Source organism: Blennius ocellaris (genome assembly GCF_963422515.1).
Source record: "Blennius ocellaris genome assembly, chromosome: 21".
Classification (NCBI taxonomy): domain Eukaryota; kingdom Metazoa; phylum Chordata; class Actinopteri; order Blenniiformes; family Blenniidae; genus Blennius; species Blennius ocellaris.
Genome location: NC_137670.1, coordinates 12,766,677 through 12,838,765, shown reverse-complemented (window position 1 = coordinate 12,838,765; position 72,089 = coordinate 12,766,677). Strand labels below are relative to the sequence as shown.

General features: G+C 43.0%; 2 protein-coding genes across 2 annotated transcripts; both read left to right on the top strand.

Annotated features, from left to right (window-relative positions):
• Nucleotides 1-13,383: 13,383 nt before the first annotated feature.
• capn15 (calpain 15) lies at nt 13,384-53,686 on the top strand (the record flags this gene model as incomplete). Its single annotated transcript, XM_080517234.1, has 12 exons — nt 13,384-13,562; nt 28,108-29,752; nt 36,392-36,600; nt 38,439-38,622; nt 41,040-41,263; nt 41,741-41,866; nt 42,689-42,841; nt 45,706-45,867; nt 45,962-46,197; nt 46,665-46,834; nt 48,484-48,662; nt 50,395-53,686. 12 exons carry the CDS (start codon nt 13,384-13,386, stop codon nt 50,570-50,572), a joined length of 3,645 nt encoding a protein of 1,214 aa, XP_080373360.1. The 3' UTR covers nt 50,573-53,686.
• A 1,613-nt stretch (nt 53,687-55,299) lies between these two features.
• Nucleotides 55,300-71,579, top strand: mss51 (MSS51 mitochondrial translational activator). The gene is made up of 14 exons (XM_080517461.1): nt 55,300-55,552; nt 58,255-58,432; nt 58,527-58,676; nt 61,009-61,133; nt 61,448-62,011; nt 65,073-65,166; nt 65,718-65,939; nt 68,126-68,184; nt 68,431-68,607; nt 69,595-69,742; nt 69,837-69,961; nt 70,048-70,611; nt 70,735-70,828; nt 71,202-71,579. Exons 2-14 carry the CDS (start codon nt 58,275-58,277, stop codon nt 71,404-71,406), a joined length of 2,685 nt encoding a protein of 894 aa, XP_080373587.1. The 5' UTR covers nt 55,300-55,552; nt 58,255-58,274; the 3' UTR covers nt 71,407-71,579.
• Nucleotides 71,580-72,089: the final 510 nt, after the last annotated feature.

The window sequence follows — 72,089 nt, the reverse complement described above, 5'->3', positions numbered from 1 at the left end:
CTCTGGTCAGACAGTTTTGACTTGCAGGCCTTACATTGAAAACAATGAATTATGAGGAGCTCAAGAAGCTATAACTGCAAATAAACATCTTTATCATTTTTTTACTGATGAGGAAATCGAGACTTGTCTGTTGACTGTTTGATTGGGCCATATATTATTCTGCCACTTATTACTTGGGATTTTGTCTGGAAAAAAACAACAACAAAAAAAACAACAAATGTCAATTGTGACATTTGTATCAAACTTTTTCTGTATAAAATGGCAGGAGGAATCAATTTGTCTCACTAGAGAATTTAAAACACCACTTTTAGCAACATTAAAATGCTGATTAATTCTATCCCAAACAACTTCGAAATAATTCAATATTAATTCCTGCAGAGATGTGACACATTATCTTCTACACACACACACACACACGTGCACACCCACGCACACACACACCATCAGCTTAATTCAAGCAACAAATCACACTGACCTATATTTCTCACTTGCAGAGACACATCTTCAATCTAATTAATGTTATTCATGTTAATGTGGGGTAATTATGCAGAGCGGTAGCACCTGGACAAAGTGTGTATTGGTGGTAACACTTCTATTGCCCCGAGCCTGCATGTTAATTAAGGAGAACATCTGGCGGGAAGGAAAACACAAGTGTTGAGCCGGAGCGGCAGGGAGATCTCCCCTGATCCGGAGTGCTGGATGCTTTGGAACAGGAGCTTGACTCAAATTTAGGATGTGTGTTTTCTCCCCCATGCCAAGGTCTGCTCCAGTCCTCACCTTCGCTGAGCAGATACAGAAATCCTGGCGAAGCGCAGACAGCAGATGTTGACAGCAAGTGCGGCATGGTGCTGTCACGAAATACCCACCTCATATGTTTCTATGTCTAGTGTGAAGCTCCCCCGGTTCAAAACTTCGGTTTGGAGCAATAATATGTAGAATTTGCATGTGAGGAGTGCCACTGTTTTCTCCAGGTATACTCTAGTTTCACTTCCACAGTTCACAAGATATAGATTCCAAGTTAATTTGTGATCCTGAAATTGGTCCAAGACGCAATTACAAGTGTGTATAAGCATTTGCGTCACTGTTTGCCCCAGGGTGTAGCTTTGTATACCTGTGTACATTTTCTTTGTTGTGTGTCTGATCATTTTGAGAGAAAATATATTTTTAGGATGATGAGGTTGCAACATTTGATTAATTTACAATACTGCGTTGATCTATTATTCTCAAAATAAACCCAGAAGATCTGCTTTGCCAAATATAAAATCTACCAAAACAAAACGAAATCATCCTGGAAAATACTTGTAAACCTACAATAGACACACAATGGAATGGAGACATCATGCAGCAATAAAAGACCTTGGACTCCTTGAACTCAACTCAATCTTTGTCCGATAAACCAAGAGATACAGTTTCTGTAACTTTGTCCCTGAATAGCATAGTTTGGATGTCAAGCTGTGAACAAGACAATACGAGTTGCTCGCAGCTACAAAAAAAGTCCAGCAGTGCAGCAAAGGCAGGTACAAGTAACAACTGCACACATGGGAAAAGTCTTATCACATCTCTAGTATGTAACAGTATGTTTGTTCAGTGCCTCTATCTCTGTTCTTTCAGTCTTCGCTGTCACTTCTTAGTGATCATATGATTGGTGGCGCAGAACAAATCACTTGTATTTGGAGTGCCTGTTTGTACTCCTCAGGAGCCAAAAGGTTATTAAACAGGTATTTAAGACAAAATGATCATTAAAAAAAAAGAAAAAAACAAGAAGCAGCAATTCAACACATTCCTTCTGAGTCACTTGTCTTTTCATATATCTGTGTTATATCGGCCTTCTTTTCCTTCACCAGTCATCCACCTAGTCATGCACACTGATCTGAACTGCAACTTGGAGCGGTGGCCAGCCGCTGACTGCCGGTACCATCAAACATGCATAAGAAACAGATGTATCTTTGATGTAGGCTTGTTCATGTTGCCCCGTGTGTGTGTGTGTGTGTGTGTGTGTGTGTGTGTGTGTGTGTGTGTGTGTGTGTGTGTGTGTGTGTGTGTGTGTGTGTGTGTGTGTGTGTGTGTGTGTGTGTGTGTGTGTGTGTGTGTGTGTGTGTGTGTGTTCTCTGCAGGGCCCTGCAGGTACAAGCCCAGCAGGAGATGCGTCTGCGTGCCTCGACACACAAGGGAGTGCTGCCATAGATACTCCAAATGACAAATAATCAATGAGGCAATATGTTGCTACACATTATCTTTTCCTGCACAATTCACACGTCTGGAAGCAAATTTGTATCTGTGATGTATCACTTCAGCTTTCAATCACACTGCACTGCGCAGTTTATTCTCAAGAGTAATTTATCACAGTTGACGTTTCCCAGTCGTCTAAATATGAAGACATGGGTCACTGTAAACGTTCCAGGGTTATAACACTTGATTTATGGGTGCAAACATACTATATGAAGTGACAATGTACCTGTTTTTCAAAAGAGCTGTGATTGAATGTGGTGTTTTTCAGTCGGTTTTCATAATTCCAATTCACAGTTACTGTCTAAAACAGAGGTATCAAAAATAAGGCCCGTGGGCCAAATATTTGAGGCTCCACGATGCGCAAATCTGGCCCGCCATACCACCAAGAATATTTCAAAAATTTCAAAGAAAACATTGATTTTTTTTTTTTTTGTTCTCAAGAGCAGCAAACAAACAGAGTAAAACTGAGAAATGAATCATGCTGCCAGGAAAGCTACAAACTAGCATTAGCCTCAAATCCATGCTGTCAGGATGAGTTTGTAAAAATATGCATAGTTCAACAGCTATCGGCAAGGTTTTTGGGACATTTCACTGCATTTTGTACCAGAGGGTATCAACAAAATTGTCTTTATGTTCAGATTTTTTTTTTAAATCATTTTTGGCATTAATAGTTTTGCGAATATATAAACATTTTCATAATCTTTAAATGTAAATTCAAAGGTTATTATGGCAGTATTTAACCGATTTGGTCCACCCAAGATGAAACTGGGCTGCATGTGACCCCTAAACTAAAATGGGTTTGACACCTGTGATCTAAAACAATCACTGCGCATTATTAAGCATTGCACGAAAAGACAAATTGTCTACCAACTACCTTGTCCTTTAGTCATTTATTTGTTTATTCTTGGAAGCACATAATTTTATGACGCATTTTTTGACGCATTTTTTGTCTCTTATATCAATTGACTTTTTTGTGTGCTGCTATTACTTCAGTGATGAATTTTGGTGAATGTAGTTTAATATGAAATACTATAAATATTTTTCATTTGATGTGAATTTTAAATATTAGAGGAGTTTTGACAGAAAATTAAGTGAAAATAGTTGATGATCAGATTTAAAATAAATACAAAGTACTGTATATGGACTGTCAACACCTTTGAATACTCTCATACAACTGAATATCAACAATAAGAAGGTATCAAGATGGAAATTTCTAGTAAAACTGAGCCCAGCCACTTGGGTAAATAGTGCTGATGCCTTAAAAGTAACTCAGTCCTCACACCTGCTCAACCGGTTTCAATTGTAGTTAAATTGTAACTCTCTTGCTGTAGCAGAGCTTGATCCCTTATCTTTTTCACCATCCCAGGTTTTTAAAGGTCTCGTCAAACTGTTATTGGACCGTTCAAAGCTTTTTGCTCTTCAGTCTGATTCAGCTTATACTGTCTGACATAAAACAACAGATCCCACAATAAAAGGTCTCAGTTCATCAATAATTCAGTAGCTTTTTTAAATAAATATTTAAAGAACCAGAGGTTTACAATACTATTTTGAGTATCAGCAGCAACAATAGGTCATTAAATATTTTGCCGACGTTGCATTTAATATGAAGTGTGGCACTGTTCCACAAGCCTGTCATCTTTTTTAGCACCTGGAGTTGTGAAAAATTCCCTTGCACAAGCCTGTAAACAAGTATAACCATGAGTCATCAGAGGGAAGAGCTTATCCTGCTCTTTGCGGGCTTCATTCATGCCAGCAGCTCCTGATTTGCTGTCTCCGTGTGTCTACGATATGAGCTTACAAACATCTACAGCATCGGCACAAATAGAGTGAGAAAGCGGCCTTGTCCTGTCCTCACATACGTCCTTGACCCTGTAATGTGACCCTGATCCCATTTTCCAACCAAGTCGACACACATGCACACAGACAGTGACACACTTTTTTGTCTGTGTACCTCATGGAACTGTCAACCCCCCACCCACACACACATTTTTTTCCTTTTCCCCTAAGACAATTGTGTGGCTCACTCTCTATTGTGGAAGTCGGTCATTTCCACATGTGCGTTTGGCCATAAAACAGCAAAGAGCCGACTAAAAGCATCCCTTTCCTGAGTAGCAGGGTCACAATTTATCTCACATAAACACAGGACACACCTTATGGTACATTCATCCAACTGAGAACTTTGAGTATTATTTGTTGGCAATGTCCCGTTTCCCAGTTGAGTGGGTTCACATGACAGCAACAAATAGCCAAGAAGTTTGCCGAGTGAAAATCCACACAGGAATGACCATGAGTGTTATCAACACATTATGACAACACATGGATGAAATAATGGTGTAAAATCAGCTAAATTAATTACCATTGCTTCTGCATATGCGAACACACTGCAGATTTTTAATTATTTCGTTCATTGAGTGACATATTAAAGTTTGCAAGCCCCCAAAAAACGTTTTCAAATCAATATTTGTTTACAGAGGGAAGTTGGAATTTTCTACTTTACAATTACCTGCAAACACAAACATTATTATCACCCATGTAGAATGACATGTGTGTAATTATGCATGCAAAGTCAGTATTATCAAGAAACTACTCAAAGAGATTGATTACTGTTTTTGTAGCTGATATGTCTTTCTAATGAAGTATTAATATTTTCACTTTATGCGTAGGAGGGATGCTTTTTTTATAGTTAAATTATGAGGAAAATGCACAATTTCCCAGTTAAATTAGGTTGGGGTATATTATGTCCCTTTTCCAGTTCTTCGTGAATTCCTCTTTAACCTCAACAGTTTCCTTGTCTAATAAAGTACGTATATCTACTTTCACTTGAATTGTAGTAAGGTCGGTAAATAATTAGGTGTATTGCTAAACTTCCGAGTTTAATGGGACATTGCACATTTCCCAGTTCCACGTGAACAGTTTGAGTGTCTTCACTCTTGAGTGTATAGTTATTTTAACATTACCTGTGATGAGATTGGTTTACCACCTGGTAAATAATTCAGGAATAAGGTCAAGTTGAGTTTGTCCACATTACATTTCTCGGAAAACATTTTCCCACATTGAAGAGGAACTAATCCCACTTCCCAGTTACTCCTGAACGCACCATTTCAGTGTTTTTGTCGCTCTTCTTTTACACTCACCACTGACTCAGTGCTGTAAAACCTCCAAGGGTTTCTCATACATGTAGGTAGGTAAAGGAGGGTTCCAGAAGCTGCACTTGTGGTTTGTTAGAGACTTTTGGGTGAACTTTGCGGTCTTTTGCGGGTTTTTTTGTTTTTTTCTTTCTCTTCTTCCTCTTGGAGCAAAGCTGAGGACTGACGCTAGTGTCTTTTGTGTCTCTCAGCGTGCCTCGCGCTGGGTTTCCCGAGTATTGTCATGACAACAGTGTGTACGCACCGACACTGGCCTTTGAAAACAATACACCCACCAAAAGTTAACTGGCGAGCAAGTTCCCGAAAAGGTCGAGATTGAAACACGCACACCGATACAATCACTGAAACTCAAATTACTCGCAAGGAACAAGTGCATAGATATATAGACATTTTCTTTTTAAATGGTGTACAGAAACAGAATGCATCCATACCTCATCCACGAGGAAAGTATTCCCGTCCTTCACGCGTATTCCGAGTTTGCGCTGTGACGCACGCTGCGGAAACTTTCGAAGCTGTGAGTATAAAGGGAAAAGTTTGAAAAGCGCGTGTATATATGTACATATCCTGTGCGGGAGCCCGATCGGCGCAGAGAAACAGCGTCCAGTGGGAGTTTTTTCTCCGCCCAGACTCTCTCGACCCACCACTGCTTCTATCAGAGGATGCTTTGCTCCGCCTCGCTCAGCCCAGAAGATAAATCACTGTAATCCAAAGAGGTTTCAAGTTCCTATCCGCTGACACCTTGTCTTTTCACCCTTCTCTGTGATTTTCAAGCACGTCACTTAAATTTACAATGCGTTTATTTTGTGGGGTGGCTTTATTATAAGCCTGCAGCTGTAATTCCCATGTCAACACCCACATACTGGATTGGAACCCTCTAATTGTAACCTTCCTTTAGTTTATTTTCCACGGCCTCGTTAAAGGCAATTGTGATGATTGATTTAGGACACGGCAATTATCTTAATGAGACTGTTATGAGTCTTATACTTGGACGTGCAATTTTCATTACAGAACTGAGCTGATATTGGACTAATCCTTTGAACTTCCCCAGTTCAAACAACTGGGTGACACCGGCATTAACAGGGGTAATCCAGACCCACTGGATGTTTCACATGCTTCCCTTTATTCTAAGGAAATTTAAATTTCACTGGAGCTAGAAAGAAGCAGCATACAACACAGCTTAATGGCCAAGGCAATTGTGGGTGGAATACAATAATCATTTGTACAAAAAGGTCAAATAAAAGAATTCTCAGTCACAAGGTTTGGGAATTAATCTTGCACTCTTTATGGCTTGAAAAATAAGATTTACAGTAAATTCCCTGGAAGCATGTTACACATGAAAGTAATCTGCACAGAGATATTTATTGAGTGAGGCTGCACAGTGTGATAGTTATTAGCCTCATATTGAGAATGCACCCAGTCAGAGGTGGCCTTGGGCTTCTATGTGAAGTTTGCATGTTTTCCCTTTGTTCCAGTTTCATGCCACAGTCCCCAAAGACACGAGTTGAGTATGAGAGTTTGTGTGATTATCTGTTTCTCTATGTTCCCCCTGTGCTGGACTGCGGCTGAATGGTGGTGTCGGGTTTATTCAGCATGTTCAGGAATCATTTGATAAGACTTGCAAATCAGTAATAGATAAGCAAGGTCTGACAAAGTTGAATCTAAGGAACAAAACCTCAGACATTTTGTCACTCTGACGACTGCAATGGAGACAAGATGTCTAATACCATCAAACCAACAGCAGATTACAGTAACAACTGAACAAATCAATGAACCCTGAAATGTAAGTGAGTGAAAGTAAATAGTGCACATTGGAAAAATCTAGTGGTAATAGTTAAGTGAATCCATCAACTCGGAGTTGAATAAAGCAGTATAAAAAAAATGGATGGTGGGACAGACAGATGGATGCAACTTGCATGGCAACCGTCAACCAACTTTAGTATTTGAATTTGTGTTTTGAGATTACTAAAACTAAAAAGTGGTAGAAAGATGCACTATATAAACTTATAAACAATTATATGATTCGTTTTGTAATGAGATTGTATTAAGGAAATTGAAAAACTAAATACATGAACATGCCTGTTAAAGTCAGAAACACCTACTTAAGCAATAACCTATTATTTTTTTTAAAGAAAGTCTACCTTGCAAGTTAAAATTTTTCTCCTGTTTATTTGATTTCCCCTGTTCATTTGATATTTGTGATCAAAATGTCAAGAAACGTGCCCTCTACTGCTAATACTAATGAACACTCTGTTTCCAGCTGCAGTCTTTAATGCCAGTGTGGCCGGCACAAGCTCATCAATATTGAATAAATAACATCTAGTCTTAAAATATTTATATAAAGCTCCAATATTTAATGACTCTGGCAGATGGTATGAGCGTTGACATGAACAATCTGTTTCATTAGATTCAGGCCACACGACTCTTTTACCACTAGATGGTGGTATAGTGTTATTTACTGGCCTATTGAGAAAAGAAAACCTTATCTAAGATTTTCTTTTGAATGTATGATTCGTGTATAATTATAAGAGGTGAATTGTTCGACGTAGACTCTGGAAATACAATAAATTGGAATAAGATAAAGGTGGAAATCACGTGTATGTATATCTATAGAGACAAACATGAACCAACATTTATATGATACGTGAATTATATGATAAGTGTAATATGAGACAGAGAATAATGTTCTCATAGTTTATAGACATTGGGTCATTCATAACAATGTTTCTCTTTATTTAAATATTAGTTGCTTTGTTATATGCTATGCTATGCAAAGGCAATAATGCAATTGATTCATTATTTCATGTTTTTTAGAAAGTGGGGAAGGATGGTTTATAGTTGAGATAATCAGTTTTTTAAACAAGCAATACAGCGTGGAGGAAAAACATGTTTCAAACAGGTCGATTGCTTAAATACGTTGTCATTAACGTTTGTAAGCTGTTTAGTCGAAATGTTTTGTTAATCTTTGTCAAATATTTTTGTTTGTTAAATGTTTTCTTTCAATATTTTGCTATTGCTTGATAAATGTTTACTTTGAAGATTTGACGGTTGATGTATGTTAAATGTGGTGACGTCAAACATACCCGGATATCCTTGTTGAAGGTTCCGCGCGGAACCTGGGAACTGTAGTCTTCTGTTCTTAGATTCTCCAATGCACTTTACGTAAGTGACGTGCGGTCACACGCTGCCGTGAGCCAGTCGCTACGCTTCCACCGTACGCTCGCTCTGTGTTTGCTCCTTGGAGATTCCCCTTCCTTCCTGGGCTTTTTGAGGTAAACCTCCGTGGACTCACCAGTACCGTTAATACCTGGTGGAGTGAGAACAAACGATTCATCACCGGCTTCGAAACAAGTGTCTGAAACATGCGACGGCCGCGGACAGCGCCGAGCTGAAGCCTTGGAGACATTAGGATAACCAAAAGTGAAACCCGGGGAGAACTTATCGTTTCCATGGCTGTGAAAAGTTAACCCGGAGCCGACCGAAAAACAAGAATACCTCCTCTCCCTCCGAATTGAGGTATGAATAACGAGTTCACGAGCGCACTTTCCGGAGTATCCGGCGGCCGGGCAGGCCGGTAATGTCGAGCGAATGACTGAATGAATGTCTTTGTTTACAAGGCTCCCGGTGTCTTCGTCTCAATGGGATTGTTCGGAGTACTCATCTGCCCACACTGTAGCTAATGTTCGTGTTAGTGACACGGCTCGCCGGCTTACCGATTGTCCACAAATAGATTGATTATGTGATCTGTGATTTTACATAAGATTCATTTTCACCCCGCTTCTTTAATGTCTAGATCAGGATAACACAGTTCCAGCAGGCTGGGGTTTCTCTATTCTTGTCTGTTTATATGGGAGCTTGTTGGGGTCAGAGGTCAGGTAGAGCAGTCGGACAATCAACACCAACATCAACTGGGTTAATGATAGGTAACCTCATTTAGTCTAGTTAATGTTTGATTACATGTCAAAATATATTTCATCCTATGTCTTTATTGGGCTTGTTTCATAGTGATGTTGTAGAAAGCTGTCTAGCGGGCATTGTTTTGCTTTGAGTGTGTCCACTGGGAGGGAAGAAATCAGAGAGCATGTGACAGTCAGGACATTTGGGGTGGTGTCGAGATGACAACTTACAATGTACCGTGAAATCAGCTCACATCCCCTCCGTTCCCCCCTCTTCCTCCCAGTTTGTCCCAGGAGAACAGAGATGAAATCCAATCTGTTCCTCTGCCACTGACTGTGTCAGCTGCTGTGTCTCTGGGTGCTGACTTGCAGAGGGACAGGTGGTTCCTGGACAGGTGCACCCTGAACAAAAGGGTGCAGTATCAGGAGAGTGTTATGTTTTAGCCCTTTTTCTTCGCTGTTAGCTGTACATTAGATGAGCTTTTTCTGTCCCCTGACTAGCTATTGCAAAACAATTACTTCTGCATTAATGTTAATAGTGGGCAATACTAAATGATTTACTTTGCCTACTCACTTACGCAACCTTTGTCACAGGGATTCAAGCGAAATCTGTACGTTTTTGCAACTGTTTGGGATTACATAAGGCTACAAGCATTAACAACTATGTTGTAGGCTTTTTTGTTCCTTGGAATTGTTTGTCAAAGATTACCGGAATTACTAGTTTCGATCTTAACCCTTTGTTGGTAACTTCCTCATTGCCATTCCTTCCAACCTAACAATAACAGATTCATAGCAATCCCGTCATGGAATCGTTGTGCTGTACTTTGGGACAGGATTCTTTTGGGTGGGGTTTTGGAAAACCATCAGAAGTAGGACAACTGATATTACTTCTGCTTCGAACTTCTCAAAATCACACAATCGCTGTTGCGTTTTGCCCCGGTGCTTTGGTTCAGTACACGTGGCTTGTTTTAAAAGCATGTAAAAATGCTAAATACTATCACACAACCATTTGAAAAGATGCACTGTAATACTAAAAGTAATTTTATGTCTTGGGTGTCATAATAGGGTTATGACATCCAGCAACCTTTTAATAATAATCCAGCCAGAAATGCATCACATGGCATTTGATTTCCCAGGTATAAATTATCATGTGTGCTTTGGTCAGAATTTTAGATTTGAAAACAGACCTTATGGTACAACAGTGGTATGAAATAACATTACTTTTTCCAAATGGCATTCCGTTTTATTGAAGTGCAAAACATATAAAGACACAACAGTAAATGCTATTTTTAATGACCTGACGGTTTGAGTTTACAGTAAGTGCTCTATGGGTTAACACATTCAAAGGAAGCACACATGAATCTGTGTGGGCAGGGCAGCATCTGGTTAAGTACAGGTTAAGGTAGATGACAGGACACTGCGGTTTTAAAGATGACTAATAATCAACCTGCAGCCGACAGTGCTTCAAAAGGATGTATACAAAAACCTGTGGTTTAAGGCTGTTCAAGGTCTGGTTTCATCTATGTATAATAGCCGTGTATATTGTTAGTGAGCACAGAATACAGAGCTGGAAGAGAAGATTGGGAATGAGGTCAGTAAAGTTACATGAAGTGGAAGAAAGGACAGGGAAAGTTTGAAGGCTTATCTCGGTAATGTGCAGAGACAGTTGAGCAATGATGAGTGTTGCAGTCAGTACTGTCTTCTACTTAACCCTTCACTTGCCTCCTCCTATTGTAATTACCAATGGAAACCGTGTTAAGATCCTATTTCTGAGGCGTGGAATAGAAAACACAAACAAATTCGGCTTTTAGATTTACAGTACGTGTGTTTTGTTTGCATATGATATAGTATTCTGGAATTAAAACAGGTGTCCGTACACGCAGAGTGTGTATGATTTCAATCGCAGGTTTATTTTTTCTTGTACTCTGTTGACATTAATGAGTGAGACCTCATCAAGCCGGGAACTCTATTGGGGTTTATTTAAATCTCCTGAACGCAGCCTTCCAGCTCTCCTCTGCTCGCCAGCCGAGTGCGCATGCGCCCCCCTGACACTCCAGTAATCCGCTGGAGGAGATTGCATCCTCGTCCGCCGCGCGCAGGCTATCAGTGTGGGAGAATTAAACGATGGGAAAGGGAAAAAAAACGTCTGCACCGGGAGAATCGCGCCAGATAACGAGGCTGTAATAGACCCGGACGCGCAGGCAGCGTGAGGTGGACGAGGTTTAAAGACATCCGGGACGACAGCGGGACCTGGGCGATGGTGTCTCCTCATGTGAAGACAACAAGGCTGCGCGTCTGCACGCCAAAACGCTGGGAGTAGGAGATGCAGGCAGGCACGACCGGAGCCGGCGGAAGATGGTGAAATGTGCGGCTGAGTGCTTCACCTCCTCGGCTATTTCCTGCACGGCTCTCCCCCTGGCCTCGGCGTGGACACGGATCAATATTCCTCAAACAAGTCCACGCTTTGCGGTGCTGCTAATTAAAATGATAGAAGAAGAAAAAAGAGAGAAGACGGCAAGCCCACTTGCTCGCTGTTGATCAGTGATTAATGATCATCTGACTCTGGATTAATGTGATCCAAGATCGGCTCAATACCGGAGAGATACCCGAGAAGAACCAGGAAACGTGGACTTTTTTTTTTCTTCCCATTATTTTTTTTTTTATTTGCCTCGAGGGTTTGCAAAGTATCGATACTCGTCGAGATGCATTGGAATGCAGCGTCCCCGTGTTGACAAGCGCCGCTGTAAGGAGACGCGTTTCCTTCAGCTGCTCCGCCTGTACAGACTCGCTCTGACAGGCTGGCAAGTCCGCAGAAATCCCAGCGCAAGTTGAGGAACTCGGCCGGCCTCGGCGCTGGGATCGACACCCAAATGAAGCTGTCCCTCCCAAACAAGCCTCTCGAAACGGAACATTCCTCTTGGATGTTTCTCACAAGCTGAAACCCCCCCCCCCACCACCACCACCACCACCCCCAAGTTTAAAGAAACGGCAAAACAAACACCTCCCTGTTCCCAGGTCTTTAAATCTTGAATTGCTCTTTTTCATGTGGGAGTCCGTATTTGGCTGAACAACAGAGATGACCTAATGTGTGAATTAGGCTCCAGGGCAAGAAGTTTCGCCCAGTGGGACCAATGCAGCTGGGCTGTTTTACTGGTGAACCTCAGCAGCAGCTGTTAAATCGCCTGGATGTCTGAAAGAGGAGACTTGGATATTAGCATAGTTGCAGTTTTGCCAACACCCCTCCCTTGAAATGCAATGCATTGAAATCCTCCTGCGTTCATGTTGTAAATAACTTAGTGGACATATTTTCTGTGACTTTTATTCTGGGAAAGAAACGAAACAAAACAAAACAGTGCCACTATTAATCCGTGTCTAAGAACCGTCCAGGATGGGTGTTTTTTGAACCCTATATTCTTCAGAGCTGGACTGTTCGGTGGCTGCAATGCTGAAAGACAGTGGATGGGTTTCCGCACTCGACGTTTGCGTTTTGCTGAGCGCGTGCGAAAGGGAGAGGAACCAGGCATGAGACTGCATAGGCTGGGGAGATGTGTCAGAGGGAAGTTGCACGGACTCACGAGTGACACTTCCGGAGACCTGGTGCAGAGTGTTACCAGCTTGAAATTGACAAGAGAGAGTATTACAGACGTTTGTTCTGGGGAAATTATATTTTCCCCATCTCGACGACCAACCGCTCCACTGGAATCGGCGCTCCATGCCTAAAATTACTGTTTGAATTGAGAACTTCCTGCACACACTATATATCCAACCCTCGTTGGCATATTTGGCCACATGCAAGTTCTACTCGTTTGAGCGCCATTATCTGTGATTTTCTGTTGGTCTGTGTTTTGTTTTGTTTTTTTCCTGTTCGCCTCCAGACAATTTCTACTTCAAAACGCAAGTTCTTTACTTGAAGGTTACAGTGAAGAAAAACTCATGATAAGGTTTGTTGCCGCAGTCCAAACAGCTTCGTTGCTCTGAAAACAGGATGTCTTATTGTGACTGACTGTGCAACAGTGGATTCCTTGTCAGCGTTTGTGCTCGAGGGAAACGCAAGAAAACAAACTGTTCTCCTCGTCGGAGAGAATTCGGAGACTGATTTTCCGACCGGCGTGGCGATGGGGAGCTCAGCCTCATCCCTCACTGCTGAGACCGAGTCGGACCATGGCTTTCGCAGCACCCCCTACCCATCGTCGCCCCCTGTGGGCTGGCTTAGGAACAGCCACAGCAGCCCGGTGTGGGGTACCACCTTTATCACCCGGCAGCAGCAGCACCCTCTGCCTCACCGAGAGCGCAGGTAAGAGCCAGCGCTGCCTGACCCGCTGGGTGCCAACACACGTTCACGGCTGAGTGAACTAACCCTGGCCTGGCCTGGCCCGGCCCGGCTCCGGAGTGTAGTGTTACGCACGAGTGCTGTCATTTAGTGGTGCGACCCGTAAGCACACAAGCAAGGCGTCGTTTTTGTCTCGTGCCGACGCCGTTTCTCGATATTGTTTTGTTGCAGAAATTCACTACCTCTCCTGCCACAATCCTTTTGAAATGCTGACCGGGGGGATTCAGTAACCTCGCAGCTACAGATCAACTCCACTGTTTCATCAAAGATTATCTAATCAAAGCCTGCATTTTTGGTGTTTTTCTATGATGCACCCAAAATCTGGCTAAGCCGGATTTGTAAATCAAAATCCCACCTCCTCATAGCTCGACTCTCCCGCGTGTGTGCTACAATTTAGACAGCGGTGAGTGGTTTGCCTGGACGGATAGATCGTTCTGACCTCTGTGAGCCCAATAAAAAGCAGCCCAAGGGTAATTAGAATATAGGTTTTTCTGTCTCCCTTGGTATTCGGCTTTTGTGAAATCTTAATAACACATCTGAGTTCTCCATAATGGTGGTTACATGTGCATACACTCATTAGCCAATTCAGTAGGTGCATTCGCACAATTAATTAAATTGCCAAGTACAAAGACGCATTTTAAATTCTTAATTATTCATTCGACGATATACTCATTTTGGAGGGTGTACTTTTTTAAGCGAGACTGACTTTTGGCCGCTCCTGTTGTGTATTGTCTACCAATAGATTTTACATGAGCACTGAATCAGAAGAAGCCTGGTTATTATGAGAATGACCATGTGTTCATGTTAAAGTCCCACTTATGATCACGACCAACGTTGACCTTTTCTTTCGCGTCGTCTACAATATTCATCGCATTTATTGTCGTCGATCAGATTCGATTGTTCGTGGTGTATTGAGTGAGGAGATCTGTAATCCAGTCAGCAGTGACCTCCTTTTTACCCCCAAAATATTTCTCACTGTGGTGAGAAGCTTGTCTGTGCCTTCATTATGTACACATCCAAATCTGTAACATTGTTTCGAGTTTTCTCAGCATAACATCTATTCTAACGGCTTTTCGAACCACAAACTTTAATATTGCACTGGTAGAAGCCACGCAATTGACGGCCGTTTATGTTCAGTAGCCCAAACTATTTATGGAGGAGCAGTGCTATCCACATTGACTGTGTTTCTCATTATTGACAGCGTGAAAAAAAGCACATATTCCCTTCTGCTGGAAAGACTGCGCCGCAATAATCTCGTGTTCCAATCGTTGCCGTCTGAATCGCTGTCGACATAGTGAAAGGCTGTAGTTTGTAAGAAGCTTTGAATGTGCAGCTCATCCAGCAGTTTTCACCGACTTTCTTTCAAAAGATGATCTTCTCAGCCACCCTCACTGAAACTTGCTTAGAAGCGTTTACAGTTTTCCGTCAGGTTTTTTTTTTTTTTTGCTTTTGTTTTTTTTTTTGAGGGGGGTCGTGTCTCCAGGAACGAAAACAGGCAGTTGATATCGACCGCCTGTAGTGTATTGAAGTTGTTGCTGAGTCACTCCGGGCATCATGGTCTGGTTGTTAGTTATTGATTTTCAGAGAGCCCGATCACATTTCCCCACAATGGATGTCATTATTTATTCAACATCAGTCTCCAGTTGGGCTTTCATCTTTTCTTGAATCCTGCCCGCCACTCTCAATGCCTTCCTCGCAGTTACTCCACATTTAACAGTCAAAGCTGTCATGGCTTCCACTGACTGCTTCTTCCTCTAAGACTTCTCTTGTAGACAGGATGGGTTTTTAGCTCATCTTTGAGCACAGTTCCATCAACCAGAGCTCTTAATTCATGAATGAGACTCAAGCATACTCACGTTTGATAATCAATGTCTCCCAGTGTGTTTCTTCATCTCTTTGCCTCTATATAATCAAGCTCCACCCTCAGTCAGCTGAGCACACAAATCCAGACATATGAGACTGTGTGTTTCTGTCGACTGCTGCAAAGTAAAGATGGACACACTTACATTTTGCAACAATAGATGTTTTAGAAAGGCTGCACAGCAGCACTTGGACTATGCCCTCTCATCTACCCCCACTGACCAACTCTTCCCCATTTACTTCACACTTCTAGCATCTCTCTCTCTCTCTCTCGCTCTCTCTCTCTCTCTCTCTCACACACACACTGTTGTATGATACAAACAATGTTAGGCGAGCTTTGCAGAGCATGAGATATATAAGCAACAGCATACGGTTCACTATCTTGTCGTCTTATGAAACATTATCTTTCTTTTGCTTTTTGTTTCTCTTACCTTTGTCTTTTTTTTTTTTTTTTTGGTTAAAGAGTGCATGAACAATCTTGTCCTTGGGTAATTTCAGTTTGTTTTCAGCTGGCAGCGACCCATTGACTTTGGGAACGGTTTGTGTTCACTGAATCTGTTCCTTGCCTATGAAGGTTCACTTGTCACAACAATCCTCTCCTTAGACCAAAACCTGCCATTGAAGAGCAGCTATTTGTATGGAAACACGTACTGGAGATAGGGGCACCTTTATTAAGCAAAATTAGCTGATAACGATAAGATCTTTTTTTTTTTTTTTTTAATTACCGGTAAAATGAAAAACCTTGAGAGACTGAAAGAAATAAGTAAGGTTGCTTGAATTAAGCAAATGCACATGCCATCATCTTGATGTATGTCTATATATCTTACAGCTATGTTTAAGTAGATTTTTCTTGCAACAATATTTGGATTTAATCCTTTTTTTTTCAACATGAAAAAAAATCCTTCCAATGACTGTTATGTTGTCATAACTACTTAGCAGACGTTTATCCTGGAATACCGAGATCACAACAGCCATACCCGCCTCCCTCGTAGCAAGGGTCCTGTCAATAATCAGCAGAATAATATTAACAGAAGAATTGAGTATTGAACCAGCAACCCTCCAAAAGAAAGACGAATTGCTCCAGTCGTAATGTTGCTGGGTTTGATGGGGACAATCTTCTTATTTTCTTGGAAAAACACTGAACCCCAAGTGGCACACAAAATACACAGAAGCTGTTGTGTGATGGTTTGCCTTACGGACGATTGTGACTCGTCATGTCAAGTGCATTGAGACTGTTGGAGGTGTAAAAATATACAATTTATTAAAAAAAGTCCATTCCCCAGTTCTCGTTCAATGAAAAACTTGAAGATTTTTCGTTACAACTTTGAAAAAACGGCTTTGTTCATGTCAGTCATGATCTAACGTGTAAATGATCCCAGTTCGTACTGATTTCATGCATTAACCCTTACAGAACCAGTAGTGAAATCTTGTTATAACACCTTATTAGGATAATTAGGCTGCAAAACCCTTGAAGCTTGAATCTGTCTTGTTTAAACAAAAGCAAGCATGATTTCAGATATCTCATGAGCTACAGTTTCAAACCTTTTCAATCTCAGTATTCTCTCAGTTTTTTATTCACGGCAGCGAACTGCAGTTTCATAACAATAATACTTAACTTTGTTTTTTTTCCTTTTCTTTTCACAAACAAAACGTGTTCTGCCGCACTTGGCCTTGGGCATCCTCCTGTGTCGGCTCTCTCAGGAGTCGATCCCAGTGTCTCCACTGGCCCAGCATGATGAATGATGGCGTTTATCACAGCTCCATTCCACTGGCTCTTCTCCCTTTAATTGGATTAAAACGGGTCCACTTGGGCTCAACAAGCATGGTCACTGGCTGCGTTTATGTCTGAATTACTCCCTCGCCGTTGCCTGTCTGATGAAGACAGGGCCGCGTCAGGACAGTCCACAAGCCTTCCGAATAGATTTGGCTTGCAGGCTTTGTCTCGCAGCGCAGCTTTTCTTTGGAGAACAGTGCAATGATGCAGCAAAAAAAAAAAAAAAAAAGGTCTGTTGGCACTGCAAACTGACATGATTCCAGAATTCCCCTCTCTTGTTGCTATGGAAATCTGTAGCATATGTTCAGTAACCTAATTCCATTGGGCCATAGATAAGACCCCACATGGCAACCTGGCAGTCTCATACACCGAAAGAAAGCCGTGTTGGCAGATTACACTACTGGAGAAAAACCATCTCAGCTTGTTAATGCTTAGCGATGTCAGATAGATGCCGAGAATAATGGCGGCGAGTGGTTTTTACTGGTCTGCCGTCAAGGGTTTATATTAAGCTGTGTCCCAATTCAGAGGCTGCATCCTGTGGAGGATGTACCCGACAATCGCATGGCCTTTGAAGGCTGTGAAAACCAGGAAAGATGTTCCAAAAAAAACGAGACACTTCAGTCTACAGAGGATTTTTGCCTTTTCTGTTTGATCATAAAGTCCAGGTTGTCAATTTGGTCTGACAGGTTGTAAGAAATATTGATTTGTTCAATTTAGGTTTTACATGATTATTATTAGCTGGTCGATTAAGAACTTCACTTATCATAAGAATGCACAATTATTTGCTCTTGATTCCAGCTGCTATTGGCACACAAGTATATTGTGAAGTCTTTGGGAAATAAAGCAAGAATAATTTATCTGTGTTTGAGGGTTGTTGTTTTTTTTTGTTTTTTTTTTACAAAGATCTGGCTCCTTTGTGATTAAAACAACCCTTCCACCAAATAGAATTTGTGTGGCGCTTGACATGTGACTTAAGACTAATACAGAATGTGAATATGACTGTAGGTTACTGCACAATATCACTCTCAACTGAAACATAAGCAACAACCGCCACACCGTACTTGTACTCCTGTAAAAAAGAATACCAAGGTTTTCCTGTTATGCAAGGCAAATGTATTTATGGAGCACCTTTCAGACACAAGGCAATTGACATCATCATTCCTCAAATACCTTTTAAAGTTTGATAATAATTATGTATTAACCTACTTTTCCTGTTGGTTGTCGGGAGCTGAACTCATGGCAACAGTAAAGAGTGAGCCAGTGCTTCTTGTGCCAGTGCTTGAGTATACTACAGTTTGAAAAAAAAGCATACTGGCAAATTGAAGGCTTGTCATCTTTCTAAACAAGCGTAGTTCGACAGAATGTTCTTATAGAGAATTAGAACAAGATGGCATGGAAACGGTGTCGGAAAATAAATCACATATGAATCACTATTGGAGCAATGCACAACCAGGTTCAAGGAGAGATGTTTGTATGTTCATTTCCACTAAACAAGTGTTGCTGATGGTTTGTCGCTCCGTTCAGGCCATGGCTCTGGAGCCACATGTGGCAGACCTCTGTGATAGGTACCCCTCCCCCCCAAAAAATAAAAGCACAACACGGCAGTATTCAAAGGATCTTTTGAAATGCGACAACCAAGTGGCACTGCTGCGACACCATTGGTGAGCCTTTTGAGGATGCAGCCGCTGAATTAGGACACACAGCAGCTTCGGCATCATGGCAACAACAAGGAAAACTCCACACTGTGCTGTCTGTCGGGAGACGTCCCTCTTTGGCTGAAAGCAGTGCTGCGTCAGCAGAGCTGCTGCCCTCGAGGTTCTGGTGCCCGCTCGAACTTCAGATTAGCACAGTGCTGTGCACCCGGCCATCTCTTCCCTTTCCTCCCCTCTGCTTCAGGAGCTTCCTGCCAGCTTCCCGCTTGCTCTGGCTTCGCTCTGCACTACTGATGTCGGCCGAAACCCGGTCAGACAGTTTCCTCTGTTTAAAGATTCAAATGTCTGAGGCTGTCTCCACCACTGACAGACTGTCCCGTCAAAAATGAGCAGAGGTTGTAAAATATTCACAGAGGGCACAAGCTCGAGGTCAGAAGCTGTTGACATTGTTTCTGTTCAGTATTTGCGTTTTCAGAAGATCCGGTCGTTTATCTAGTAGCAATGATTCATAGATCATAACTTTATAATGATAGCTATGGCTTATGAGGCCGTGCGCAAATGTCATCATGTAAAAACCACAGGATTGAATTTTATGTAAGCAGTTGATCTTATGCACAATATCACTCAGTGTAATTGTTGTGAACATTTACACAACATAATCCGTGTTTTTACGCAATCAAAATGTCCTGTTTTCTTAACAGCAAATTAAAAAAAAAATTTTTTTAAGCTGCTCAAAGTGTACAACCCCAGTAGTGCTTATTGGAGGAATCTCTCAGCCTAGGGGTGCACTTTCACGTTAACTATTGCATGAGAAGAGTTTTGCAACACCAGCAAGTCTATTAATTTACTGCTGTTTTATTACAAACTTCCCAATTATCTTCTCCCAAGGTTTCACTGTTGCAAACCCTTGTATCACGTCACCAAAGCTTTGGTTTGTAAGGAGAAGCACCTCGTCTCTCACTAAAGGCTGGACCCTTGATACTCAACGCAGATAAGAAGTAATCAGCCGCATGGCTCCACAGTGTTTGTAGTAACGAGCAAATTCTGAAACCCTTACATTTGAATAAGGCCGCGTTTACGCGACGAAGATTATGAGTGTATCCGCAAAACCTTTAATTTTGCGGATTTTTTAAGTTTTTAATCCGGCTCCCAAGTTGGAAAGTTTCTTTCACGGCCGCTAATCCCTCCTGCAGAGACTGCTGGATGCTACAGAGCCTGTTACTGCGCCTGCGCAACTCTCCCCCTCCCTTCTCCTTCCATCCCTTGTAAAAAAAAACATGGCCGCCCCGCAGTAGTATTATTCACGGTCAGTATTCTAGTTTTATCGTCCATATCAATAGTTTTATAGTTGAGACTCACCCCTGATAGCATCCGATGCATCATCACTCCATACGGATGTCGGGTGCTCTCAATTTTCTTTACGTTTATAGCGTATTCTTCTCTGCACACATGTCTGTGTGGTTTCATTACTCACTACATCGTTGCAAGCACAAAAAGAAAAAAAAAATTCATAATTGAAGTGAGAAACAAAGGCATTTTTTTCTGTAATACCGTCACAGACATAGCGTGCATCACTGAAGGGGTAAAATAAGTTCCCGGTTGGGCTTCTCAAGTGTGTAAAAGTGCTGATCTAATCCCCTTCACTGGAGATTTGTGCGTTCACATACAGAGCGCTTCAAAAATGATCATACTTTTTTACAGTTTCCAAGACCATATTAACTGCTGATAAGGCCACTTTATTAACGAAGAGCTCCGTGCTGTTAAACGCGTATTACTATTCGATTGGTATGACATTCCCGTCTGCAGTCGTAGTTGTAAGAAACAAAGGAGACTGGGTCAAAGCAGTGCATAGGAATGTACGAAATGCTGCAGGCCTTTTAAGTTCAGTGGTGAAACTGGTAACAGGACATGAAAGTGAATTAAGAAAGGAGGGTCTACTCTGCAAGAAGAGTTGAGTTATATTAATATGCAAATTAAGTATTTGTTTCTTTTTTGCAATTGAAAATACGTTCATAAAAAATATATACCTGATGTGGCGCTTCTGCGCGTTGGCTGCCGAACGCCCTGAGAATTGTGTCTTCTGGCTGTCCAGGTTTCGTTAGTGCTGTATCTCTGATTACAGTGGAGGAATTTCACCCTGTTGTGGAACACGCAGCCCCCTCCTACAGGTGAACAGGTTGGGTTGTAATATTCACAGATCAATGTTAGTGTGACCATGTTATTTTCTATCCATCCCTCTTCTATATTGCCTTATGCAACTCAGGGCCTTGAGGGGCTGCAACTGATCCAAGCTGGCTATGGGTGGAAGACGGGGTACATCCTGGAAAGGTTACCAGTCGAGAAAGAAACAGGCAGTCACACACACTCACATACTTTAGTCTCACCAGTTAACCTCAAATTAGCGCTGGACGATTTGGCCTAAAAGAAAATCTATGATTTTTTTTCTCAATGCACTTAAAAATTACTGTAGACATCAGATGTATTGTCAAACATGCAACTTTATTGCTGTGATTGTCCTCAGAGCTAAAGTGTATATAGACAACCCCAAAATAACAAGTAAACGATTCGCCATCATTCAACAAATTCAAGCTTTAACCCAGGTTTAAGCAAAAGTGCAGCAGCAACTACCCACAAGGAATGGTAGAACGCAATGTGAAAAAAATGCTGAAACTCGAATTTGCATTAAAAAAAAATTTCTTTAGCTATTAAATCGATTTTTTTGCCCAGCCCTACGTCAAATGCATGTTTTTGGGTTTGGGAGGAAACTGGAGTGCCCAAAGGAACCACCTTCACTCTCTCACTCTCTCTCTCTCTCTCACACACACACACACACACACACACACACACACACACACACACACACACACACACACACACACACACACACACAGACACACACACAGAGGGAGAACATGCTAACTCCACCCAGAAGGGTCATCAAGCCCAAACCCAGACTCAAACCGGCGACATTCTCACAATGAGGTGAGAGTGCGAGCAACTGCACCACTGTGCATGTCTTCAAGTATTCTCATTAAAACAAAATTCCTGGAATACCGTGAAGGAATCTCTTGAGAAGAACATACATATCTACTCTGACTCCGTAAGCTGCTCAGGTTTTGTCGATAGGACCTCACCTTTGTCCCATTTTTGTAAATATCTTCAAAGGGGTGACAGTTGCGTTACTTTATTGCATTATTTAAATTCAATTGAAGTTATTTCACTCAAGCGAACTCTAATCAACTCTGTTGACATTTCAATAAAGTACTAGATCTTGAATTTATACTCCATTGAAGCCATAACCTTCCACTATAACCTTTTACTATTGGGTTTCTTTCTATTCAGTCGACTGCGGAGAAGTCCATACGGTAGCTACAATTGCAATTCTCCCTGTCAGAGAGATGAGTAAGGCTTACTGACAGGCCTGACCCAGCATGGTATAGATTGATGCATTATTAACAAGGAACACACACGCAAACACACACCCTCAGCTGGAGCAAGTTCATGTGAGCACATCCAGAAAGTGAGCTGTTTAGGAAAGCTTAAAGAAGATGTTTTTACTTGTACAAATCTGCACCTTTTTGTTGTTGCTTAGCCTGCAGCTCTTTCATATGTGGCTTTCAGCGGTATGAGCCACACACTCCCAATCGTAATGAGTACAAGAGTTACCGATGGAGTTTCGGTTCACTCCCAGGTCTGTTTTCATACTTGAAAGATGATTCAGTGTGCCGCTGTCAGATATGCGTAACATGTTTGTGTACACTTGATTATTGTTACTAGTTGGTGGGCTCACGGGCGACAGAAATATTGAGTAAACACTTTGTTGAGATCAAGAGTCCGCGGGTAGTTACTCGTGTTTATCCTGCAGACTTTGAGGGACCTTGTGTTTTGCAACTTTTCTAAAGCACAGCTAGTCGCAAGATAAACTGTCAGGGAGATTGTGTGTGACACTCGCTGTACACTGACAGGCCATCTGTCATATAAAATCTCTGAAGAGCTGACGAACCCCTTTTCATATTTTCACTCCTTTGAATGTCACAATTCATTCATTAGACAGCGAGATGGATGTTTGAATTGCTAATGGAAAAATGTAAAGTTTGACATTTTGTCATGATTTGATAATTCACCAGAATTGAGGCCAGAAATGTTTTCTCAGTGATGAACATCCGATGCAATATTATATGATCATGCGCAAAGTGTTGATCTCAACTTGATTCAGTTTGTTTCATATAATGGTTCCTGCGATAAGCATAACATCAAGTTAGATCATGTGATTTAAAGATTATGTATAGACATTATACAAAAATATTATCCAATATTGCACAAGGTTAAACATTACTCATTTAATAATGCGGATTATAAAATACCTCAAGCATTTTTCCAATCAGAATTTTTTACTCGTTCATCAATCTTTTCCATACATTTTACTGTGAATTCAGACGAGGATGCAAGTGCTGGAGTCCATTCCAGCTGACACAGGGCAGGGTTCATTTAACTAAACAGAACTGTAGGGCAGACTTTGAAATCGCGTCCAACAAAAGTATCTTAATCAAAATAAATTAATTTATCAACAATCAGCCACCACTCGCGCATTAATAGCGTTCACCTTTGTGTGAATGTTCACCATTGGTTCAAGCAGAACAGTTGTAGCCCTACTGACCGTGAAAGGTAGCACAGGTTCCCTTCAGGCTCCAGGCTCAATGCCAACCTTGGAAAGGGAGTGCTAATGGCTCTCGCACAACGGCCAAATGTCTCACAGTGAGGTAGGGAGAAACTGGCGCCATAGAGCTCAGTTGATCCCTCACTACAGTTTAGTATAAGCAGTTTATGTTGAATGAATTGAGGTGGACAGCTATAGTTGGCCCACACACTTTCATCAGTGCTATTAAAGTATTTTTTTAAACCCTGACTGACCCATCATATGTCCAGTTTAGTACATTCTGTACCTCTCAAATGTGCCTGTTGTATTTCCCGTTTTCTCCAAAGCCCAGAGGCCTCCTCATAGACATTTAAGTTGTGCAGGTGAATTAACTTTTTCCCTCTGATATTGCAAGGGGTTTTTTTTCTACTGTTTTTAGACTGTACTCTTTTAGGTGGAGTCTGCTAAAAGTGTATGATTGTGTGATACCTTGTGCCTTGTTGAAAAATAGACCAGGGGCAATTGATGCTCTTCCTGTTGAATGAGAGTCTTCGAGCAAAAGCTGGTAGTTTAAAAAGCAGCAGATTCTATTGAGCACCTGAAGGCAAAAAGACAGGGTTTCAGGGGTGAGGTGTCTCTTGTACTCTCTCTCTCTCTCTCTCTCTCTCTCTCTCTCTCTCTCTCTCTCTCTCTCTCTCCCTCCACTGGATGTTACTGGCTATCCGCCCAGGTCTGCGACACTGAGGAACTGAGGAGCTGAAGTGGGCACTTTTAGACCAGCTCCACTGAACACAAGGCCAAGGACAAAAGGGGTGTGCATGTGTCGAGGTGTGTGTATGTATGGTTTTGTGCACACCCCTGTATGTGTGTGTGGTACACGCACACAGAAAAGACTCTTTTATGTTGGGTCGAGGAATCACATGGTGTTGTGGCTCATCCTTTAGTGCAGATGTGTACCGTTTATGCAAAATTGTGTGTACGTTTGCACTCATGAAGCAGTTTTCTGTGCCCTCTTAATTTAGAGAGGCAATTGTGACTTTAGTCATTCATCATGCGTTGCTGACATTTGATAGGTGTATTGCCTGTACAGCCCATAATAAGATAATTACGCTCGATGTTAAAAGATTTCTTGAGGCTGTTCGCTTTATTAAAATGCTCCTACATTTGCTGCAGACAGGGACATAATGAATTTGTAAAGCCCGTGCTCCAGTGAGAACCAGATCAAGTGGTTTGACAAAGTCTCCATGTGGTCGATACCATGACTTTGCACTTGTACTGGAGATTAAAATATATATATATATATAACTGCTTGACAGTTATAAAAAATGGCCACCGGGGAGAACCTGTCATCAAACAGGAGCTGTTGACACTTGTTGTTCTAGTTGTCATTGCTGTTTGCGACCTCTCAGATAAGCAGGCCTTTAGAGAGCTAAAACCTAGTGTGAACATGTCAAAGGTAGCATAAGGCCGCTACTTGATTCTACAGCATTCAGCTGAGCTGCTGAGCACGGAGGAAGAGCATTGTAGTCCCAGGTCATAACAAAGAAAGTAATCTATTTAAATCACTTGAATACTGAGGAAATAAATGCCTGTATTTGCCCAAATTTGTGTCATTGAGGTCACAGCCAGGTTCGAATGTTTAGAAATGTCCCCATCTAAATTAAGGAATAAATAATGAGGAAAAGTCAACAGTGCCAATAGTATGAGAGGATGCCAATAAGGGAAGTGGGTTTAGAACCGTTCACTAAATTCATGTTATTCCACTGACTTTTATTATCTTTGATGAGAGTTCTTGTTTTGTTTCATTTTTGACAGAATTACATAAACACACCAAGTTAAGTGAAATAAATAGGCTTGATTTTGGAAAGGAAAGAGCTTGTTCGAGTGACAAATATGTTTGTGTGTATTACACATTTTTTGCCTATAATGATACAGAACAGTTAGTAACCTTTTCTTCTATGGTTTCAGGCTGTTGACCTAAGAATCAAGTTCATATATCCCACTGGTGTTTTAATTGATTAACTCAATTAACTTAATCAGACAAAGTATCGAGAAGGAGGATTTCTTCTAGGTTTAATCTCACACAAAACAAAGATATTGATGATAAACTCTTATTATGCTTGCGATTGAATGAAAGATTTGATACTGGAATGTGGAATGTTGTAATGGATCAAAGAAAAGTGTAACATAGCGCAAAGCTTCCGATTCTCAACTTTTATGTATGTTTATAGAAACGGTTTTCTTTCTTGTTCCTCTTATTATCATTGGAAGGCCGAGTTTTCCTCCTCACTCTGTGGGGCCCTGCTTTATGCTGACTTCAGCTGAGGAGAATGAATGCAGTGCTAATGGCTCCTGACATAAAGCACTGGGACTTCTGCTTCTATACTTTTGTTGCCCCAGGGCAGAGGACACACACAGACTGCACAAATGTAGGAAGACAATAAAACAAGCAGATATAGCAGTGTAGCCGAGGATAAATATAGTCACATGGGCACACAACCCAGCAGCGAGGACCCACACCCTCGACAACAAAAGAGGCACACTCGTGCAACTCCCTGCTGTCATTTTCCTCTTTAGAGATGACGAGTGGAAAGGACAGCATGCTGGTGGCGAGAGGTTGTCTGTAAGAGGTTCCCCTGGGTTCTGAGGATTCGCCTGATTTGAAAGGGTTTAATGGAGTTGAACTAAGGGCAGTTAGCTGGCCAGGATGCATGGTGCCGCAGAGGGGAAGGGCAGGACCTGGACTCTCAAACCAAGAGTCGCTGTATACTTCAGTGGCTGTAAATTGTCACATGGACCGTGAGATTGTTTTTCCTGCATGCTCTAATGTGAAAACAACAAAGGATTATCAGAATATGTTTTTTCAGAGAAAACAGTCTGTTTCCTGTGGGAGTATATACATTTGACAAGAACCTTCCGTGTAAAAGGCTTTGTCAAAGCAGTCTTCAATGTCAGCACAGTCCTCCTACCAAGAAATTAAAGAGGACGATTATTGAGACCAGATCTGTGCGCTCTAGTCACTTCATTGGAAACATGCCTGCTTCTGAGATCATTGCAAGACACACTGCAGCCTCCTACCTCTTAGCACCTTGCTCTGCACCACACTAAAGTTCCCACATTGCCTTCTCTGTGTTGGTGTTCACACATGAGCGGCCTGAGTGACAGTGACATTTATGGGCTTGTCCGTACAGCAACCATGTCAGTCCCTCTGGGCTGTGCCTCTCCAAACCCCCGCTGTGCAGTAGGAAGTGCCCAACTGTGCGGCTTTCCACACGAAAAGCCCTAATATAACCACCATCGATAAGTCAGATTGACTAAAGTGCAGGCACACACAATGATTTGAACATACAAGTCAATCCACAGTAACAGGCTGCTTTAGGTCTTTATGTGCAGGGAGGGGAAAATCAGAGAAGCTTAAAAAGATTGATGGGATTTTGTTCTGCTGTGTTTACACTGTTCCCTCAGAGTGCTGTTAAAGGTGTTGATATTAACAGCGTTTAAATCACCTTAAAACCAAGAGCGCAAATGATTTACCGCTAAAACGTGCCAAAGTCGCAAGTTTTGCCAGCACGAATGCACCCGTCCGTTCGTAATTCATTTGGAAATTAATTTAGGCATGGGAGTGACATGCCCCTAAGTTGCTCCCATCTTCCCTGCATTAGCATTCACTGAGAGGCAAGAGGTGCTAATATGAAGTAGAAGAGATCCCGTGTGTTTTTTTTTTTCCATTCTGATAAGTGTCAGTCGGGAGGACTCTCCTCTCCTCTCCTCTCCTCTCCTCTCCTCTCCTCTCCTCTCCTCTCCTCTCCTCTCCTCTCCTCTCCTCTCCTCTCCTCTGCTCTGCTCTCCTCTGCTCTGCTCTGCTCTGCTCTCCTCTCCTCTCCTCTCCTCTCCTCTCCTCTCCTCTCCTCTCCTCTCCTCTGCTCTGCTCTCCTCTCCTCTCCTCTCCTCTCCTCTCCTCTCCTCTCCTCTCCTCTCCTCTCCTCTCCTCTCCTCTCCTCTCCTCTCCTCTCCTCTCCTCTCCTCTCCTCTCCTCTCCTCTCCGTGTGCTGTCTCCCTGACTCTAATCAGGTGGCCATTGTGTATGGATTTACTGCCCTCAATGCCCCCAGGAGGGAGATTTGATTTTTCCCCCTTCACTAGCTAATCTTTGCCTCTCACACTCTATTTAGGGTCCGAGCAGAGCTGTGCGAACCCTGTTGGTATTACAAGAGATTATTATTATTATTTTACTTTCTGGTACTGCGTGAACTGCTGCATTTGTGATGGCCTAAATGTGCTCAAACACATCTGTCTTCGCTTCCTGCAGATAATCAGTTTCCTGGATGCATGCATTCTTTCTACGACTCTTTCATAATTTCCCATTTTCACTTTGACTGGTCCGGTCTTGTTTTTTCTCTGCTTCACAAAAACTTAATTAAAACATTACTCAATATGTTAGTGGCTGAAATAGCTTCAGTGATTCTTTAGTGGTGTCAGTGGTAATAGGCATATATTTCATCAAACATTTACAGCTAAACAGCATGAGGTTTTAGCAACTGATTTGCTTGTTGACTGTGTTCTGACTCATTGTTTACTGTTTTCCAGCCATTCTCACTCCCCTGGCTCCATGGCAGCAGCAGTGCAAGGCAGTGAGTGGTCATGTGGACGCTGCACCTTCCTAAATGCCGGTGCGGCACCCCGCTGTTCCATCTGTGAAGCACCACGACAGAAACCGGATCTGAACCAGATCTTGCGACTGAGCAGCACTGAGGAGCATCGCTGGGCCTGTCCCCGCTGTACACTCAACAACCCCCAGGGATCAGGAGCCTGTTCAGTGTGTGGCTTTGGTCCATCCCCTGCCACTCACACACCCCCAACCACCACCATTGCTGCTACTGCCAATGGCCTCGCCCCTGCTGCCACAGAAACCCCAACGCCTACCCTCATCCCGACGGTTCTACTTGAGCCCCACGGACCGCATCCCACCAAGGAGGAAGTTCTACGGCGGTCTGAGAGTAACGGAGAAGTGTGCGGTTTGGACGTGCTGCATTCTGGCTGGGCTTGTCCTCGCTGCACGCTGCACAATACCCCTGTGGCACTCTCATGCTCAGCCTGCGGTGGACCCAGAAAACTGTCCTTGCCTAAAATCCCCCCTGAGGCCCTGGTTGTGCCTGAGGTCCGTACACCTGTTTCAGGTTTTCCCGTTCATACAAGTGGGTCGACCCCACTGCTCATCGACCTAACAGATGACTCTCCTCCAGCCCCTCCGTGTGACCCACAGGAACCTCCTCATGTCCCGTCACAGTCCCTCTCCTCCCCCTTTACGTCTTTCTCCTCTCTCCAGAACAATCCTGTGCCCCGCAGCAGGAGAGAGGTGCCACCCCCCGGGCGCCCACCAAACCAAGGCACCAACACTCCCAGCCCCACTTCTCCATCAACAGCCAGTGTGCCCCCACAGCCCGGCCCACAGCGGCCACCCAAGCCGAAACATGCCCAACCCCAGGAACCTTCATACCCCAGCAAGCGCCTCAGTATCTTGGAGGAAGAAGATCCCCACCCACTGACCCCCCACCTTTCCATTGCTTCCTCAGCAGCGCCTACTTGGAAGTGCCCAAGCTGCTCATTGCCCAACCAAGGAGGTCCATCTAAGTGTGAGGCCTGCCGGTCGTCGCGTGTCGGTGCGGACCTCATTGATCTGGTTGGCTGTGAGACGGTACGATTTACTCCGGCCAGCCCTTCTAGCCCAGACTTCAGCACCTGGGCCTGCTCCAAGTGCACCCTGCGCAACCCCACGGGCGCACCCAAGTGCTCAGCCTGCGGTTCCTCCAAACTGCATGGCTTTCAAGAGCAGCCAGTGCCCTTGCCCCGTCTTTGTACACACTGTGGCCTCCCAGTGGGACCAGGCCCTGCATCTTGCTCCTGTACGCCATCCTCCTCCTCATCTTCCTCAGGTCATAAAACACGGAAGCAGGCCCGGGGCTATCCCCCACCCTCTTCTTCTTCTGGATCTTCGTCTTCATCCGGCCTTCAGGAGAAGGTGGGACAGTGGAGCTGCCCTGCATGTACGCTGCTCAATGACATCAAGGCCAAGAACTGTGCAGCATGCCACACACCACAGCAGTACCTCACCCTTCGCAAGGTGGTTAAGCCTCTGAAGAGGAGGGAGAGCATGCATGTAGAGGCACGTCGACGGAACGATGAGGGCGAGGCCAAGGAGCTTTGGGAGAACATCGTCAGCTTCTGCAGAGAGGTAAGATGTAAACTTGTAAAGAAGTAGCCACACTTGTAGCTGGTTGTTAGGTTTTAAGCAACTTTGAGCATGGATCAAGTAAAATAAGGAAGTTTTCCAACACCAACATGTGACAATAATCATCAGATATTCAGCTCCTGTATTAATCCTGAGTAATTTTTCCCCCCATCTTATCCCATGCTTGATGGGTTTTTCTTGAGAAGCCCGGTAATTTTCATGTGCGATGCGTCACAAGGTACACATTCACTTTCAGAGCACAGTTCCTTCATTGTAATTCCTCTTTTTGTTATGGCTCTGGCATTGTTCCCGCTCCCTCAATCTCTCTAATTTCAGAGAAATGCTAATAGGTTTCGCTATTGCCTCTGTTTGCACTTGCTTCGTTAGCTGAGTTTTAAACGACCAGCGGGTAAATGTTGGCCACCTAAATGAGCATACACAGTCTCATTTTCATATCCAGACACCCAGCCCTCTGTAACAGTGCAATCGATTCAGAAATTCAGTTTCAGGACTTGATCCCTTGCACAAGGAGGCCATAATGATTTCAGGGTTATTGTTTGTCCTGATTAAACTCTGATTGTTATGTAGAGCTTTTTTTTCTGAATTTGCACAGCTGGGTTGGGTCAGATTCCATTTCCTGTCCTCAGTTGACACTAAGCATTACTTCTGTACAGGAAGATATCAAACTACTTAATAGAATACATTTCACTGCGTAATAATGGAGCCGCCTGTGAGAGATTAAAACATTTTTCATCAGGCTGGATGTAATCTGTCTTTAAAGTAAACCAGATCCCTTTAATTCTGCCAAGTTATTAAATGATCTGAAGACAGCAAACACTCTTTTGTATCAATTTAATTGCTAAATGTTCACATTTGAGTTCACTTCCATAAATGTCTCTTTGCGAAAAATATTTTTGGACAGTTTTGTTTCTTAATTGGAATCATGTCTCTGTAATTACTCGGGTTTGGTGTCACAATTCCCGCATCTCTGGGTTTTATGTCAGCCAGTTTGCAACAACTGATCATTATTGTGGAGTTTTCGTTTCTTGCACTTTTTGGCCAACAGTACGCCTGGATTATCGTAGCGTGGATATATTACTCAGGACTGTCTGAAGGGTTAATTTTTGATCATTTGTTAAGACTGCTAAAGTAAATGAGACCAATCTGATTGGACTAGTTAAACCTCAGTGAACTGTGGGCAATTCTGAATTCAGACTCCATTTTCAGAGTTTGCCTGGGTGTCAGGTGCGTGCCCGTGTACCGGCACCTAGCTCACCGTGTTTACAATAGCATGAAGTGAGCTTTAGAATACATTATTAATGGCTTCTTTGAAAGTCGCAGGGCTCACTGCTGGGAGCGTGGGAGGGAAGTTGGCTTGTCGGAAGGAAAGATATAGGAGATCCCTCATCCCCACCTTCACCTCCTCTCTTCCATATTTCAGATAGTCATTTGAGCTGCTTAAAAAAAAAAAAAAAATCATCTCCTCTTTTCTTCTCAAATATTTTAGGTCTACCTCTCTAACTCTGTGCTTTTCAAAGTACTTTCCTCTCTTCATCTTCTTTTTATCCTGGCTCCTTCCATCACATCTATCCCCACATGCTCATCCTCTTTTTTTTTGTAATTTTTTTTATTTTATTCCTCCTCTTTGCTAATACCTTAAAATATACTTCCCCCATGCCTCTCGCTGCTGCCCCTCCACCCCTTCACCACCTTCTCCACATGATTGCACTCAATTCTCCAGTGTAGCAGCCAATGTGTGCATGTATGTGTGTATGTATGTGCTTAGGTGAACACAGGGCTGGCCTATTTTTAGTGAAAAGGGTGGAGAAGAGAGGAGCAGAAATGATCTGCTTTTCTATAGCAAATGTAATCGCCAACAGCATCAACTGCTGCAACTCGCTTCTTGGGGCCAAAGAGATGAAGGGGGGTAAATTGGTAAGCAAGAGGTGCTTGGCTCTCTAATCCATCTTTGTCGAGGTAGTAACACTTGGCAAGCACAGAAACGCCAGTGGGGAACATTTAATAATGATAAAAGCTTTCGGTTTACCCTGTAACAAGAGATGTGGGCAGTGCAACCACAACAGTACAGTTCAGTACCCGCCTTGGCTTTTTTTTTTCTTCACTTGCTAGAAATAGCAGTTGGTGCTGCTGATGAAATGTATATCAATGTTATCGTGGAGTTAGTCCAGATTGCAGGATTAATGCATCTCAGAGCTAAATATTCTCTTTCCACCTGAGTGCAGTTTATTCCTCTCGCCTCTTTGCTTTCTGACTCTCCTTGATTGGTTTTGAGAGCGAGCGGTGTGCGCTTGATGCCAATGTCCCAGAGCGTGTCTGCTTACTCGCTGTGCCAAACAAGTAAATGCTACTAACAGTCATCAGTCCAACTTGTGAACTGTTGAACACAGCAGGGTTTGAACCGGTTCCTCTATTCTTTTTCCCTGTCAGCCTCAGAGGGAGCAAGAGAAACATGCTACACTGCGACAGATTGACTCTGATTCTTGTTTTTCCTCTTTGTGTTGCGTTTTGTGCGGCCTGTTGCTCGGTGTCTTTTTCCCACAGAAACTTGGATTTTGTGTGGGGGTTTTGATTTGCGCGTTGGATTGGGAGCTCTGACCCCCCACAGTGACAGGTTTTCACCGCCTGTGACAGTATTGTGCGTGCCAGGCGGTACTTGGAGGCTTTTGTTTTGGGTTTGATGAGTGTAGCACTCCAAATTTCAGCTCCATAGTCTTTTGTCACTAATTTTTAAGGGACCAGTAGGTTGTCTGGAATATGTAGCTATCTCGCTACAAGCTTACCACTCCCAACACAAAAACGACAACAACAAAAAAGGCCTTGTGTTGCTGCCAGTTCTGAGTAGCCTGAGAGATGACGGGAAGGCAGCAGGTTTTCTGAGCTCAGCAGTGCACTGGCTGATTGCAGGCTTGTGTTTGCATGTTGGACTGTGCCCACAGATACAATCAGAGACATCAGGACACTCGGCAAGCTTCACATAAACACTGTAGAATCCCTAACACCAGATCTTGAACATGGCCATCTGTGGACGGTTTTCACAGTTCAAATTCCCTGGTGTATATTTTAGCACTAAAGGTATTTCGTATTTAAAACAGGGAATCACTGTTAGTTATTGGTTCAACTCATTTAATATTTGCTTCATATTTCAACAATCATTGATTTCACTGGGGGGGGGGGGGGGGTACACGCATTTATGGTAAATCAGCTTTCAGATTCTGACCTCTCTGATCTTCCGCAGTCTCAAGTTATCGCCTCACCCTCAGGTTGCATTAACATAGCCGTAGAAACGCACCGCCGTCATCAGAACATCCTGTACACTCCACATGTGCAGCACACGGGCTAAATGCACTGCTATATCGTGTGGGCAGACTGCAGCAGACCAATTTGCTGATCATCATGTCTTTCAGCTGGCTTAGACTAACACTCTTTGATATGCTCATGATATAATATATGAGCGTAACTGGATACAAAAACCGCAGTGTGTTCTTGAAGTGAACGGATGAGTTCCAGACATGTCGTCGCAGCGCCAAGCGTAACATCAGACATTTATTCATTAGCTGAAGTGCCATATTATCCTGCAGATAGGAGAGTGTGAAAATATACTTTGTCCCACTAAAGAGTGGGACAATTCTGGAAATTCTTAAAATACTGAATACCATGAATCTCTTGCCGGAGTATAGCCGTATTTTAGAAAACGTGTGAAGAGTAGCATCAGTGCCCACCTCAGGCTGAATTGGGACGGAAATGAATACGTTCAACAATAAAATGCTTGAAGTACACTTAGTGGACACTTCGTCTGCTGCTCTTGATCCAATGCAACAGCTCTGCCGTAAATTCTGCCCTGACTCGTCAACTTTAGTTGAGACTGTCAGGGCGCTATTCATTCAAGCATAATGTCGAGATTGTAGGTTTCGGCGACTCAACAGCAGTATAATAAACGGAATTGTAACTTATTTTTCGGCCACACTGGTCATATAAAGGAGAACTATAACTGTTGTGATTGTGTCAATGCAAACTGAAAAACTTTATACATGTAGATTTCATCCCAGAGCAGTTACATCGAATCACATCAAATACATGTGTATCATCGTCACGGCATATACATATCTGCAATGCAATGAATGTGTTTCCAGACACTCTGCCTTCTTGCTTTTGTCAATCAGATTGAGTCGTACTCTACAAGACTGTGTTGACAACTGATCATAATTCAGTTCAACAGTTCAGCATTTCGTCATATCTGAAGGACAAAAACATGTTTCTGTTGCATCTGTTTAAAATTAGGCCCCCCAAAAAAGAAAGAGCTCTGTTATTTGTAAGTATATACCCCAAAACCAAAAAAGACATCAATGACATATTCCTAAGTGTTTGCTTCTTTATCTCAAGTCATATTACAGTACTGAAATCTTGTATGCTGAGCTCATTGTGCTTTCCTAGAATTGTACTAAACGATGTGGCTCGGGAGTGTAGGTTATTTGAGAAGATGGTGTTTAGCCTTCTTCTGATAACACTCTGTATTACCATTGTTAATAGGACCAGTAATGTCTATTTGGCTGGTCCCTTAATTGCAGAGATCGCTCCACAGCGAATCATTGCACTTTGCACTGCATTATAGTTGGCTATATTTCACATCAGAAGCTCCTATTGCTGCAACGTAGTTGAGAACCCAGACATTTTTATTAAATTGCTAATGTAATGTTAATCCAATTATAATAAGTTAGGTCACTGCGACTATTTCAATAATAGGTTGGGTTTTTTTTTTTATTGCATTTTTACTATACAAGTCATTTTGTCACAAGTTTGTGTAAATTAGAATACTTAAAATTGAAGAAACATTTATTACAATAAACATTAATTACATCCAGTTTTCCCCATCTTCAAATTATGTTCATTGTCCATGTCCGTGGGTATTTTTTTGGGGGGGGTATCTTGGGCAAATGTAGTGATAGGATATGTTTGATATGATGATATAGGGAATTATGATAAATGTTGGCGTGTCCATTATGATAACTGCTCATATATTGTTGCGGTTACAATAAAAGCATAAAATGTGCTCATATATGATCGTTATTTGTCATCACATCTATAGTATGAATTTTAACAAAGCCAGCTGAAGGCACAATTACAGATAACAGTAGAGAGGAAGAAACCTGCTGAGTAGAGTGAGAGGTGGCAGTTGGGGGTTAAATATTTCCTTAAATGGCGGAGAACTACAAGCAACTAACGTAGTGCGGGCCAGAAAATCCAGGAGCCACTACTACATACAGTTTTAATACATTTTAATTCAAATGTATCTATTATTTATTCATTCATCCTGCCTCATCAGAGGCCGTACATTTCCTCTCGCAAAAAGCCAGAGTTCAACTCTTGCTGGAGTAGTTTGTGCATAAGGAGGCTGACTCTCTAACCCCTCATCAATGATCATAGTCCTCATTTCTCTCTTGTACTCTGCGAGTTGCAATAATTAGAATTTCAGACTGTCTATGGAACTGTATCAAAGCTTTGCTCTCTTCCTCTGTGGTAAATTCATCTCGACCTCTCTGCCCTCTCGATAAAAGCCGGCAGCAGGGGTCACACCTGAGCCAGTGAACTCCAGAATCGGTAATCCTCGCGGAGACCCCAGATGACCATGGTGGTGAGGAAGGATTGAAGCGATTCTGTCCGGGTACCCAATGCTAAATCAAGACCACAGGATTGAATTGTTGGGTGGGGTGAGGGGGGGTTGGATGGAAACTAATCAATTCGCTTCACTATCGAGACACCGGTGGGGTTCCCGCAGTACATCCTGCCCGCTTCACAACCAGCTCGACCCACCGCAAATACGACACTGGATAGGTTTTGGCATGCATGGCTGTGTGCCCTCTCAGGTTTGTACAGGAGAGATTTCGATGGGCAGATAGTGTGTCGGATTGGGTGTCGTGATCTGTGAATGCATCCTAGTAGTGGAGGTCCCATGTACAGTAGACATGCAGCCACATTTTAGAGTGTTGCATTTGAGCAAGTGTCTCTTTTAAAATTCTTCACAAAGGGGACATGTCGGTGAAAGTTAAGAGCGTTCAGCGTTACATTTGCATATTCAATAGGTAGAGCAAGTCGTCTTCCAATCCCAAGGTTTACTGTTCGATCTCCTCTCTCAGGCTGACCATGTGGAAAAGTGTCTTATGGCGAGAAACCGAACCCCAAGAGTGTGCAAGCATTGCTGTTGAATGTTAATAAATGAGCCACTTGACCATGACTGCTCAAAGTTAGTTTTTATGAAGGGAATGTTCCTGCTACATGAGCAAGCATGCATGACAGTTATTTTTTTTCCCTCTCTATACCAAGATTCTGGGCTCATGCGTTGGCCTGTAGTGTCCTGTATTGATCAAAAGATCTTGTGAAAACTGCTGGAGAGCTACGCCTCAAAGCTGAAAGGCTTCTTCAGTCTTAAATTAGCAGTTTGAAAACTTTATTTTTTTAAGTGCTCTCAGCAACTCCTTTAGGCATCATTAAGTCAGAAGCGTGTGTTTGAATCCATTTTTGAATAAAAATCGGGGGTGTGGATGTTTGAACAAGTCCTTTAGGCTCCCGATCGCTTCTCCTCTCCAACCTCCTCTGTGTCTCTCTTTCTCTCCCGACCTTGTTTAGAATTCTGTGAACTTTGTGGATGACAGCTTCCCCCCTGGACCTCGCTCTGTGGGCTTCCCCGAGGGCGACAGCGTCCAGCAGCGAATCAAGAAGTGGCTGCGACCCCACGAGATCAACTGCAGCAACTTCAAAGACCGAACCGTCAAGTGGTCCGTCTTCCGCACACCGCGACCATCCGACATCCTGCAAGGTCTCCTTGGAAACTGCTGGTGAGCTTCGGTAGAAAACAGGATGATCCACAGGACACAAATAAGAGGAGATAACCCAGAGACAATGAAAGAGACAAAAGGAAGACTTTGAAAAGGGCTGAAAAAGCTCGGAAAGTTATACTGGTTATAATGCATCCACTCAGAACAACAACAAAAAAAAGTAGTCAAAAGATTTAGAAAGTTAAAAAAAACTAACTTTTCTGCTCAGTGTCTGTGAAAGGTCAGAGGAATTCAAAGCAGATAACACTTCAGTCTGTGTTTTCTTGTCTTAGTCTGCCATAGATGAACACTGCAGCCTAAAGCGAGTAGACAGAGATAGATACAGAGGCAGAGGAGCAGTGAAACATTAAGTGAAGAGCGTGAAAGCAAGAAGCTGAAAAATTGGCCTCGAGGAAAAAAAGAAAGGAGGCGAGCTACAACTGAAAGAATGAAAGAGCACAGAGGAATCGGGCAGATGCACAGATACACCTGACGGGAGGATTATTCACAGGAATGTGCGTCCGGACACATGTTTAATCTCCCTGTCCTTGTTCTTGGTATCCTTTGGGTTGTATTCGTGTGTGTGTGTGTGTGCATGCCCACAACAGAGAGCAGCCGCTCACAAAGTCGTCCCGACACAACTTTTCACTTCATCACCAGCGTGCAAAGCTTATCAAAAATAACCCTCCCAAGAGCCAAAACCCTCTCATTCGCAACAGGATGTAACCCAAATTCTTTCTTATTGGCTTCATCTCTCTCTCTCTCTCGCTCGCTCTCTCTCACATGCTCACATCTGTCCTAATAAACCAGCAAACATGGCGGCTTCTGCCCGCCAGCCAATGACAGCAGAAGAAAATTATGCCGGTCACCTTTGTCCTTGAGTACGGCTGCAACGCCGGCCCACGTCGGAGTCACATTATGACCCGGCTAATTGGATTTTCATTGGATTCTTTTTGCAGATTGGTATTTTTCCAGTGAGTGAGTGAGCTGATCAGCTTCCCTCAAACAGATGGAACATACAGCTCCAATAATGCACATTTCCAACCCCGCGCAAGGCTTGCATTAACACTCAACGACGGACAATAAAAGATATTCCTTTTATCTGTGGAAATTGTGACCGTAGCAAAAGTGACTTCTCATTTTGGTCATTTTTAGCAATTTCGTTAATAAGGAACTCAAATAACCACATCAGAGGTGAATCAGCAGCACACGGACGATTATTTTTATCTCATTGTGGCAAAACCTCCACTTTCTGTAGTCATTCCATTAGTGTTGTATGATCTTCTACTTAGTTTCAGATGAATTAATGTTCACTTTAAAATATATTCCTTTTAAGTTGGCTCCTAGTGTCCCCAGCTGGATTTCTCTTGTGTAAAGAAATTTGCATTTTTAGATGTATCCGGATTTTTGATTAACTAATTTCTCTTGCAAGCTAATTAGGGAAAGCGAGTCAGTTTGTCTTTGCTGCAGGGTAAATGGGGAGGTAACTGAAAGGCATAGAAGCTTGACTCATCAAATGTCATTGATTTTTCAATGGGGGGGAAATTATATTAAAAACAAATCTTTCACAACTGCTTGTGGTATTTCACGAAAAATATGTTTTTTTTCTTTCATTTCACAATTACAGCGTAATAAGCTTAATGCCTATCAGTCTTTCCTTTTTCATTCCTCTCTGGTTGCATCCGTTAGGTCCGACTGTCTGCCACTATCAGCTCATCGTTTCTGTGTTTCCTCCTCCATTTGTCTCGCTGCCCGCTTCACATTGTCTTTGTCTCAGCCACATCCTCTCACTCTCGCTCATCCGTCCATCTTGATCCGACGTTTCATTTCCCAGCTCATTGGGTTTGATGTCTCTGCAGGTTCCTGAGTGCGCTGGCAGTGTTGGCAGAGCGTCCGGAGCTGGTGGAGCGGGTGATGATCACCAGGACCATTTGCCAGGAGGGCGCCTATCAGGTCCGGTTATGTAAAGACGGGACGTGGACGACGGTGCTGGTGGACGACATGCTGCCCTGCGACGACTACGGCTACCTCCTCTTTTCTCAGGTCAGAGGAAAACATGAATGGGTCACCTTATCGCAGGGGTAACTGGATTTACTTGGAAATTGTGAAGACGTTCAACCCGCCAGTTGAAAGCATTCATCAGCTTGATCGGATTCAGATGAGACACCCACTCGGGAAATCCAGTTGCCTTTGTGAGACTTCTTGTGAGACTTCAGATGGAAATGGGGTTTTCTGCCACGTTTTGACACAGCATAACTTTTCACTCTTTCACATGCATTTGCCTTTTCATATGAGAAAATCTTCCAAAGCCTGAAAATCTAATTACACTAAACCAACTGTCACATTGGTGTGCACACTGATGAGCCATAAGATTATGACCACCGACCGGTGAAGGACTGAGTGTCGATTCATCTTAGCGGATAAGAGATTTTAGGCAGCAAGTGAATATTGATTTAAGAACAATTGGGAAGAATAAGGATTTGGGAGCGTTTGACTGCACTTACACCACTTCGGCAGCCTCTAATGACTTCACACACTTTTTCCATATTCACCAATTCACACTTGCACTGAAAACAGATAGGTACGAAATATGTCACAATTACCGCACAGATCTTTCTGTAGCTTTTCAAACGAATCAGAATGACACATAATATTTCAACTGTTTGCTTTTTGGGTTTAACTGAAGGAAAACACAGATAATTTCGCCCTGTAACAAAGGTTGCTGCGACGTGAATCTTCATGCGGTGTGTCTCGTGGCTAACAGCAAATTTCACTTTTAGCACACATATAATTGAGCCTCAGTTTGAATGGACCTGAATTTGTTTTAGTTTATTTTAGGTTCACCGCTTCTGATGATTCATAAAATACAGCTCTGCGGCTGGATTACCAACATCTGTGGAGGCGCAGAGATTTTCTCATGACAGCAACTCTGAATCTGAGCCGCTGAAGAGTTTTCTTTTGTCAATTGGCGGCAGAGCAAACTTTTTTTTAAATTTTTTTAATGATTTCTCGAAAAAGTTAAAATCTCTTTCATTTGATGTAATGACAGCATTCCTTTTTTTTTTTGCACATCAGAAGATATAATGAGGGGCCTCAACTGTTATGACTGTGGCTTTGGCCTTTCTCTATGGGGTTTGAACATTCTCTTGAACATTCTCATTTGGAGGCTTTCTTCAGGTACTCCAGCTTCCTCCCACAGTCCAAAAACATGCATTTCAGCAAATGGGGAATGTTATATTGAATTTGGGAGTGACATGAGTGTGTTAGCCTTGTAATGTACGAGCGACATGTTCAGAGTGAGACTTCTCTCACATCATCAGCTTGAATCGGGAGCAAACAGAATTGGACGGATGATCAAGGTGTGTGTCAGGGCTTTACAGACGCAGTGACCATGTTTTGGCAGTGACTGTCTGTTCTCCTTTAAATCTGTAGAGGCCAACAACAATTGGGCTTAGATTTGAATAAAATCTTATCAAAGTTTTACCAAAAAAAATAAAAATTGCCTCCAGAATGACACTTTCGGAGACATGTCAAATAAGGTGATTTTATTGATCTGAAAAAGCCAATGATCTAGTCATTAAATTTTGTTTTACATCCACAGCCTATTAATACAGCGAAGGAACTCCAGGGGGGGGTCACACACTGTTAGCCTCAGCGCACTTTACAACTTGGATTTTATTCACAGATTCACACACCATTTGTGATATAGCTGCTATACAAGGTGTTGCAGATTGGAGGAGCATGGGGTTTTCAAGGATGCACAAGCTCCACGAGACGAGGACCACTGTACAAACCGGTGACTGTGATTAGAGGAAGACAAGAGCCACTGACCCTCAAATGCCCGACTCAAAAATTAATATTATGACTGTCTTATTTCATTATTGATGGAAAGAACTGAATAAAATGCTACATTTAACTTTGTGAACCCTGCAGAAATGCTAAGCAGTAACTTATTAATGAGTTCAAGTGAGTTCATTATGTACCGTTTTATCACAAACACGCCTTAAAGATCCCCACGGACGATGTCTAATTAATCAGCAGTCAACAGTTGCAGAGCAAATGAGGTGTAAATTATGCAACAAAATAAGATTGGAATAAAAGCAGGCAAATGTACTGTAATGTGCTGTAGAGATGCATTTTATGTCCCTCGGAGACTCTGTGGCACCAACAACCTTGTCCTCCAGGAAGACCAAGGAAAACTCTCAGCATGCTGACTGAGCTTGTCGGAGATGCAGGAACAGTAACGCACTTGTAACTCTTAAGATAGGACAGAAGAAATGAGATGTGCCACCTTTTGTTATCGGGCTGTCGAGTTCAGAATCCTTAACACACGTGTGCCTTCCATAGCAGACTGAGCACAGCACACCTTGAAACACACTCTATAACAAAGGTGATATCCTGTTACAGATGGAGCGGTGAGTCATGACTTAATATTTCCTCCCTCTTTCCCGTCATCCCAGGCCCAGAGGAAGCAGCTATGGGTGGCGCTGATTGAGAAGGCCCTGGCCAAACTCCATGGGTCCTACTTTGCCCTGCAGGCAGGGCGTGCCATCGAGGGCCTGGCCACGCTGACGGGGGCTCCTTGCGACTCCCTCATGCTGCAAGTCAGCTCCACCAATCCCAGAGAGGAGCCCATCGACACAGACCTCATCTGGGCCAAGATGCTGAGCTCCAAAGAGGCCGGGTGAGAGGAGGGGGATGATGCATAGTCCGACATGAAGTTGGTGAAATATGAACATTTTCTCTTTCATCAAAACCCAAATTGTGAAAGGGCTGCGAGTCTCCTAAGATGCTGAACGCTTATCAGTGGCCCATGTCGGTAATAAAAGAGGTTCGGTAATTGCCACTTTGATATGTGAGCTGTCAAAGCAACATGAGACTGAAAGGACAATTAATCTGTGGCCAAATTAAAGGTCCGTCTGCTGGAATCATTGTTTAAAGACTGATTTAATATATCAAAAGAGGGGAACAGCCTGGAAGATCAAGACATCACAGCCCGCACTTAACAGAGACACAGTACATCAACACAGAAAAGTACAAATGAATGCAAATCAATTAACCACAAGTAGAAATTTGTCCTGTGCAAAATACTGAAAGGGCCTCTCTGATTGAAGGACATTGTTCATGATTGCCTCTGCTGCGTTCAATTCTTGTCTGTTAGGTTCCTGATGGGTGCGTCTTGTGGAGGAGGCAACATGAAAGTAGATGATGTTGTTTACGAGTCTCTGGGTCTGAGGCCTCGCCATGCCTATTCAATCCTGGATGTCCGGGACGTACAGGGTTACAGGTGAGTCCTGAATAACTTTGTTAACTTTTGTTTAATCTCCTCCTCGATCTATTCTATTATTCCATTTTAGTCATTTTATCTTTTTAATTATCAGTATGGTGAACACACAGGTGGAATTATTGTTTTATGTTGGGAACCCGATGTGTCACCCTTCTGAATTATACATTTTAAAGGGTTAGGGTTAGAAAATTATACTTTTATATTTCAGTACAAAATTGAGATAATACAACAGAAAAATTGACACATTTTCTTAGGAAATGTGATTATTATAGATATGCAGCTCAACTGCAACAGCAAAGTATTGGAATTTGCTCTAAATCTTCATCCAAATCCGATGGCGTGTAGTGGTTTATCATGGATTTTTTTGCCATACCTGTAAGAGAAGGTTGAGAGTAGCCCCCCCCCCCCCCAAAAAAGAAAATCTCAGATGTAATTTGTTTAAGTGCGACACCGTTGCGCTGCCATAAAGCAATCAGAGAGGAAGATTGGGCTGAAGTGCCTGATCTAAAATGAGCAGGGGTCCTTCTGCTCTGAGCGTGAGGAGATTTAGCAGTTTGAAAACTGTGATCTACCTGAACCTTTTTTTTCCTCCCCCCCTGCAAAGTGGTGACTCTCCAAAATGCTTTTCCATTATGCCTCCCAAGTTTTCCACTCTATCGGGGAGGCAGTAAAATGAAATGGGATGTTTAAATGGGGTGCAATCATTCATAACGGGAGCAGTGCGAGTCTGCAGAGATGACTGCAGCGTTGACTGAAAGCTGCTGTCGTTTTGAACCGGTCCCTATCTGCCCCCCACCCCCCCACCCCGTCCCTGTGCTCCAGGTTGCTGCGGCTGCGTAATCCGTGGGGCCGCTTCTCGTGGAACGGCAGCTGGTCGGACGAGTGGACGGACTGGCCGCAGCACCTCCGCCACGAGCTGATGGCTCATGGCAGCAGTGAAGGCGTCTTCTGGATGGAGTACACAGACTTTATAAAGTAATTCACTGGTTTACTCCATTTTAAGGGTGATTTCGAAGGAGGCTGTTTTTTTTTTTTTTTTTTTTTATAATGGTAATTGTGCATCTGTCAAGCATCATATTTGATTTGTTCACAGCAAACATTGGGTATGTTTTCAGTTAAGACAGATGCATCATTGAGAATATCTTAAAGCCATAATCCAGTTTGTTTGTACATGAGGTTATCTAGATGTCGTTACCAGTTACTCTATCTACCCCCGAGTAGAATCAGGGCAGTATAGCATGCCTGCACTCACAACTCAACCAGGCTAATTTGTCAGTGCTTTTCACAATGCTCATAGATTTGAATGCAAGATAGCCCGTGGTCCGGCCCAGGGTGTGCCTTGCTTTCACTCGTAGTCAGGTGGGTTTGGTTGCAGCCATCAGTGGCTATCAGGTTGGATACAGTAGTAAAGAAGATGGATGGGTGGAAATCATTGCCGTCAAATCTTGGTCTTGGATTGCCACAGATAGAGGAAACTGGCGTACCGAGAAAAAAAGCCCACATACATACAGGGAGAACACGCAAGCGCGACGTTACTAACCACCAACCAATTCGCTACTGTAAAAAAAATTTAAGACAAAAATCACTACTGGGCTTCTGTCAAAACCGTTGCAGCATTTTGGGTTGAAAGGCAGTTGGATGTTTATGAGTGGAGGCTCATGTTTTCACACTCCGAACCCCTGGTGTCCATGAACATCCTTTATCTCTGCCACAATGGAAACATGAAATCTGCAAGCTGATGGGTGGTTTAATCACGTTACGCCTGTGTGGATTTCTCTGACCATCTGGTATTGACACCACATTGAGTGGCCGTGTTTTTCTTGTTTTTCCAACACTGTGTTTGCTGACAAGCGCATCATACACTGGTTTCCACGGCGCGCTGTCATTGAGTGTGTATGTGTTATGTGTTTGTGTGTGTGTGTCTGTGTGTGTGTGAGTGTGTGTGTGTTTTCTTGTATAGTGGTTGCCAGGGATCTGGCAGGCAGAGGCTTAGTCTTGTCATGCCTCATAGTGTGTTTTGTCATATTAAATTAATTCCTTCAGTCATACTCAGCATCAAGTTCTGGCCAGAATGTCTCTTGCTTCTCTCTTGTAAAAACATTAGAATTGAAACTGGACTCTTTCTTCTTTTTTTGATGCTGATATTATATGGATAGCTCTTCCTTTTTCAATAATTCAGAGTTTAGGGCTACAGATCAAAAGGATACAAGACATTTGAGAACCAAACATTTAATGCTTTGTTTTGTGTTTCATAAAATATTTGTTGACATTTCTTTTTACAATTTTCTTATGTTTTAAAGAACAAATGATTTGAGAAAACACTCAGCACATGTAGTTGCTGCCCTGCTAGTTGGATTTCTTTTATCTAGAATCTCTTTTAATTAACTTGTTACCTTGTGGAGGTCAGTCTCTTAACGTGACTGTAAAATTTAATATCCAGCAATAAATCAGATCATTGTAATAATCAGATCTGAGGCTCTTACTTGCTCATAAAAGTCTTCTAATTGGAGAACTCTGGTTCTCATGTACAGTAAATTATCGCACTTATTTCAGTGCCATATATATATGTAGTGATGTAAAATTCAAACTATTTTCAAAATATGTGACCTTGTCTTGATAAACATGACAACACATTCAGTTGGAACATTACTTCTTTTGAGGGTTTTCAATCAAGTCCTAAGTTTGTTGAACCAATTTGTCATATTCAGATACAGATAACTGCCTCCGTCAAATAAACCATATAATGATATGCAGGAATCAAATAATGATCAGATCTTTATTGTGAATGTAAACATGCTTACTGTGCACGCTTTCTTGCATTTTCTCTGAAGTATCCATGATGCTGCACAAAGGAGAAAGAAAACAAAACAGAATATCAGCCTTAAAATCAATTAGGAGCAGCAAACCTAATATGCCGTTTGAATGTAATCTTTAACTCCCAGAAGGAGAAAAGAATATTTGGAAAGTAAAGTGAGAGGCATATTTTCTGTAGATAACTTGATTTTACTGTACCCAAAAGTGAATTCACACACTAAACTACGCCACGTACAGTGACTGTGTCCGTCTCTTAGTCATGTCCCTCCTCGCTAACAAAGTAAGAGTGGTAATAAGTCCAGTGTGGCTCTTCTCCTCAACAACTCAGACCTGAAAAATGTGCCGAGCCCAGACGAGCATCCATCTGTCTTCTGGCAGTTTATTGCTTTCTCTGACGGATAAATTATCTTTCAGCTTTGTACTATATGACAAATCTACAGCTTGCGCCTCCCTCAACTTGTTCCACTCTGAGAAGAGACAGTGGGCAGTTCATTGGATGGATAACAAGGCCCCGAATCAGCTGATGAAGTGGGCAAATTCTTATTATGCATGATGCTTAAGAAACAAGACACGAGAGCAGAAGAACAAGAATTCTATCAGCAGATATAATTTAGTCCGGTGATCAAAATCAAGTGTATAACTTGGTGCCGCCTCGCCTTGTTTCCACTCTCTCTTTTCCTCGATTGTCAAGAAGACAAAGGGAAGATGTAAGACAGTTGTCAGACTGAGGTTAGGAAGTGATGAAACAACCAAAAACAGACTGAAAGTGAGGAGAGTGTCTCTCGGGGGGCTCTGCCTTTGAAGACAGAGGTCTGATATGTTGGCAAGGTAAACTGCTTTTGTACAGCAGCAGCCCCAGAGGTTATTCTAATGTTAAAGAGTCGCTGGTGATGCATACGAGAAGTCTCAGAAGAACAGGATTTAATGCGGGTCCAGAAACATGCCAAAAAGGAATTTCACAGTCACAAATGATCCGAAGCTATCAGTGCTGCCTACAGCCTAAACGTTCCTCTTTGCGCCGACAGGTACTTTGACTCTGTGGATATCTGTAAGATCCACTCAGACTGGCAGGAGGTGAGACTACAAGGGTGCTTCCCCAGCAAAGCCAATGGGCCGGTCACGGTCACAGCCCTCACGGTGCTGGAGAGGACGGCGCTGGAGTTTGCTCTTTTCCAAGAAGGAAGCAGGTAAACGGGGCAGTCATCAACGCTCCTGCACTCAGTCCGCCCCTCTTCTCCTCCACCGTATTGATTTTCCTCCGTGATGGCCTCTCGCCACCAGACGCTCAGACACAGCCGACAGCCACCTGCTGGACCTCTGCATCATGGTGTTCCGCGCCTCCTTTGGCAGCGGAAACAAGCTCACTCTGGGCCGGCTGCTCGCTCACAGCAAGCGGGCGGTGAAGAAGTTTGTTGGCTGTGACGTCATGCTGGAGCCGGGGGAGTACGCTGTCGTCTGCTGCGCCTTCAACCACTGGCAGATGAACGTCAGCAGTTCAGGAGGGCCGCCGACACCCAGTAGGTTGATAGATGCAGTCCAGCTTGGCAGACAAAGAGTTTATTATTTGTGGTTACTTAATCAAATAGTTGTTTTTTTTATCTGTTCAAGAATTTTCAGGCAAAACGATTTCATAAAAATGGTCCACAGCGAACTAGAGAGTTGCTCCCTGATCTGGCTTGTAATTCACCTTTGTACCACAAGATGGTACAATGAGTCACCCCACCTTCTTCTTGCCTTCATAACAACAGAAGAACAAGTTTCACTACTGCCACCCAGGGCACAAAAGCGGCCTTACGTAAAGCCTTCATGCTATGCCTGTAACATTTCAAGTCGGGCATCGTTCGAAAAAGTCTAATATTCATCACACATGTAGTTTTGTTGTTTGTGTGTGTGTGTAGTTGTGTCATGTTATGAAAAGAAAACAACACATGACTCACGGATACACGTATATGTTTTTTCTGAAACTGTCTTTTGTCCCATCCAGTCTCCAGTCCCACCAGCGGTGCAGCCCGGCGGCCGAGCCAAGACTTCCCTGGCTACATCCTGGCCATTTACAGCTCTCGACAGGTGATGGTGGAGCAGGTGGAAGCGACCGCCACCACGCTGGCCGACGCCATCATTCTGCTCACGGAGAACAAAGGCGAAAGACACGAGGTGCGACACACTCCAAAACCCCGGGAGCGAGCGGAGTTTGTGGTGAAATTACCAGCAATACAATAGAATATCTTTATTGTGTCTGAATACTCAAATGGCCTTCAGTATTTCTTCCTCGCTTCTTCCTTCTGTTTTGCTTGGGTTTTTTGCAAATAAAAGACTTGATCGTTCAGGAGATCAGCTCAACGAATGTAGAATGTTTTACTGTTAAATTCAAAGAAACCTTTGCTTACTTTATGTTTATGTGGGGATCTCCTGCAGTGGTACCAGAACCAACCAGAGGCGTTTCTCCTTGAGTCTGAAATGACCTCAGTCTTTAAACGTACGTCTCTATAGAAGGAATATTGTGTGCATTTAAATTATTGGCACGACAGCGACAACTTCAATATTTACTCCTCTAAGATATTCCCATCACAGAGGACGGGATCAATCAGGTTCTAATGGCAGATGGTATTATGCGGTTTTGACAAATCTACTCTCATAAAAGTGACGCGCCAGCCTGGATCTGAAAGGGAATCGAAGATGGTTCATTCAAATCTGTGCCCCAAAACACATCTATGATTTATTAGGGAACGAAGTGCAACCGCTTTTGAACAGTTTGTCGTACTTTGCAGTGGAGTTTATTGCTCAAAAAAAAAAAAAAAAAAAGTCACATTGTTAAACTAACTTTGGAAAGAATCGAGTATGAAATGGAAAGAGAAAGAATATGTATTTCCACAATGGTTCTTTCTGTGTCGAGGGAAACACATGAAAATTTTAAAAAAAAGAAAAGAAAACTGCATGAGTTTCTGTATAAATACTGGACTGATGAAGCTGGGAAGTCTTTTTAACTCTGTAATCCACTTTTAGACAACGTTAAGATATCGTCAGCAGAATCCTGAACCCTGTTTTACCTTTGCTTATGTTCCCTTTATCTCCTGCACACACACACACACACACGCGCGCGCACACTCATATACGCAACATCTCAAAACCAAGAAAAGCACATTATTCTGGATCACCTGAGCAACTCTTCCCTGAGAGTGCTGTCACATTGGCTTGTATTTTGGTAGATGACAGAGCTTTTTAAACACTCAAGATCATCTTTGTTTAAATCATTCAGCACTTCAGCTCTCCAGGAATCCGCCGCTCGCAATAGGTGGGCTCAGCACTCGGGGGGCGGCTCATGGCAGCCGCAGTCACAAGCAGCTGTGTTTTAACAATCTGGTTTGACAAAGACTTTTTGGGTAATAATAAATAATTTCAGCAGCGTCGTGTGGTTAAAACCAAGCGCTTTGTTCTGTGAGCAGATACTGCACACGTGTTGCTGCTGCATTTTTTTTTACACATTGGTTGTTGTTTGTGGGCAAATGATTGCAAAACTGCAGCAGTGGAGGGAGTCTCATGCGCTGCATTGGTGAGTAATTGGAGTCTAACGAAGAGTCGTTGCTCCTAATGGAGAATAACGCCTTTAAAGATGCAATATGGATTATTTGAACAATGCCAATCTAGTGCAGTAGGAGGCAGTATTGAGTCACCGAGGGACCAAGTTTAGATTCAGTTTAGCTCTTTTGAATTCGTCCTTGGATTATGTAGGTCTATGTATGTTGCTTTTTTTGTTTGTTTGTTTTTTGACAAAGCGTGTCCTGTGTTTCCACGTGTGCTCTCAGGGCCGCGAGGGCATGACATGCTACTACTTGACCCACGGCTGGGCGGGGCTCATCGTGGTGGTGGAGAACCGCCACCCGAAGTACTACCTCCACGTCTCCTGCGACTGCACTGACAGCTTCAATGTGGTGTCCACGCGCGGCAGCCTCAAGACCATCGACAGCGTACCGCCTTTACACAGGTACACGCTTCGCTCTCCCTTTTGCCGCTAATGTCTTTTATTTATTTTTTTGAAACCAGCTTCATTATTTACTGCAGCAGGAACCAGAAATGGTACCAAAAGAGGAAAGTAAACACTCTGGGAGCGTTCGCTACAGGTGCAGCGAATATACACGCTTACATAAACGCAGTGTTCCCACAGGATCACTGCTCTATATTTCTTAATAATCTACCTCGGGCTGGTCTGAGCACATTTAATAGCTGCTTTTGTTTTCTGTGGGTCCCCGTTGTGCGCTTCACACTGCTGTAGACAGACGCACACTGGCAGAGTGAAGCATGGCGCAGCAGTTCACGCGTCATTAGGTTTTTGTGAATTTAGTTTCTTTGAGCACATTACCGCTCGCATTAATGTAAATTTAGGACCTTATCACCCCTAAAGTTATGGCCCATATAATAGGAAACTCTTAAAAGTCACCATGCATGAGGACTATGTCTTTTTATTGTAATTTTCTCCATCTAACGAGGCCATTAAGGCTCCGCGCACGATAATAACATTCAGCACTGCAAAATCACAATCGTATTCCTCATATTGTGTTCACCTGCCATTAGACAATCAGTTCATAGGTGAAAGCATTTAGCAGCTATGTAATCACATTCAGGAGAAATTCTTGCACTATCTGTATTCGCCAAGCGTGAATATCACACTCAAAGCTTTGATTAGGACGTACTTGATCAGCTTCTCTTCGTCCATGAACAACATGTCATACATACATCCAAACACATTGTATAGTAAAGATCCTACCAATCTTACACAGATTTATTTCTAAGCTGTCTTAAACCACATTCCTTTATTTTGTGATCATTTTTCACCTTTCCTAAAAGTGTTGAATGAAAATATGTGAAAACACTTTTGCCTAATAAGTAGCACGGACCCACGGTGTCGAAAACATTTGAAACGAGTCTTAGGAAATGTATTCATATGAAAATGTTATGCAAAAACCTGGAATCTTTAATTTAATCCTCCAACAAGATTACAGCGGCAATTACAGATTTAACTACAGGTTCTTATTTTACTGTATTACAGTGCACCAAGTTGAATACATCTCTAATAAAGAGTCTGTGGCCAAACTGTCATGTGTGAGCTTCAACCTTTAACTAAGCAAGTTCATCTGAAGGTAGTTTTACTATTTGCTATATGCTACTATTTCTTTAACACTTTGATGAAGCATTGACTCAAGTGACGACGGAAACCATCCTGTCGGAATTAAGAAAAATACAAACTAATTGAATGTGAAAACAAGTCCAACAGCAGACATGGAAACGGCACTTAGTTTTTCGCAGGAGGTGGTGGATTTTAAAATTCATTTAATGAATGAAAGAAAAAAAAAACTTTCATTTTGAAAGAAGGTACGTTTTCTTTATCCTGCTCTGTCACTATTCCAATTTAAGTATTAAACAGGCACTTTAAAAAAAAAAAAAAGTTTATTTGGGCCAAGACAAATAATTGCAAGTAATTTTTTGGTATTCTATGTGAAATAAATGGTCATGAAATAAATGCGTTTTTAAACGTGAGCATGAAATTCAGTCCCTCCCTCACTGTAGCCTCTCACATGGAGACTCCATGCACAAGTGAAGAACCCTGCATTTGTATTCAGAAGGTTCCGCCTGTGCTTGATGCGCCTTGACAGCAGCTTGGAAAGCAGAAAACTGGAGGCTGCTCACTCTGTCTCCCTGCCCTCCGTCTCCCCCTGCAGGCAGGTGCTGGTGGTGCTTTCTCAGCTGGAGGGAAACGCCGGCTTCTCCATCACCCACCGCCTGGCCCACCGCAAGGCGGCCCAGGCCTCCCTGGGAGACTGGACCCCCACCAAGGCCACCCACAGCCCGCAGCTCACCCCAGACATTGACGGTCTGCACCGGCCGCGGCCGCTATGACCACCGCCCTCCTCACCCCGCACACACAGACTTCAAACCAATGAACTGTCAAACCACTGGAAAACCAGGCAAGGCTGAGCGGCAAAAAACATCGAGGCCTGTGTGGTTGTGAGTCCTTTTTTTTTTTTGTGGTGGGGGGAGGGGTCTACACATGAATGTAAAGCAGAAGCGGGCAGCATCGGTCCGCTCCCCTCGCAATGCTTTTTCATCCGGCCCTCACGCGCACTCTGTCCCTCGCCAAACGGATGTGCCATGTCGGGATGAAATGAGGGAACGTGACCAGGACTTACTCACAAAACTCCTCCGGGCACCCGAAAGGATTGAGTTCAAACTACTAGTTTTGGACTTTTTAAATCTTCCTTTTTTTTTTTTCCTTTGGTAGTTGATAGTAAGCGCTGTATGTAAAACAGAAGTCAGCCCTCACTTTCATGCTTGGAGTCAATCCTGCTTTAACAACAACAACAACAACAACAAAAAACCCTAGGGTGGAGTGCTGAAACTACTGAGCCATACGCCGGCCCCTCAACCTATGAGCCAATCACACGACCCCCCTCGTCCACCCTCGGAGACGGAGAACACGGCGGGACACTTCCGCCCCGTCCTCAGAACGGTACCTTTTGAGCCAAACCCGACGAATTATACCCACCATGATTCATGTTTTTGTTGATTTTGGAGCACATATACATGTCAATCTTACTTGTTTTCTATACAGCCCATGTTTTTTTGTTTTTTTTTCATATTTGTGTTTTTGAGGTTGTAGAAAAAGCCATCATCCACATAGTGCTGTGTGTCCGCCGTCACCACAGTGCTCTCGGGCGCTCTCTCCAGCTCAGGACCAAACTATTTACACGTGCAGTCGGTCGGAGGTACAGTAAATCTTAAGCTGCTCCAGCTGGAAGAGCTTCTTTCTTCATTGTCGCCTGCTGTTGATGTACGGAAGTGGTTCCCAACCTGGATCCTGGTGGGTTTCATCCTCCGACACTTAAACGACCCCCTGTGTTCCTGAGAAAGGTCCCTGACGGCGGTGAGAATCCACACGTTAGGCTTCACTGTGACGTCGGAGGAGATCGTTGCTCCCGGGATGCAAAGTTGGGGACCGTCGTTGTAAGAGACGCCACATCCACCCGCCGTGTTATGACTCTGAGGTTTTATCTCCTGAACCCTGAGACATAATACAAATCCCACTGTGGTGCTTAAGATAGAACAACCTTTAATGTAGTTCCCCCTCTTACAGATAATCGCACGCCGCACCTCCTTCCTCGTGCTTCTTTTAATTCCTCTTGCTCGGTTTGGAGCCTCGGCGCCGGAGGCGAGTCGTTGCACGATCAACTTTACAGCTGACCCTCAGGCGCGCCGGCTTTTCTCCTTCACTTCAGAAGTCGGTTTATGTCTTTACGCATAAATTAACCGTTGGGGAGCTACTTTCTCCTCCGGTTCTTGCGTCTCGCCGCGTCTCACGCTCGTCTGCAGCGCCCCGCGATTTGTGTCTGATCTTCCTCGGTACTGACTGCCAGTTAGTTTCTTTTTGCTCGCACAGTTTTGTCAGTCATGTCAATTTTAAACTTTGGTGTACTTAAGGAGGAGCTGGTGGCTGTTTGCACAGTCACTTTGCCATAGGGGAGCTCTTAAGAGGAGCTGGCGACTTTACTTTGGGACGTCCGGGACCACTGTTGTTTGTTCAAGTGTGGCGCTAGCGCCCGGGCCACCCTCCCGCAAGAATACACCCGACAGCATGTCGGCGACAAATACGGGCGTCCTCGCGAAAGAACAAATTACTATTTTTGTCTTGACTTGGCGTGCACATAATGAGAGAAGAGACCCCCCGAGACATGTTGTGACATAAAAAATGATTTCGTCTGAAATGTGCCGATGTGTTGCCTACAGCGTTTTTTTGTTTTTGTTTGTTTGTTTGTTTTCTTTCAATGTGGGTCCTCATTTAGCACCGCCCACTTGTTCTTTTCCCCATTTCCTCACTGTCAAAGCCATCGGTCCTGTTTCACTGAGCAACTTTTAGTCCTCACCATGGAAATGTTGATGTTCCATCAGGGAAAAAGTGGGAAGATTAAAGTGGTACGATAGTAACAGGGGGGAGTGGGAGACTTTCCTTTACAGAAGCTGATGTCTTACTCTCTGTAGTGAGGTTTGGGGGAAACACTTGAAAAGCTGATAAGCAAAAACGCATGCATCCATTAGACGATTGTCTCGTAGTGGAATTTTTGTTTTAGATTTCGAGTCATGTTAGATTGAATCTCCTGAAGGAGCCGGGTCACTTCCTGGAGTGCGCTGCATCTCCAGGTCTGCACTCCCGGCTCCAGCAGGACGCCTTCTGGACATTGTGCGGTTTCCTCATCAAAACCTGAAGCTGAAGTGACTGTAAATATGTTTTCCAAAGAAACATACATGACCACTTTGTGTGTTTGTCCTCTGTGAGTATGCGTGTGATTGAATGTGTGTGTGTGTGTGTGTGTGTGTATGTCTAATTTATTCGTACAAGTGATTCGCAGGCCTGTTATCTTGTGAATGCTGTTGCGTACTGAGCTGACGACTGACAGAAAAAGGAATGTGATGACTTGTGGCTTCAATCCGAGCCCAGACGGATTCACTTGACAGGAAATGAAGCTGCACTGAAACACCTGCAAATTGAAATGTCACTGCTGGACGACTTTACATTGACATGAGATTTATTTTTCCTTTTAATATTGTGTCTTCATGTTATTGTCTTTTTTTGGGGGGCTCGTTGGTGTTCTACAAACCTTCCTCTTCTTCAGTGCTTCAGTGGCGCCCCCTGCTGCTCAGCACAGGTGACCCCTCTCAGCTGATGCGACGCCTTTCTCTCCTCTTTTTGTGTCCTGATCCCTCCTTGTAAATTGTACAGTCTGCAAACTCTTAAGTCACACAAAAGATGAAAGAATCAAAAGAGCTCAACCGACCCTTTTAAACTTGTAAACAAAATGAAATTATAATAACAGAAATAAACATGAAATAACCCAATACTGAAGAAAAAAAATGACGAATGTGATATACATATATATAAATATATTTTATTGATCTTTTTTGGCGGAGGGGGCAGGGTAAAGGTATATGTGTACAAACATATGTATGTTTAATTTTCAATCTCAGGTTCCAATGGACCAAATAAATTTTTTTAAATTAACAGGCTCCAATGGTGGTTTTTACAAACACAGTGTTTACCTGAGACGGAATGTTTCAGCATTTACACAGCCGCAAAAATGCTTTTGTTGTGCTTTTCAGAAACGAGCACATGCATATGCAGAGTTAAAAAAAATATACTGCCAAATGTTGCTCATTAGGATGAGAAGATTGTTACCGGCCTGATGTGAAGTGGTCAAATGTGCGATACGCTGTAAGTAAAGTCCATTTACCATTTTATGGGTCATTCCTGCTGGCTGTTTCTGCTCTACAGGCTGACAACTCTGAACGTTACATGAGGCCTCAATAATTAAACATGTTGCTGACTCTTATCTCCAGATAACATGAGGGTGAAGGCAGGATACACACGGGAGAGGTCAACAGTTCACCAGATAGAAACTTAGGTTTTCAAGGCAAGGCAAATTCCTATCATATTTATAGAGCACTGTTCAAACCCAGGGCTTTTCACGGTGCTTTTACAAAGAAATGGAGGAAAGTTTACAAAGACTTAAAAAGAAAATACATTGAAGCTTTTAAAAGAAATGAAAGAAGCACATTAAAACAAGTGATGAAGAATCTTAATCTCCACATCTTTTCAGTATTTTACAGAGTGTTTCCCACACCCACCGACCATACGGCCCACTTTGAGACTACATAGTTCTTTCAATCAATTTAAAGGCGCCAATGTGTTAGGAAGCATTTTATAGTCACCAATCAGCCTCAAATGGGTGTTTGTGGGAGGAAACTGCATTATGGGTAATGCAGTGGTGGCATAGAGGTTAAAGAGGCGGACTTGGGATTGGACGTTTGCAGTTTATTTCTGTGCGGAACAGGTACTTAAAACATCTCATTGTACTATGTATAATTGTTGTGCGTGACGAAGAAAGGACTTGACATACATGAATGCACGGGGAGATGAGGAAAACTCTGCACAGACTCTTTCCATGGAAATGGAAGTAAAGTGATTTAAAGAATTGTAATTATTCATTGCAGCTTTAAATGTCCAATGGGAGAATTAAAAAACAAAACAAAACAAATAGCAAAACAAAAGTATTATACAGTTGACCATCAAGATAAATATCCAGAAAATCCAAAGACTTGAGATTAGGCAAGGTCAATTTAAAACAAAATGAAACAGTCCTAATGATTCCTATTTTGAAAAGTAATTGTGAAAAATATTTTTTCTAAAAACTACAGAGAAGTTGCTAATAAACCATTTGAAAGCTCTACTCTGGGTTTTTCCCCCACTAGTTTACTGCTGTCCATCATGAATGTCTCTTTGCTGTCCAGTTCTTGGCCTGTGATTTGTGTCCCCTCTCATGACACGAGTATCTTTTTGCAGGCTGCTTTATTTTTCAGAGCACCTCTCTGGCGTCTGCACTTTTTCTGGAATACAAAACTCTGACCCCACCACCCACCCCCCACCCCCTTCCCCTGCAAGCTCCTGATGACAGTCTCCACCTCTTCTTCCAAAAACCTCCACTTAACCCTCCCTTCACCCTACCCTGCCAATTCCTCTACTAAAAGAGTACCCAGGCTGTGCTCTCCACTCCTCTTTTTCATGTGTTCCCACCTTCTTTAGGGGCAAACGCCTTCCCCTCCCTCCCCATCCTGTCACGCTCCCTCTCCCACTGAGTGGGCTCCCCTCTTAACCTCAGATTGCAGGGCCACTCTCTGAGGTGGTAAGGGTTACACATGCGTCGAGCCTAAAAGTGGCAGGACTCCATGAACGAGGTGGTTTCATCCAGCACAAGGAGCCGTCAGTCATTCTCTTTGTCAAGAAACCGAGAAAATCATCTCGAAGTGACCCGGCTCATCTGAAAGCGAAAGGTAATGACCACCGAATTATCTCTCCACCCATCTCAGCGTTTGGACATACCTCAGGCTGCTCGAGTTAGATGTGCATGGCCGGGCAGGCTGCAAATGTGGCAATGCTGTGGGTAGTTAGTCAGTCGAGGGTGTTGGGGGTTATCGTCTGGACAGGTGAAGGAAGAAAAGTGAAAACCTGCCGTCCCAAGGGAAATCTGTTCATTTCCAGCTCCCTGCTTCCCTCGGTGCTCTGTAGATACCGAAGAACTAATTAGATATAAGCCTTTCAATTTAGTCTGCACACATGATAAGGATAAATCACTCCCAAGCAACACTTGGTATGAAATTGAAAAGATACAGAGTTCCCAAAAGGGGAAGAAAACTTGTTTTTTTCCCCCCTCAACATTACACTGGAAAAGAAGCCCTGTGAGCACTGAAGAGTGTCTCAGGGTGATAAAGTGAACCATTTATTGAGTTAGAGTTTCATTGCATCAAGTTGCATGAAGGTTTGTGGATTGATTTCTTAAAGCCGGGGAAAGTACAGTTCTACTTCGCAGGGAAGTATCTGTGTTTCCCTGCAAAAAAAAAAAACCCCAGCCCGAGGCACATACAGAAACCTGCATGAATTATTTCAGACTTGAAGAAGTTAATGGTAGTATGTTGACTGCGCCGTCGTTTCTAAAGAAAGACCGGAGGAGGTGTGTGACTGGCAGAGATGTGTGCGCCACCGCCACCACTGGATGATCACTTTTCTCCAGCCCTTATTTTCACACATGCAAGGCCAAGTGAGTAAATCATGTGAGATGCAAACCGGGAGGGGGTGGCTTTGGATGGTTGGGTAAGGGAGGATTTCAGTCAAGGGCAGGGGCACAATGAACACACCTACAAGAACATGCCTGATGGAGCCTCCGCTTGTCTGAGATTTGTGTGATCTGCATGTCATGGGACTTTCTGTCATCGGGGCCAGAGAGTCCACTGGAGACCGGAGGGGGGGGGGGGGGGGGGAGGGGAGGGGAGTATTTTCAAGCCTGGAAATCAGTCCTGGCTTTTAGTCTTAAAGTATTCTTCAAATGCACACACTGTGTCCCAGTCAGGGCAGTGTTGTCTTTCACTTTTAGAATGTAAAGACCCTGAAAATGTCACATTTTACAGACCAGCCTATCTTTATACACATCTTCAATAACCGCCTGGACGTGCAGTAACTGGTTGTGAATGCCTGTCATAGGTCAAGAATAATTCAAACTGGACTCGTCTAAAAGCAGCCCTATGTTGTTGTTGTGGGGTTTTTGTTTTTTTCTTTTCTTCATTGGATGCCTTGCTCCAAAGAACTCTTGTTAAACTGGATGTCCTTCCCACGGTGGCGCACCGTCATCAGCCCTGCTTCTTCTCATTTGTCAGTCTGAGCTGGTCCACGCCACCGACCGACTCTGCTCTGCGTCTGTCAGCACATAGAACACAACCCAACTGATTTGACCGATTTGGTGATTGAGAGTGTTGAAGGGGCCTAAAAGGAATCTGACTGCTGTTTTGGGGATCCTGTTTCCGGGTTGAGTTTGAGTGGCAGATCTTTTCTGGATGATTTAGTTTGCTCGAGAGCGCTCACAAGTGTTGGGTCAGCACAGGGAGACTTTACAGAGCGCACAAAGCACAAGAGCTCATAATCCCTAAATCCTTGGATTGATTTGCATGTGGTCCAAACACTGGACTAATAAGGGGGCATCAGCATTAAGGAATAATAAGCAACTTTCAGTAGTCACCGTTAAGAAAAGCCCACACAACATAACACGCTATCTTTCACAATAGCCAACGTGCATCATACAGACAAACAATTATCACTTACTATATCGATTAATCAATCAATAAATACCTCAAGGTTTTTATTACTCGCAATAATTATAGACATAAATGATGGTTACAGAAATATTAGGACACAGGCAACTTTAGAAAAGTAGACGAAAATGAACGTTTCCTGTTTTATCCACTCCGACACACTTCCACTGATGCACAGGCAGTGAAATGGACCAAACCATTGTGAGGCAGATGGGGGTGTTTGATTTCTCTCTTAAGTTTGGGAACATTTAATCATATTTATACGATTATGACGTTTTTCCTTTAGGTTTTGTGAGTGTTTTCTTCACTCTTATCATAATAACTGAAAGGTTAGCAGCATTTTTAAGAATTCAATTGAGATTACGGTAAAGAAAATAGGAAGGTTCTTCGATCTAATGGATTGTGATTATAATCTCAGGTGTTGTATTTGTACTGAAGCGATTAAAATCATGAAAAACAAAACAAAAAAAAACAAATAATAAACCATTTCAGTACCTTTCCAATACTTTTTAAAATGCATTGACAATTAGTTCAATCAGATTATAGAGAACATTGTGTATTGCATGTTGACACGGAGCTGTGATCCTATCTGAAACATTCTTAGCTTATGTTTACATACATCATCTCCGTGATGTTGCAGCTTCTTGCAGTACACCTGTACATCAGCTTCTGATGGTCAAAGTGAACATATAAACATCCATATTTCCTTTAATCTAACAATAGTGCGGTAGCACCAAGCTGATATGTGTGTTAAAGGTACGCGCGAGTGATTTTGGGTCAATCGAGCAGCTTTCCAACAGATATTATTGGATATTGCACCATGTGATACAGTATATGTGATCAACACAGTAATGTGTTATTCATATTTTAATATGTATTAATTTCTCTCCCAGTAACAGGTCTGAGTGATAACATGGCATCCCAGATCCCAGCACTCCCCCAGTCCTTCGCCCCGGGGATGGACAGCGTCTTTTCCGACCAGTCGGGTTTCCACTCTCTGGACTCTAACGTACCTGGCCTCTCTCAGGTGATCCTCAACAAGCTCAACATGAAGGACTACGGAGAATACAGGTTAAAACTGCTTGTAAACTATACAGAAAACCCAATGTTGACTGTTTTCTGTTAGTTCGGTTAAAGTTACCGTTGCGTGTCTTATTCTAACCAGGTCGGCCGTGGAGGGAAAGGTTCAAGGAATCTCATTCCGTAGCTACAAGGAGATGTTCCAGAAGATGGAGGAGACCTTCAAGTTCTGCACCGGCTGCAACAAACTCCCCAACCAGCTGGGCGAGGGCCGGAGCCTGAAACGCTGCGTGAAGTGAGTGCGAAGCCACAAGCGAAGAGCGATGCTCCACAGCGGAGTGTCGGGTCTGTTGAGAATAAATCACGGCATTCTGGCATTAACGCCGATTAGCATTAATCATTGTTGACAGTCGGATTATTTTAGGAAAGTAAACCTCCACTGTTGTCCGCTCGGATCTGTCATCACATCGGCACAGTATTGGTTTGATGTGGTTGTCCAATGGCCGTCACGTGTGAAGCATTACCAGTTGCCATTGTATCAGCAGCGGAATGATAAGCCAGCGAAGTGCGGCCGGCACTACAGAGGTGGCCGATGGCCAATGGCAAATATAGCTGAGTCCCCTGACTGTGCTCCATCTCTCCGTGACTCTGCAGCTTATTAAATACAGTTTAAGAAACTCCACAATGTGACAGCGTCACCGTGTTGAAAAAAACCCCCAAAGAGGAAAACAGAAGCAGTTGCATTTTCTTGTGCGTGAGATACTCTTGGGGCGTCTCAGTGTCCGTCTTCTTGTTTCCTTTTGTATGGACGGTTCTCGGACGTTCACACACACGTTGTTGCCGGTGCACTTCTCTTGAAATTCTCAGCTGCCAGAGACTCTCTGGCTGCACTCGCTAGAAGCGGCAGCAGCCATTTACTCGGACAGAAAACAGAACTGCTGAAAAGCAAAACCCTCAAGACCTTTAACATCAACGTTACGGCCAACAATAAAACAGAGCCTGCTGCCGTCTTTTTTTTTTTTTTTTTTTTTTGCTGAATCAGTACCTCCTTAATTCTTATTAACTTCTAGTCAGCCTTGTTTATTATTAAAGCAAAAATATCTCTCGGGCTTCAACTTTGAAGGACTCTGTTTTCTCACCTTGTTTTAACTCACCATGTCCACTTTTAAGCCTCTTCTGTAGGATTAGTTCGCACAAAGTGCTTCATGATGGACACACTGGCTCATGAATTATTTTATGTAAATCTGGGTACCTCGAAGGCTACGAATGATTGAGTGGTAAAGTATTACGTTCTCCTATTGCACCTGACTGTCAGAACTTTAATCCAGCACAGCCCCTCATCAACAAAACTGTGTGACAACACAAAAGGCCCCACATCCACACGCAGAGGTGCAATCGGTAATAAATGCCAGGCTCTGCCGACTGCAGCAGATATTTAAAACAGGACAGAATTCATTATCGGGTCACCGGATTGCCACCAAATGCGAAGGTCAACGATCGAGATTAACGTTAGGTGCTATTTATGTCCTGGCACAAACAAGACATTCCAGCTGGTCTATTAAAAAAAAAAAAAAAGAAGCTGTCTGGACTATATGTTGCAAGCAGTAAACCCCCAAATGCACTTTCAGTATTTGGAGATTTGACACCACCTTGCTTAGCAATAGGAAATACGTGAGGAGGGAAACATCTTAACAGAATTCACATAATAAAACATGATACTCCAGCACCTCCAGCTGAAGAAGATGAAAAGTCCAAAGCAAATAGCACGCATGCATGTCGCATGTTGTGGAGCCACTTCAGCCTTGAGCGCCAACGAATTGAAAGCTTTATTAATGGGTTTGTTTGGTGACAACTGCACTGCTACAGGGTTCAACTCAGACTGCAGGATGACAAAACCTCACATTTTTCAATGCAGTGATCATCAAAATGAAGCAAATATTCTTTGTGTAGTTCAATCGTGTGAGAATCAAAACTGCTAAACGTCAACTCAGATTGCGGAATATTTTAAATACTAAAACTAAATACAAGCATGAACCTACGTGGTCACTGTCAATATTTTCAGGTTCCTCTAAAATGAACCATGATCACATTTGAATGATTACATGAAACATCACCTTGATTTTGCAGGACACGCGTGTCATGTGGCGACTGAAAGCTTTTTGAATACATCTAGTGACAGCTTGAGTTCATTAAGAGATTATTTTAACTATCAGTTGTGAAACAGGCTGTATTTTTTGTCGATTTAACTCCTTTCGAAAGATTTTTATTGGACATAAATAACCTTTAGTTGAGTTTGAGTCACAGTTTGAGTCAAAAATGCAAAAAGAAAACAAGTGTTCTTGTAATATTATTTAACAACACCTAAGTGCTGAAAGTCTCCATTTCTAAATACGTATATAAATGATGAATGTCCATATTTATGATACAAATGAAACAACTTCTTGAGATGTGGGTCACCAGCGTGCAGGCTGGCACAGTCAAAGGCAAATCTGAGCTCCTTTATTGGGTTCATAAATCAGTGAGGCGATATCTTTTCTACCTGCAGCCCAATTCTGATTAAATTGAACCGTGTGACCCCCGGCTTGCATGCGTTTGACTCTTTCCCTCCCCTGCTGTTTTTTTGACAGGTGTTTGAATGTGTATTATTGCACGAAAGACTGTCAGAAACAGGACTGGCCTCAGCACAAAAAGTTCTGCAAATCGCTGCGGCTGGTTGCCATCGACAGACTCGTGGAGTGGCTGATGTTCACTGGTGAGAAATGCAAACGATGTTGGAATTAAAATTTGCCTTGATAGCAGTTTAAGTTAACAAGGCAGACAAATCCCTGTAATTAAAAGTCATATTTTAAAGTTCAGCTGAAAATGAAATGCCTGGAAGGCAGAATGTGACCAAAAAAAGAAAGTGGTGATGCTGTATTGGTCTGTTTGTAGAATTTTAATTAGACTTTTTTTTTTTTAATCTCCTGCTTTTTTTAAGCGAGATGTGAACCCCCCAATGAGACGGAAGTCTTTGTATACTCAAGCGGGTCACATAAATGGTCGTCGTGTGTTTTCCTACCTGCGCAGGAGATCTTCCATTCTCTACTGAGAAATGGGTCAAGTCAGCTGCTGAGGTCAAGAGCTGGGACGACTGGATTCCCATGCAGGGCGACCTCACGCCGCGTCTGGATGCCATCCTGTCTGGTGCCAGCATGACCAACCTTTGGAAAAATGCCTCCAGGCCAAGGCCGGATGACGATGACCTTCGGCAGTCGTTGTGGCGGATTCAGAGCGAGTTTCTTTCACGGGCTCTCACGGTCGGGATGGCTGTGCGGCACTTCGGCCTTGACCCACACGCAAAGCCTCTCACCATCCACCTGGCGGGAACGTCCCACAACGAGACGATGGGAGCCAGGCTGACGGACTACGATGAGCTGACCAGCATGTTTCCTGGACACCAGGGCATTGAGGTGGTGATGGTGGGACCGGAGGTGGTGCACGGCCCCATCATGAGACCGCCTCTCACCGCTTTTGGCCCCAGGCAGCAAGTTTACATCAGCGCCTGCAAAGATCTGTACCACCAGTTCTGGGAGGACGTGGTGGAGAAAGACAAGGCAGCCAGGCCAGACCTGGTGATCGGATTCCATCCTGGTATGTGAGGAAAAAAAAAAGAAACACTACCTGCCAAATGTGAACATAAAATCTTGATTGAGGCCCGAACTTCAAATGCTTTTAAATCAAGCGGCAGAGAACATAATAATAATGATCACCGCGGCTATGAATAGAAACAGCTTAGCTGAAGTAGTCAGCTGTCTGAAAGAACCAGTGACTTGTCGACAATCACCTCTTCCAGAGAACAGTAAAAGTAGGAGACGTGTAACTCACTGGATCTGGCCTATTCATTAGCGGCGGACTTTTATTGGAGATTTGGGTGATTAATGGAAGCAGCTGGGAAGGAGTTTGGCTCGAGACTGCTGGACTCAGCATCACGTCACTAAGCTGCCCTTTTGAAAAGGGAGACTCAGCCACTCACTCTGAATTATGTGCAAAAATCATTGATTTGAGGCTTAAACCGCTCTGATCTAAGAAAACACTACAGCACGACGGCCGTCTGAAAGCACTGTGGTATTTTAGACTCAAGGTCTCGACATCTTTTTTGTCCACTTTCACAACCACCTCATCAAAAGTGGCGCTGTAAACCGACACCCTCATACACACTGTGTTCCCCAACTATTTAACCTGCAAATCAGAGCTAAAACCCCTGAACCGAATGTCCCCGCAACCCTTGGCTGAGTTATCGCTGCAGGCTTCACTGGAGCTAAATATACAGGAATCAGTCATCCTGCGAGTAAACTGTCTGAGAGCCCGTCTGCATTTCAAACTCAGAACCTGACTTAGTGCTGCTTTATGACCCCGTTTTGGCAATATTGCATTAAAGTGTCTGACAAAAGGCATAATAAAAAAATAAAAAAGTAGGTGTTTGTAAAAGTCACAAGTGAAGGAAAATGACAACGGATAGGATAATCTTTTATTAGTGTTGTCCATTACAAAAAAAAATTATATTCATTGCTCTGTAGTGTGCTAGTGTGTAGTTTCACATCAGGGAACACATTTAATCTATTAGCATTACCACCGCTGTTACCCACCACATGGTTGAAGTCCGCACTTGCGCCAGGAAGCTGCTGCCGCCATTAACAGTCAGACTGCGGCCTCTCTTTGTCACCTTATCTCCTGGAGGTCTAAAACCTCTGAACACTTAACTCCCCGTTAAATTTTTTATCGCAATGAGAAGCGTAACCTCAGGGATGTTCATATCACGACATGCATGATTAAAATCCAAATCCATTTTCCCTCTAGTTTGAGTTCCCCCGGAAAAAAAAAAAAACACGAAAGAAAAGGGACAGGCGGTGGATGACATGATACCATCTGTGTGCCAGTATCACGGGCCGAACATTGCTCTGCCTCTGTGGTATAATCCGAGAACCTCTGCAACACCCACAGAGCTGGTATAAACACCAGTGTGTGTCCATAAATCTCACCTGGAGCTGCTATATTAAAATCTAATCTATGTTTACATCCCTATCTTTTAGAAATCATTAACGTGAGACGAGATTAAACCAAACAGGAGAGTTCAGTTTGGCCTCACTCAGCCGCTCTTCAGTCGAGTGGATTTTAGGTCTTTGCTCCCATGGTGGCTTGAACCTCAGTAATCTGGCTGAAGGGCAAACTTTTCACCGTTCCGCTGCTCAGAAAGCTTTACGCTCCAACAGCTCAGTGTCGGCATTGGGGAAAGTGACATCTGTCAGTTAATATGCCGCGGGATTATGTGCCCAACCCGTCTTAAATATAGCCGGACCGCTGCTGCAAATTGTTTGTGTGACTTAGCGAGAATGTCATACATTTTCAGCTGGTTTAGTGTGAACAAGCTGAAAGTTCAGCCGAAGTTCTCCGGCGCTTAGCTCGCATCGTCACGTCCATCGACAATTAGGCATCGCCTCGGAGGAATTGTGTTCGAGCTGAGAAAAGAAAGGCGAGGCCAGCTGGAGACTAATCAAGCGTAATCTGTTCCATCTTCACCTCACCGAAGGGGGAAACAGCCTTTACATTTCCTCCCGTCAACTTCTGCAGACCGAATGGAGACGATGCGGAGGCGGATCAAGAGCTTTGGGATGTCAGCGTCACTCAGCTGGACCCGTTTCCTGAGTGGTGCATTTAGCAGCGTGTTTCAAACAGGAAGGTGGTGCAAAGCAAAACAGGGAGCATATTTTAAAGTTGTTCTCAATCTAATGGCGAGGTTCTGCTTAATTAGACTCTTAGATATGATGGAACACCAACCAAAGCTAGAATAAACACCTATAGTGACCTCTAGTGGCTGTGATGTTTATGATCAGAGCATTTGAGGGAGGAAATGATGGGATGAAGGCTGGTTTTGTTGAGAGTTAGCCTATCAATATTTAGTTTATTCTTCATGTAGCCTATTATAAAGGTGGTTATTTAATTGAAATTATGATTAATTTCCAGAGCATATTAACCAAACATCACTGTGTCACGGCATCCCCAACTTATAACATACACATATGAACATACACGTTCATAACATACAAAATGTTTTATTATCAACAAAGCACCAAATACGCATAAATGTTCTTTAAATAATTATCTTTTTGTTAATCTCACTGGGACCACCTATTTTGAGTTGATTTTCTGTGATTATACACACCCAAATGCCAAGGCTGGAGAACCAGACGGACAATATTTTGTGATATTATTTGCTGGATTATCACAAATGGAATGAGCACAAGAGGCCCTACATTGGAGGTTTATTGGACCTTCAGAAATGGACAAAAAATTAGGAAATGCTTAATTACCGATTTGCCTTTTACACAGTATCGTTGCTTATTGCTTCAGAGGTTGGATTTTAAAAAAATCATAAAATAAACATAAGTTTTGAATTAACAACAAAGTTTAATATGCATATAGTGAAAAATATGAATATGCGATTACTGGGTTAGCAAAAATACAATACAAACCATATCTCTATATATACATACACACGCACACACACACACAAGGTGACAATGTTGTGTTTCTCGAATTTTCACACAAAGAAGCAAATATCTGTGCTTGATCGATGAACGTGACTAAAACTGAATGTCCATATCAGTTCACCATATCACTGACATGCATTCATCTATATTTGTTTTCATCCCAGGGTTTCACGCGAACCAGGGTCTTGTTGAAGGTTGGCTGCCGACTCTTCTGCTGCTCAGAGACTATAACATCCCGTCCTTCTTCACCATGTACAAGTGAGCTCAAACTCCTTCTTTTGCAATGTTGCATAAATATTTGAGCCTTCATCGCCTTACCTTATCTGCAAACTCCTCCAGAAAGCAGGTGTCCGAACGGATAAATACAGAACACACCCCTCAGCAGGAAAGTCTTGTTTACTCACACGAGGCATTCGGTCTAGCTGCTCCTCACCTTGCTGACCTCACCACTGCAGTCATCCATCACAGCACAGTTATTGTTGCCCAAAACCCGAATCACACTCCTTCCCGCCTCCTCCTCCCCTTCTCCACACTCCTTCCTTCTTGGTGGCAAATGCCAGTTCCCTGTGTGCACGGAGGCGATGATGAAGTGAAGATTTGTATCCTCCACCGCAGGCACTTTCAACACACTCCCCCTGCAGAGTGTAACCTGATCAAACTTACAAGTGGCCGATCATGTGCGTCTCCTCTGTGGATGCCGTCCTCTTCTCAGTGTCTCCGCAGGGGTGTTCAGTTCCCTGTCGGCTCCCTCGTGAGGATAATCACACACAAGGCAGCAGATTAATTGATTTCTTCACTTGTCTCTGCAGTGAGATGGAGCTCAAACACTCGCTGCAGATCCTGCAGGAACTGGAGGTGCACATCAGGGACAGCGGGTCCAATCCATTCTCCTCGCAGAAACCCGAGCAGGTCCAGGCCTGTCCGAACAAACCTCCGGTCTACTGCAACTCTCACTACATTCGTTTCCAGGGACTGCTGCCCTGTGAAGACTTTGAGTCTTCACAGGTGCCGACTGTTAACAGCTCATCATAGCACATGTTGGACATTCAGAGCTTGTTTGTGTTTAGGATGTGTCTTTCTAAATAAGCCTCTTAAAGCCTCGGTGACATAAATGCTGCATTGCTGCTGCATGAATATGGACCCTGAAGCCTTCTCTTGTGTTTTGTATAGCTTTTAAAAAATAAAAAAACACATTCACAGCTTCATGGTTATATTTAACAATGTCCTTTCAATTTGATTTGATTTAACGGGGGGTTAATGAGGCAGAGCGCCACAGTCACTCAGCGCTCATTTTCTGGGATGATGGCACCAGCTTGCTGGCATCAGTTGAAGCCCCTCGATGCCTCAAGGTGACAGGCTTGTTGAGTATAAAGGGCCTTTGTTGTGCAGCCATGATGATATCAAAACGTGTCCATTTGGTAGCTTCCTGTGAGTTGTTCTGCATCTACATCAATGTCCAGTTTCCAGTCGCTGCATGAAGCATACTAATGCAACAGGTGCTCTGACATTTAACCGAGCCATATTTTAAAGTGCACCCAAGCACACACAAGGAGAATGTGCAAATTCCAATGATTGGAGAATATGAACCACGACACCATGGTGCCGCCTGAAGACAAGGCTCAGAAGAACAAGTTTTCTCCCATACTAAGTGAAAGGCTCCCGCATCATGTGGCAATTGTTTGACAGATAAGAGTTATTTAGTAATGCCTCACCACACAATGCAATCCTGAAAAACAGCGTGAGCCACTGTGTTAAGAATTCCCACGAGATAAGTCATTGCCTGTCTGACACATTCGTAACAAAGGATGAATAGTGCTTATTGCTGCAGGAAATGTAAATACAAGACAGTATTATATTACGAGACGTGGGGAAATTGAAAGATTTTATGTTTTTAGATGCAGTGCAGCTTGCACTTTATGACCATTAAATCTGCTGTAAATAATATAAGTAGTTTTTGTTGTTGTCAAAGCATAGAATGGCTTGCTTATACTAATAAAAAAAAACAATAATAAAACCTCCTGAATATTAAAGAGTATGCAAAGATTGCAGTGTTACCGCAGTAATCTCTAGAGATGGATAAAAGATACTTTCAACAAAACGGGAATGCTCTGAATTAATTAATTGTAGTATTCCCTGATTACCACCCTCCATGTTTCAGATCCTGTTAAACTAGATCGGCGGTTTGCAACCTGTGGTGCTGGAGCCACACATGGCTCTTTAGCCCCACTGTAGTGGCTCCATGAAGCTGTCAGTAAATCTCATGTTTAAATACTAGATAGCTACTATCTTCATTTTATTTGTACATTGTACTATTTCCCTTAAATGATTTTTATCTTCTGGGTAAAAAAAAAAAGGCAGAGCAACCAAACTGTCTAAACTTACATCAACATAAGCTTTCATGAATACGAATTTATTAATTTTTGAAGATGCTGAAAGGCCTTAAATTAGTATATTAAAGGAAAAATACTATTTTTAAATTCCAAAAAGGCCATAATACCTAAAACAACTAAACAATGAGGCAAATTACTAAAACAACATAATGAAATGACATTGGTAATGGAAAAGATACAGATGTAGGTCAAATTGACTAATTTATCAAATGTTTTGATGAAAACGGAGAGGGTCAGATATATGAATGTAAAATCCGTCATGAGTGCTCATTTGGATCTGGTGACTGGCCGAGAACTCCACAACAAAAGATTCAGATAATAGTATAAACCAGCCTTTCAGTGGTCTCTCTTAAACTGACTGTTGCAGGAATGTCAATTATAAAGACAAATGTCCACCATAAAGACAGAAAATGTTCACAGGATGAAGCAGCAACTTCTGCTTTGTGTCTATTAAATCGCCTACAAAGCATCACAGAGACGTTATTTACCGAGGTCGCTTCTTTACATTTTAATAAACTCTGTTGGGAATAATCTTCTGTAGTTTTCTATTAGGAGCCTCAACAGTGCGACACAGACCTCTTGTGGATTAAAGTAGGAAATGCAAGCAACATATTACAAAATGACCTGTGTTTAATATATACTGTATGTCAAAGAAAGATGTCGAGATGGATTGTTTAGAAACAAACTGGGAGGGCTGGATGTGTGTTGTACACTTGTGTTGCACCCTCAGAGTGAACCACAAGGAACACGTCCATCTTTGCTTTGCAAATTCGACATTCAAAACATCCCAAGTCTAATAGAAGCATACATTTCTTTTTCATCTCCAGCCGATCACACTCTTTGTCCAGAGGCTCTCTTAAAAACAACAGAACTAATTACAAAACAGGTAAAGGGAAGAACTTCTTCATCCACAGGGACTTCTGTTTGTAACAAATGTAATAACATATGAATACTCTGAAAATACTGAATCAATAGGGAATATTAATGTATTAACACATCTGTATTCACCACAGACAGTCTTCTTCCTGCTATCATTTAAACAAATGCAACAATCGACATGTTTTAATAAATCATTTCTGCACAACGTCCAAAATCGACACGTCGTTCTCCGTGTGGTGCACGTCTTGTGAAGTCGGGAACATTCTTGATCTGTCAGACGCTTCTGGAAGCGAGCGTCCAGGTGCTATATCTGTCCCGGCAGCCCCCCAGCAGGCCGCTCACATGTCAGACCAGGAGCAGAAGAGGGAGAGAGCAGCCGCTGAACCAGGCCTGACTCACTCGCACAACTTCACATGGCTGAAACCGAGAGGTAGGCGGAATGTGTTTTGCCTCATTTAATTGGGAGTTTGTTTACAATTTTGGAACACATTTCTGAATGTAGCAGCTGACCTTCCCGTGATATGAGAATTTAAAAACCCAAAACAAAACCAAAAAAAAAGACAACCTACAAAAACGACAGGAGGAGCCAGGCACGGCAGCAGAGCGTGACGGAATGACGTTTGACCTGCACGTGCCAACCAATCAGTGTTTCCCTCGTTTTCGTCTATGGATCCTCTGTTCTGATCTCTTTGTTTGACTTGTTTCAACTATAAGCTTCAAGCAGCTCCTTGTTTTAAACACTTCACCCTTCACACAGCAGCACACGCCGACGTCTAATAATAGAAGCTCACGGCCTTCAAGGACCTGGCAGTTGAACACAGTTTGAACAAACGAGCACATTTAAATGATCAAAACGTGACACTCTATTTCTTATACTGCAACATCAATGCACATGAAGGTGCTTTACAACAGGGTGACAAGTGTTTAACATGTATTTCTTGATGTTATGGGGTTATTGAGCAGGCTGGTAAATGTCTGCCAGTTTGGTTGTGACTTCAGTCAGTAGCTGCATTTACATGATGTCATTTTATGTCAGTCTGACTAGAGTAGCATTAAAAAAAAAAAAATCTGAAATCATAATGACTGTTCAATATTGCAATAATACATAGGAAGCATTTTGAACATAAAAGCTATATTTTTTTGCAGGTTTTGTGCAGTTTACTTATCAATCAAGTGTGTAGTGGATGTTATGATTTGCAATAAATTCAAGAACTTTAGTAGCTGTGACGAGGCTTTGATATGAATATTGTGCATGTTTATATTGGAATAATGAATAATTCAATGAGAGTTTTAAAATATCTTACAGTCGGAGCACTGCACTAGAATTGCAGCTCATTCCAAATATTGAATAATCAACAATTGCTTAATTTTTTTAATTGTATGAATTTCCGTCCACTCCTTTTTGTTCTTTTCAGAGCTGTTCCTGACATGAAGGCCAAACCTTTGGCCTTCAAGTCCCCAAAAGAGATGTTCGAGAAGATGGAGGAGTCTTTTAAAATGTGTGCACGCTGTGAGAAGTGGCCGAATCAGCTCCCAAACCAACAGAGCCTGAAGCGTTGTGCCAGGTGAAAACAAAAAGGAAAATAAACAGATTTCAAATAATGTCATATGCCAAAATACTTGGACATCAAAGTTGTTAATCGCATTCTCTTTTCCTAGATGTTTAAACGTTTACTACTGCAGCAAGGACTGTCAGAAGGCTGACTGGCCCAGACACAAGAGGTTCTGCTCACATCTTCGGCTCGCCGCCGTCGACAGGGTCGTGGAATGGCTCATTTTCAAAGGTAAAATGTGGACCGGACAAACTCCACACAGACCGCTAAAGTCAGTGACGCTGACACTTATATTCTTCTTTTGGGTCCATCGATAGGAGACCTTCCATTCCCCACGGGGAAATGGTCGTTGCCCCAGTCGGAGGTTAAAGGTTGGGATGAGTGGCTCGCCATGCAGGGAGATCTGACGGCCAAACTGGATCCCATTCTCAACGGAGCGAACATGAAAGACTTGTGGGCCGACGCCGGGCGGCCTCGGCCCGGCGCCGACGACCTGCGGCAGTCACTGTGGAGAGTTTGCAGCGAGTTCTTCTCCCGGCCGCTCACAGTGGCGTGGGGGATGCGGCTGTTTGGTCTGGACCCCTTGTCCAAACCCCTCACCGTCCACCTGGTGGGGGCCGGCCAGAGTGAGACGCTGGCGGCCAGGCTGACGGACTACGACGAGCTGAACAACATGTTCCCCGGACACCAGGGCATCGAGGTAGTCATGGTGGGACCGGAGCTGGTGAACGGCCCCATTGTGAGGCCCCCGCTCAGAGCTTTTGGCCCCAGGCAGAGGGTCTTCATCAGCGCCTACAGGGGCCTCTACCACCAGTTCTGGGAGGAGCTGGTGGAGAAAGAAGAAGCCGCAAAGCCAGACCTCGTGATTGGATTTCACCCTGGTGAGAGCATCACGTTCCGTGGCACAAAAATATGACAGCAAATGATATTATCACATTTTTTTGTGTGTGTTGTGTTCATATTGAATTATTGATTTTGGCATTTCTCCAAACCTTGTGTGAAAGGGTTCGATGCGAGTCAAGGCCTGGGCGAGGGCTGGCTTCCAACACTGCTGCTCCTCAGGGATTATGAGATCCCTTCTCTTTTCACGGCTCTCAAGTGAGTGTTTGAGCCATGTTCTCTAAATGTGAATATACAGTGTAACTAAATACGGAGGGGGGGGGGACTTCATGTGTTTGAATGTGATTTTGGTGAAGATATTTTATATTAATATTCAACGTAATCAGTTATTAGTTGCATTCAAAACTGTAGAAATTAGGTTGTATGGGAATCTGTTAACATAAAGACGTTTTGAGGCTCAAAGTATTTACATGGTGGCACTGATGCTTGTTTGTAATTCAACAAGTCCTTTGGGGGGAAAAAAATACTTTTTTTGCCAGAGAGCTTCCCCTCTATGTTTTATACTGCTGTATATGTTATGTGTGCATGTATTGGCTGAACTGAAGAACGGCTTCTTGTTTTCCACCTGCAGTGAGCCGGAGATGACCTATTCCCTGCAAATCCTGCTGGAGTTGGAGATGGACATGAAGGGAAGTGGAGTCAATCCGTTCGCCTCGCTGAAGCCAGAGGTGGTGGGCTCTTCCTCGAACAAACCTCCCGTCTACTGCAACTCCCACTACTTCTGTTTTCAGGGGCTGCTGGAGTCTGTGGAGTTTGAGGAGCCAGAGGAGGGCTGACGTAAGACATGTGACTCCGAAACTGTTTTTTTAAGACTATTTGTCAGTTTTTTCTTAATCCTCATAAAACTGTGAGTTGTTTTTTTTAAGCTGTCTGTCATTAGAATGGAATCACCATCGGTGTACTTGCATGTCATGTGTGAGCTTGTGATATTTGCATTCTCTTATCTCAAACTGCCAGAAGTATGCAAATTGAATTAATTGTCTCTGAAATGTTGGTTCTGAATGCTTCAATAAAAAATGTCCTAAAAGCTGGTGGATGTCCAACATCAATACAAGTTATTGTCACCTTTATGGACAAATATGCAATATAATTTATATTATCTTTTAACAATGGTGATTAATGGTGATTAGCAATATAACATAGTTCCACACTTTTCTTTCTTTCTTTTATCTTTTTTTTACAATTAGTTACACAGACACAGTTATTGTGTAATAAAAAGTGGAGGAAATCTTTTAATATTCATACAATAGTCCTTATTAATGCCAAAGAGAAACATTGTTTCAAATGAGAAAAGTAAAACCCCTAACATTTATTAGGGAAACAAACATTTCGGTCATCAAACACATCATAACAACATTTCTAAATTTACTCTGAAATCAATACATTTGATAATTGCAAAAAAAGACATTCTTCAAATGCATTATTATGACTTTTTTGTTTATGACAACATATTTTATAG

Excerpts from the sequence above, each read along its gene's own strand:
- mss51 (XM_080517461.1), top strand. The coding sequence starts at position 58,275 with ATGGCATCCCAGATCCCAGCACTCCCCCAGTCCTTCGCCCCGGGGATG. Across the intron at positions 65,167-65,717 it reads TCCTTCTTCACCATGTACAA|TGAGATGGAGCTCAAACACT; the intron begins GTGAGCTCAAAC and ends TTGTCTCTGCAG. Across the intron at positions 70,829-71,201 it reads TCTCTTTTCACGGCTCTCAA|TGAGCCGGAGATGACCTATT; the intron begins GTGAGTGTTTGA and ends TTCCACCTGCAG.